Source organism: Sinohyriopsis cumingii, chromosome 2 (genome assembly GCF_028554795.1).
Source record: "Sinohyriopsis cumingii isolate HCF-2022 chromosome 2, ASM2855479v2, whole genome shotgun sequence".
Classification (NCBI taxonomy): Eukaryota; Metazoa; Mollusca; class Bivalvia; order Unionida; family Unionidae; genus Sinohyriopsis; species Sinohyriopsis cumingii.
Window position 1 is genome coordinate 142,805,064 of NC_142962.1, and position 60,948 is coordinate 142,866,011.

The 60,948-nt window shown below is 39.1% G+C and overlaps 1 protein-coding gene and 1 non-coding gene across 3 annotated transcripts; one reads left to right on the top strand and one right to left on the bottom strand.

Moving 5' to 3' along the window:
• Positions 1–31,954: 31,954 nt before the first annotated feature.
• LOC149805981 (mapk-regulated corepressor-interacting protein 1-like) lies at positions 31,955–50,584 on the bottom strand. 2 transcript variants are annotated; one of them, XM_089950786.1, is made up of 6 exons: positions 50,503–50,584; positions 50,322–50,388; positions 48,597–48,709; positions 37,990–38,043; positions 35,771–35,818; positions 31,955–32,271 (listed from the first exon to the last, which is right to left on the bottom strand). In XM_089950786.1, exons 1-6 carry the CDS (start codon positions 50,564–50,566, stop codon positions 32,183–32,185), a joined length of 435 nt encoding a protein of 144 aa, XP_089806912.1. In that variant the 5' UTR covers positions 50,567–50,584; the 3' UTR covers positions 31,955–32,182. The 2 variants fall into 2 exon arrangements, with proteins under 2 accessions (XP_089806912.1, XP_089806910.1); XM_089950784.1 differs by having other exon boundaries at positions 35,762–35,818.
• Positions 50,585–50,828: 244 nt separating this feature from the next.
• Trnag-ccc (transfer RNA glycine (anticodon CCC)) lies at positions 50,829–50,899 on the top strand. The gene has a single exon. It is a non-coding gene; the product is annotated as a tRNA-Gly (tRNA).
• The last annotated feature ends 10,049 nt before the right edge of the window (positions 50,900–60,948 follow it).

The window sequence follows — 60,948 nt, forward strand, 5'->3', positions numbered from 1 at the left end:
GATGGGTCACAATTTCTCAGGATACGATGGGCAATTTCTTTTGAGATACTATGCTGAACAAAGTACCTAAAGTCCTAAAGTGACTTTGAACGGATCCAAAATCATTTTCATGCAAGTGGGACAAGTATAGTTTAAAGATTCGATGAATTACTTGGCCATGCCTTTGAGTCGAATGCCTAATACGTTTGAAATAACAGAAATGGCCAAAGGCTTTTTCCGCACTTTTTTAATACCGAAGCCAATCAACACGCCATTCTACCACATTTGCCTGAGGCTCAGTACTAGGACCCAAACAACATGCGCACCGAACAACGAGAAACTTTGTATTCTTGGTACCAGACTCACGCCTCGAACCTCTTTGACTTTCAGGGAGAAATGTTAAAGTATTTCCGATCGGACGTGGACATTTTACGGTGTTGCTGTGGAAACGTTCGAGAATTATTTATGGAACACGGAAGGATCGATCATTTGAAAGAAGCCTGCACCATTGCCAAAGCGTGTTCCTTAGTGTACCGCCAACGATTCATGCCCGAAAACACCTTGGCTGTCATTAGTCATCAAACAACCAATATTGTCAAACGTTAATGCTCGGTCAAAGCCCTACACTGGCTACATTACTTGTGCGACAAGGACGACAAATGGATCCAAATTGCACGCAACGGAGAAGGCGTAAAGATCATCGGAACGTGTTCAGTGGATGACTGGGACGTCAGACGGTATACAGACCCAACTTCTCCTTGTCCGTAAACAACCCTAATATACATAATATATAGATTCTATGTTTAAATTCCCATTGTTCGTAATCGCGCCCAGGGTGATTTGTAAAACTTTGTCCGTAATTGTGCCCTCAGGGGTGTCCGTAATGTATTTTCCCATGGTCTGTAAAAAGCCCCACTATACTACTTACATATATCGTGTGCAGTTTAATATAGTCGATATTACCACGCATTAACATATCACTTTTTTTTTATTCTTATTGGTCCAAATAAGCCCATGAAACTATTGCGCAGTATTCGTTTTACTGACTGGCTGCGATTGTGGGAACATTTATTAAACTCCAAATTATGGACATTTTTCTTTGTACTAGCACTGTGAATATTTTGGCGGCAATGTTTTGAATCGACTGACCAAAGGCAACATGTCACGTTTTTCTGAATATGCGCAAATTTACCCAGCTGGGGCTCGCTATGCCATGTATTATCTATCATGCGCTGAAAAAATGACGTTGCACTCCAAGCAAGAAGAAGAACAACAACAGCGAATAAAATTAAAGGTATTGGTCAAAGCGTGCATGAGGGGAGGGGTGGGCGGTAATCCTGCAACAATTGTTGTTGTGGGGTTTAACGCCATTTTTCAACACACGATAGGCTATGCATGGCGGCCAGTATTAATGGTGGAGGAAGAACCCAGGAAAACCCCGGGAAGAACCACCGACCCACGAGAAGCTACTGGCAAGCTTTCTCACATACCCACATTAGCTGAATCCTAGACTCGAACCCATGCAGACAGAAGTGAGATGGCAGTGATCCGTAACGGAGAGCTCTTTAGACCACTCGGCCACTCGGGGCCCCAATCCTGCAACAAGGAAGTCTTCCTATTTGTAGGAGTGGCATAAATGTTAGCTTCTAGAATGAAATAAACTCATCTTAGTGCATAGAAGAATGTAGACAGAACCGGTCTCTCAAATGAGAGAACGTTAGGTCTATCCAACCACGTTATATATACGCGGTACAATAGTTCAAACGATCTAATTATTGTGAAAGGCAATCAATCTTTCAATTCTAATTAGTAAAATAAAATCTGCTTTTAAATTGTATTGGTTATTGCTATAAACCTGCAAAACAAAATCAATTATAGTCGATGACCATTTTTTTATGCACGACGCATGATATGTACAACGTCTGAGTCAGAATGAACGAAACTATTTCTTAGTGTTTCTATTTCCATTACATAACAAAATAATATGTGATAAACAGAATCTCAAATTGGTAAGTATCCAATATTAAATTTATGAAACTCGTTGAATAATATCCAGCATTTTGCGTCTTGGACAGGAAAAGCTGGACATTTTTCAACGAGTTTCATAAATTCAACATTAAATCGTTACTCATTTTAGATCCTCTATGTACTGCATACCTATCTGTCATTTCGTCTTATTAAAAAGTGCTGTGATAAACCCAGATTATGGGCTATTTGACGTTACTTCTCCGTTGATAGAATTCTTATACTTTAGCCATTTTCTGAAGGTTATGAATAATTCGGGAGAAAGTTCTCTAACCAAGTAACTAACCAATTTTTAAGATCATACGTTGCAACGCACATTCACAAAACATTATAGTAGCATGGATTAGTGTCGTGAAGTAAACGCTGCTAATCATTAAAAATATGCAGACTTGTGCTAGTTTCATCGCTGAAAAATAATACGAAGAGATTTTACTTCTGTGTTCATCTCTTGTACATTTAAGGGAAGAACTTAACAAAGAAACTAATAGAGATAAAGTAGAATATTACATTATGTTAGACGAATGTAAGACAAATACGCTGCACATGAATATTACATTATGTTACACGAATATGAGACAAATACGCTGTACATGAATATTACATTATATTACACGAATATAAGACAAATACGTTGTACATGAATATTACAACATGTTACACGAATATAAGACAAATACGCTGCACATGAATATTACATTATGTTACACGAATATGAGACAAATACGCTGTACATTAATATTACATTATGTTACACGAATATAAGACAAATACGTTGTACATGAATATTACATTATGTTACACGAATATAAGACAAATACGCTGCACATGAATATTACATTATGTTACACGAATATGAGACAAATACGCTGTACATGAATATTACATTATGTTACACGAATATAAGACAAATACGTTGTACATGAATATTACATTATGTTACACGAATATGACAAATACGTTGTACATGAATATTACAATATGTTACATGAATATAACACAAATACGCTGTACATGAATATTACATCATGTTACACGAATATAAGACAAATACGCTGTACATGAATATTAAATTGTTCATCCTTGAGTCGTAAAATAGATTTTAATAATACGTGTACATGATAAAAGCTTAAAAATAGCAAAATGTAGTTTTAGTATTGACCATGTCAAATGTACATTTATTTATTATATGCTCATTTTTGTCTCCGTAAACTTTACATTGTCTGAATCGTGTAGTAATTAACGATGTTGAACACCTTGATACTGGACGCAAGTGCATGGCACATATTCTTAATATAGTATATTGCATTAGAGACTATTTTGTGAAGGAACCATGTACATTTATGTTGTAGACGATTTAGGTTTTGATTGGTTAAATTTGTTTGTGAATGAACTAGATAAGTCATTTCTTCTATTTGATCATTTTTATGATAAAGTTAACGATGTAGACCAGTTCATTGAGTTAGAAGCAACACTTTCAAACAAGCACACGAATGAACGTGCTATTTGCAATGTTAACAATAAACCTGAGAGGCGCAGTAATTTTAAAAAATACCATTCCGATCATTGAGAGGGATATTTAGGAGAAATATCCGTAACCTTTCACTGCTATATCATTTATGTGATGTACATTCTTATTAAACACATACAAGGCAGACAACCACATGAACCTTAGGAACGTGCAACACTGAATAATGCATTGGAGGTGTGCAATGTTAAATAAACGTTGCATAATTGAGTACTAGAATATATATATGTGTGTGTGTGTGTGTGTGTGTTTGTGTTTGTGTGTGATAAAGAAGTTAGAAATACCATTAATACCATTAATTCTTATTTATTTACAATTATTATTCCTTATTTATTAACTGCAATCAGATATAGTACATATTTTTTAACCTACAATTGTGGAAAATCACTTTTTCAGAATCGTCGATCTGCATAACAGTCAATTAATAGATCAGTAAGGTTATTAAAGTAGAAATTGATATAATGATATACGTCAGATAGATAGATAACGTTGTTGTTGTTGTTGTTGTTGTAGGATTTATTGCCATTTTTCAGCACACGATAGGCTATACATGGCGGCCAGTATTAATGGTGGAGGAAGAACCCAGGAAAACCCCGGAAAGAACCACCGACCCATGAGAAGCTACTGGCAAGTTTTCTCACATACCCACTTTGGCTGAATCCGAGACTCCAACCCACGCAGGCAGAGGTGAGATGGCAGTGATCCGTAACGGACACCGCTTTAGACCGCTCGGCCACTCGGGGCCCCGATAGATAACGTAATGACCCCTCTAAATATCATTAATAGTTACAGTATAATGACGTATGCAGTAAATAATATAGCTCAGATTTCTAAAGGCTAAACATCTGTATTGAATATCTCACGTACATACATACATTAATACATACATACATAAGTACGTGCGTGCGTGCGTGCATGCATCCATTCATACTTCCTTTCATCCATGCAGGGTGTGTACGTACTTTCAGCCCAGCATGTTCATCGAACTTCCCACTACAAAATTAAAAGATGGGTTGGGTGAAATGTAGGAAAAAGATAAACCCTCGTACGTAAAATCGTGTCAGCATGATCTTCAATCAAACTTCTTTGATCAAGTCTGAATTCCAAAGTAACACGAACTTTACCAAAATCTACTCGACTACGTATAAATACAATGCAGCATAATCTTAACAGGTCGTCCCCAAAAATATTTATGTGACTTGATCCGATTCTGATATATATTTCTCCATTAGATATTGAATGGAGATTTACAATCATGTTACTCAGATGCAATTACTTTATCGAGAAATAGCTTTGTTTGTGCATGTTTAATGCAACATGCCCAGTAGAATAACATTAACCTACTTCGCAGTACTTGCTGAAATTGCGTCGTTTCAACAAACCAGAGTGTATGATCATTTGCTTCAACGGGCTCCAAAACTATTTTTGGCGATGTATTTGCCATCTTAGTTCACTTGTTTCAATAAACTCATAATTAAGCTGTTGGTTAGGCTGTTACTGTTCCTAAGATTCTAATAAGCTAAATCCACTGCATGCGTCTTCCATGTTTCATTTTACTGCTAATGTTCCTATGGACCAATGCGTTTGCGTCTTTCCACTGATTTAAACTACATTTTAGATCTAAAGGAAATAGATACCCAAACCATACTTCTAATTTTATCATATTGTCTAGAGAAATAGGATTCAAAACAAAACAGAAAAAAAGTTATCAATCGAAATGCAAACTTACTCAGGAAACTACCTACAATTTATTGTTCACACATTACTGAATCGGACCATTGAAATTTCAATTTGATTGAACTGGGTCGAAAAAGAATTGATCCTCCAAACCTATGTGACATTATTTCTCCTTGGGAGTTTTCAATACGAATCAAACTATTCCATTCTTTTGTGACTGGAAGTGTAAGCAGGGATGCTATGGATTCCATGGCGATGTGTTCGAAAACTGTGTCAGGAGGCAATGACATTTCCAAGTATTTATTGTTTAGTTTTACTACCAGATTTCATAGGAACGTATTTCAAACACGAGTTTCAAAACTCTTTCAAATGGTCTTTGCATCAAATTTTCAAGATTGATAGTAGTGAATAGGGCCACCATAGGGACTAGGGGACTTCCATGTTAAAAAGTGAAAAACCACTTTAGAGACTATGTAAATTTAACATGGGCAATATTGTCATACCACTATAGGGGCAATGAAATTGGGGTGCACCAACCGTGGAGACTACCCAAGGGAACCCGAACTTCCTTTCAGAAGAGGTGAATTGGGATTTTGTGGATTTTCTTACCTCGCAAGAATTTGTTCCGGAACCTTCGTCACCTTCTTTATTACCGCACGTGGAGAATTTTAGACAGAGACAGAAAGAAGAACTGGAGAAATTTATACAACGACAAAAGGAAGCGGAACAAGCTTTGCTCCTACAGCAACAGCAGCAAGAAGAAGAGGTAAGAAAAAAACAAGAAGAAGAAGAAGTAGCACTAGCAAAGAAACAAGAGGGTGAAAATCAAACGGTCACGGTACTGTTGGACATTTTAGCGGAGTTAAGAAGTCTGAAACAAATGTATCAGACTTCTTTATCACGACCGAAGAGAATACGACCTTCCCGAGCTAAACACTCCAACCCTGTGACTAAGCCTATCGTGCCACCCTTAGTGATTTCAACCAAATCATCATCATCAACAGTACGCAGTCCAGAAGTAGGCCTTGGCCGTGGCAAAGGTTTAAGGCAGTTAAAGCTGATTGCTTAAACTCACCCCTACACCAAAAAAGGCCCTTTTCAGGGCCACCCACATTTCTCGAGAAGACATAGACTTTCAATTGCCAATAACTCAACAAAAAAAACCATTTTTACCCCTATAGTACGTGTCTGTGTATGAGTGTGTGAGTGTAGGTTCTTATTTTAAAATCAAAACCCAAAGACACTTACCTTTTTATACCTAATTTATTTCTTTTATAAATATTTACAATCCAATTCACAATTCACAACAGAGCACTTTAAAAAGTTCATAGACTCCTTCTGTCTCATTGTTTAGTCTCTCTGTTTTTTTAATTTCTTCAACGTCACAGTCTTTTCCTCCTCTTTCTCCTCACTTTCTTCCCTTCTTCTTTTCTTCTCCTGTTTCTTTTTCTTCACCTGTCTGCTTTCTTCCTCCTCTTCTTCTTCCTCTGAAGAATCCCTCTCTTCTTCTGACTCCTCTTGTTTCTTTTTTGGGCAATCTGGAGACCAATGTCCTTTTTCTTAACAATAATATCAGGTATCTTGACTTTTGTCTTTTCTAACCCCTTTTTTTCTTTTTTGACGGTCTGGACACTCTGAAGACCAATGCCCTTTCTTCTGACAGATATAGCAAGTATCTTGACTTTTATCTCGCAAGGAAGGAGAGTAGTCTGTCGGCTGGTCTGAAGAGAATTTTCTAATCACCCCTCGCAAAGCTCTGATGAAACGTTCGATTTGTGTAGTCTCTTCCATCGTTGTGCTCGATTTGAGAGTGAAATGAATAGTGTAAGGACAAGACACACACCCTTTTATATACGCTGGTCTGCCATGACTATAAATTAGTCCATGGTGTTTAAACTTTAGTCATTTGACGTTTTGCTTTCAGGATGAAACGATCCAATTCATTCAAGAAGAAAGAAGAAGAAAATTAAGAGGCAGAAACGTGATCTATCGCCTCGTACCAGGGCTGAAGTCTTAGCACAAATTCATGCCAGTGATTTTGAAGAGGACATGAGTGAACCAGAATCCAAACCCTCTAAACAAAGTTCACCACCTTTAGTCAACCCTGAAAAGTACTAAGACATTCGAGAGACGGAAAAAGCGTCCCTCTAGAAAAATTTAGAACCACGGCTTACAAATACACGGTGAAGTTTAAAGATTTCAAGTCCGAAGTACCGTTACAGAAAGCAGAAGGGTTCATCACCGAGATGTGGGATTCTTTGCTTACCTCACTCAAGCGACAATGTCAACCCAAAGAAGACGATCACTTGAGACTTTCCATACAACACGACGGTTTGAAATCCCCTGTTTGGATCGAATTTAGCAGCCCTGCAGAATTGACCGCTTCCAAAGTCATGGACAAGATTCAACACGTGCAACAATCCAATGACCAGTTTGACATCACCGATGGAAAAGCCACACTGGACATGACCCACGTGTCTCCTCCTCAAGGGACTGGCCGCAAAAAGGTCTTATTGGTGAACGACCTTCGCACCACCAAAAAGAGCCTCGTCCTAATTAACAACCCTCAGGACCAGATGTGTTTAGCCCATGACATTGTGGTGGGGCGAACCTATGTCGACAAAAACGACACGACAGAATGGAAAAGAGCCTGGGAGAACATTCGAAAATTGGACCGAGCCAAACAACGAAACGAAGCAGAACTCCTGTTGCAACAAGCCGACTTGCCCAAAGACAAACCCTGTGGCATTCCTGAAATGCAAAAATTGCAAGATATCCTAGCTCCACGCGACACCTTGAAAGTGTACCGTCAAGAAGTACGTGGGCCTCTGTTGTTTCGATGCGAAGACTTTACAGATGGAAAATACATTCACCTTTATCATCACGATGACCATTTCGATACCATTACCACTATCACCGGATTCCTGGGATACAGATATTACTGTGAGAAATGTGACTATGGCTATAACAATCGAGAGCAACACAAGCATTGTGGATCGAAATGCTCAGGATGTTTGGCCTCTCAACCCTGTCTGAGCGAAGGGCAAGAACCAGTGCATTGTCCAGCTTGTCTGCGTACGTTTGTCAGCCCTGCCTGTTACCAACAACATCTGAAGACGCAAGGTTCACAGCAGAAATATGCTTGTCAACTCCTGAGATTGTGCCCTACCTGTGGACAAGGCCTATGTACCAATACTGTCAAGGCACACGTATGTCGAGGAAAGAAAAAATGTCACATTCGTCATCACATCGTGGACTTGGAACACCAATGCTACGTGCAAAAATACCAACCACAACCAGAGAAAGAGGATGGTCACAAGAAGAAGAAGAAAAGCAATTTCATTTTTTTCGATTTCGAATGCATGCAAGAGACCGGTATTCACATTCCTAATTTCTGCGTGGCTCATCCAGCGTGCGAAAAGTGCATTCAAGAACCTATTTTCAGTCATTGCCCTCACTGCAGTAAGATTCCTGGAGGGCGTGAAAAAATCTTTCGAGGACCGAACACGCTAGCCGATTTCGCACAATAGGTCTTAGACCCCATCGACAAGACGTGGAGCCAAGAGGACATCGAACGTTACGGAGATTGTCATCGCCAGGCCACAGTGATGGGTCACAATTTCTCCGGATACGGTGGACAGTTTCTTTTGAGATACTATACGGAACATGGCACCGAACGTCCTAAAGTGACTTTGAACGGAGCCAAAATCATTTTCATGCAAGTGGGACAAGTACAGTTTAAAGATTCGATGAGCTATTTGGCCATGCCTTTGAGTCGAATGCCGAAAACGTTTGGAATGACAGAAATGGCTAAAGGGTACTTTCCACACTTTTTCAATACGGAAGCCAATCAACATGCCGTTCTACCCCATTTGCCTGAGGCTCACTATTACGACCCCGATAACATGCGTACCGAACAACGAGAAGCTTTCTACGCTTGGTACCAGGCTCACGCCTCGGACCCTTTCGACTTTCAGGAAGAAATGCTAAAGTATTGTCGTTCCGATGTGGACATTTTACGGCGTTGCTGTGGAAAATTTCGAGAACTGTTCATGGAACACGGAGGGGTCGATCCTTTGAAAGAAGCTTGCACCATTGCCAAAGCGTGTTCCTTAGTGTACCGGCAAAGATTCATGCCTGAAAACACCGTGGCTGTCATCAGTCCTCAAACGACCAACTATGTGAAACGTCAATACTCGGTCAAAGCCCTACGCTGGTTACATTACTTGTGCGACAAGGAAGACAAATGGATTCAGCATGCCCTCAACGGAGGGGGCGAAAAGACCATCGGAACGCATTCGGTCGATGGCTGGGACTTAGAAGACCCCAAGATCGTGTACGAGTTTAACGGTTGCTTATTTCACAGATGTCTCGTCTGCTATCCTGATCGTGACACTAAAAATCAGTTTTTACAACGAACCATGGAAGACTTGTACCAGGACACTTGTCAGCGACGCCTAAAGTTAGAACAGCAAGGATACCAAGTGGTGGAAATGTGGGAACACGAATACGATCACCGTATGAAAACCGATCCCGAGTTTAAACGCCTCGTGGAAAGTTACCAGTTCATGGACCCCCTGAACCCGAGGGATAGTTTGTACGGAGGAAGGACCAATGTCACCTGTTTGCTGTACCAAGCCGACGAAGAGAAAGGAGAAGAAATCAAATACTTGGACGTGTGTTCGCTGTATCCCTACGTGTGCAAATATTGTCGATTTCCTGCAGGGCACCCGCAATTGCTCACGGAACACATCGACCTGAAAAACATTCGACAATACGAAGGCTTGATCAAGTGCAAAGTTTCGCCTCCCACGAACCTGTACCATCCCGTCTTACCTCACCATTGCCAAGGCAAACTGATGTTTCCTTTGTGCCGTACTTGTGCGGAAACGTGCAACCAAGATCAACTTTGTCAGCACACCCTGGAAGAACGGGCCTTGACGGGGACGTGGGTCAGCGTAGAATTGTTCAAAGCTCTGGACATGGGATACCAAATGTTAGAAGTGTACGAAATTTGCCACTTTCCCAAGACACAACAATACTACAAGGGTGACCCCACTCAGAAAGGCATTTTCGCAGACTACGTGGATGCCTTTTTGAAACTGAAGCAAGAAGCCAGTGGCTATCCGTCCTGGTGTCACACTCCCGAAGACCAAAAGACATTCAAAGAGAAATACTGGGCACAAGAAGGCATTACTTTAGATCACATCGAGAAAAACGAAGGCAGGCGATCGTTTGCCAAAGTGATGTTAAATTGCTTGTGGGGTAAAATAGCAAAACGACCGTGTTTACCCAAGACCGAATATTTGATCGAACCTTCCCGCTATTTCCAGATGAGTCACGACAGAACCAAATTCATGAAACACATGAACGTCGTTCGCGAGAATTTGATCTTGGTTAATTACGAAGAAGATGTGGACTTTGTACAAGATGATCCCTTTGGAAATGTCATCATTGCGGCTTACGTGACAGCTCATGCTCGCTTAAAATTGTACGAAGCTTTAGAACTGTTAGGGGAACGCGTCCTGTACTTTGACACGGACAGTTGCATTTACATCCATCACCCGAGTCAACAGCACCCTGACATCGAAGGAGACCGTTTAGGAGCCTGGACAGACGAGGACCCCGACGACAAGATTCTATGTTTCGTCAGTGGTGGTCCAAAAAATTATGGCTACGAATACCGGGACAAACAAGGAGAAGTGCACACGAAGTGTAAAGTGAAAGGATTGACTCTGAATTATCGTACCAGTCGAGTGGTGAACTTTGACGTATTGAAAGAAGCCTTGCAGTCTAGAGAAGATGAACACTTTAAAGTGACCACCTATAAGCCCAACAAAATTGTACGTTTACCCACCCACCACATCGTCAGTCGACCCTTGGAAAAAGTCTATCAAATCGTCTACCAGAAGCGAGTGCGACTTCCCAATCATTTCACCTTACCGTATGGACACGTCGGTATTGGTCTGTATATAAAAAGGAACCCTAGGCAAGATCGATAGTTCATTGTGACTACCAAGACCAAGTGAACAAGATGAATACTTTCAGAGAAACACAAAACAAGTTCAGAAAGGCACAGTTCAAGTTTGGGGCTTCTGAAGTGGAATGCGATTGTGAGCCTTGCGATGGGAACGATGCTGTACGCTGTGACCTTAGCGATGCCGTAAAGCATCATGGGAACTTTGTTCTCATTACCCCTATCATGGAAAGTGATGCTGTGCGTGTCAAACCTGAGGGATGCGAAAGCGATGCCTCTCGTCCTCTGGGACACTTTACTGAGTTTCGTTTTAAAGGTGAATGTCCACCTTCACGTCTACCCCCCTACGGATGTCATCCAGCCCTGAGCAAACTCCTGTCCATGTCACCCAACCCTCATCGAAACGAACCTGTCATAGACGAATATTCGTTTCCTGTGCGTTTATCGGAATACTGCGACTTTGAAAATCGTCTTCAGTCGTTCAAAGGAAAATGGCCTAAGTATCTGGGAGGACCGACCCCTGAAGAATTAGCCAGAGCCGGCTTTTTCTACTTGGGCGAAAGGGATAAAATCAAATGCTTCAGTTGCGGTGTGTCACTTCACCACTGGGGACCGCAAGATTCGGCCTACCTAGAACATGCTCGTTGGTCACCGAATTGTCATTACTTACCCTTAGTGGGACCGAGACATTGAAGTAACTTACCATGTCGTTGAAGAAGAAACCAGATTGGCTAGGAATCAAATGTTGGACATCACCGAGACCAGTATTTAAACTTCATTTCAAAAACGATATTGAATCATTACCTAAAGAACTGCAAGAGAAGATTTACAAGGAAGTTTGGCAGGGGTTTGCCGGAGTGAAATCTCAATGGGTAACTGTAGTACTTTTGTGCCGAGAAATTCACAAGAGGAAAGTGAAAAAAAGTCAACCAGTGTGTTAGATTTCTCTGGGTCAAGGGTGCATTCATCCTATTATATCACTCTAGACCGTTTACATCAAAAGAGTTCAGTGAGATTCTTGGACGTTAACCTGAATGGCAGTGGTCAGAAATTACTCACTATGTGGATTACTTTTGCTCTAGGAGAAGATTGTGAATTGTACGGACTGACCTATTCATGGATACTTTACAAGAGAACATTCGTGCTTTGCCTGTGGAGTTGAGAGAAAGGATTTACCGAGAGCTGGTCAAAATACAAGTCAAACGTAAAGAACAGTTGCATCCGTTACGTCACCGGTGTTTGAACACTGGTAACTGAATGCTATACAAGGACTGATTCAGTTGAAAGTGTTCCATTGGACAGACATTGATCAACGAGCCCCTGGTTTTAAAAAGAATTGGTTTGGTATTGATAATTCTATCTGCTACATTGTAAACTTACTGGATCCAATTCCAGAGGAAGAGTTAACGAATTACCAACATCTTTTACACAATGTCAACTTAGTGAAAGAGGAAACTTCTGAACGAATTTTAACGTGTAGATTAGTGATTAAACGATTTAGATTCGACAATGAATTAAAACCATGTCTGTGCAAACGGTACATTTCTTGTGTCAGAAAGAGAATTTAGTATGACCTATTCATGGATACTTTACAAGAGAACATTCGTGCTTTGCCTGTGGAGTTGAGAGAACGCATTTACCGAGAGCTGGTCAAAATACAAGTCAAACGTAAAGAACAGTTGCATCCGTTACGTCACCAGATGTTTAACCACTGGTACCTGAATGGTATAAAAGAACTGATTCGTCAGAAATTGTTTCAGTGGTCAGACCTTGTTCATCACTTTCAGTTAGTGAATGAACGAAATGTTTGTAATTCTGGTTACTTCGAGATTCACCTAGAGCAAAGCATTGAGGAAGACAAGTTAAAGGATTACCAACATATTTTACGTGGAATCTGCTTAGCGGAAGAGGAAACATCTAAACAAACTCTGAAGTGTAGGTTGCAGTATGCAAGATTTAGATTCCCCACTGGAGAACGAAAATGTCTAGTTAGAAAGTACCTTTATTGCTTTCGAAATAAAGAGACTATAAAATCAGGAATCCATGCCACGGCTTATGTCACAAGTGATTGAACAGATTCCGTGGAAGGAACTCAATGACCATATTCAAACCGTGGATCATTACCATCAATTATTACAAGAACTGTATCCGTTCAATTTGGGACGACGCATATTGTGTTTCTTAGTGACTTGTTTTCTGGAATTTCGTTTACCCGCCGATTCCTTGTGGACTCTTTACGAACAGTATTTACCACCCCATTCAACATGAAAGTAGTGCCTTTAAATGTTCACGAGACACTCATTTTGCTCAAAGTCTTGCGTTTTCATCTGGATACTTCTCGACCTCAACAGGAAAAAAAGATTCGTCAACTTTTAGCTACCGAAGACGTGTATGACGATGTGTGTGTAGCTTGTGACTTACACCCCCATTGGATAGATGTCCGTGACTGGAACAAAGGGGGTTTTGAGGCTTGGACCCAAGAAGTGGCCCAGTATGCACGAGAGTTGTTTAAGGAAAAAAGTTACTTTTCAACCAGTGTTAGTGACCGTACCAGAAGAAGAAGAACCCGTCACCCAGGACAGGACTGTCGTGGACATGCCTGAAAGACCCTTTCGGAAGGACACTTGTGTGACCTTACTCCCTATAGAACTGGTCAGAACATTACCCAAAACATGTTGTACAGACACTTGTTTTTATTCCACGTTGATGGTTTTCATGTGCCTTTTATCATTGTACTTAAGCCTTTGGCTTTTATGTATTTTTGTCTTTCGTATTCATATTTAGAAACCTCAATAAACGTGTCCTGAAAAAAGTATATAAACTCTTGTCTTGTCTGTTTTCGTGTCACAAGTGACATTCCTAACACTATGTCTACCTCTGCTGTCTCTGCTCCCTCTTCTTCCACTGTCAAAGTCATCGACGAACATTTAGATCGTGCCAGTTGGGAGGCTTTGTGTCTTCGCCATCCCTTTAACATGCTCATTGCTGGACCTAGCGGTTCAGGCAAAACCGAATTCGTCAAATGTTTGATCGAACATAAACATCATTTGATCGATCGACCACCTCAACGCATCGTGTGGTGTTACAAAGAGTGGCAAATCGGCGTACAGCCTCTTGCGAGAAAGTCAAGGCGATTCCATCGTGTTTGTGGAAGGCATTCCTAAAGAAGACGACGGCATCGTCTCTGACTCCCGTCAAACCCATTTGGTCATTTTCGACGACATGTTAGGAGAAGACGAAGAAGAAAATAAACTGTGGTTCATGCGCAAAGGGCATCATCGTAATGCCAGTGTCGTTTACATCACTCAAAATTTGTTTCAACAAAGTAAAGCCCATCGCACCATTAGTCTCAATGCGCATTACGTGGTCTTGTTTAAAAGCCCTCGAGATAAATCGCAAGTGCAAGTCTTAGCCAAACAGTTAGGAACGCCTTGGCTGACTCAGGCGTACGACGATGCCACCCAAATACCACACGCCTATTTACTCGTCGATTTGAAACCTACGACCCCCGATGATTTGCGATTTCGTACCCACTTGTTTCACCACTGGGGCCAAGACGGAGGGCCTGTCTGTACATGTCTCCGTCCTCGACTTAACCGCACCAAAAAAATCTATAAAAACCTCAGAAACTTTTCGTCTGTCTCACACAATGTCAACATGACGTCCCTTCAATAGCATCTCCCTGTTAAATTGATTCTTGGCTTGTATGGTATCAGTCGAGAAAAAAATCCACAAATACGGGCTCGTGTCTTAGAAGCTAGTCTCAAAGAAGTCTTACGATGGTTCACGGTGTCAGCACGTCAATTACTACAAGGGATCATTCAGATTCCTCATCAAACCAAGCGCTTTTTTGATCGAAACAAAGTCGCTTTGACCCAACTGGCTGATCCCCGCATCGACACTCAAACCAAAAAACAAATCATTTTGAAACCTGGAGGGAGCGGTACTCTAGGAGGGGTCATCAAAGTTCTCCCCAAGAAAAAAGTCAAACGAAGCTCCAAGAAGAAGAAGAAAAAGACCACGTCCCCAAGGAGACCTGTGTCTCCAAGAACTTCTCCAGTGGCGGGACCCTCCTCTTACCAGACACCACCCAGGACAAAGAAAAGAAGCCCCCAGAAAAAGAAACAGAGAAAAAGTCCCCAGAAAAAGAAAAGTCCACAAAAAAACTAGTCGCAAGAGAGGCACTTCGGCCATGACGCAACCTTACACTCGCAAACCACGACCTGCAACGGCGGTGACCGCGTCTCCGGCAGCCTCAAGTTCATCCACTTCCCCGTTGATGACACCAAGAACTGAAGAGTACTTGGAGACGTTGATCACACCAAGAACTTCTCCGTTGATGACCCCAAGAACTTCCCCAGTGGCAGGACCCTCCAATTTAGTGGCAGTGGCTGCTGCTCACAAAGTACCTGCTCCCAAAATCAAAGTTCAAGAAAGATCGGGCATGTTACAAACTTTACTGGATTTGTCCAAGCAAGAACTGGCTCGATTTAGTCCGTTACGTACCCCTGCACGACGTGTCGTGCCTGTCCTGAAGTTGATACGACGTAAAGACAATCAGTGGCGACGCGTTCCAGTATAACAAAGGTCTGTGACCAAGTAGGGTTTCAGTGTTTTGGTGCTCCTGAAGATGTCACCCTTCAGAAAACATCCGTCTTCTAAACAACCCCAAGGAAAGAACAGGAAAGGACTGCCTCCACGTTTAGTCAAACATGGGGACATGTTATCTGTCCTGTCCAAAGCTTCTTCACCCCTACGAAAAAAACTCATTAAATCAGCCTCCGAAGAGGTCATCGAAATCGTGTGCGAATGTTGTTTAAACGTCTTGAAAGGCACGATCCCTTTGTCCAAACACCAGAAACAATGCTTAGGAAAACATCGTCACGTTCTTCGCCAAATGGTTCAAAAGAAAATCCCCCCTTCGCCAAAAGAAGAAGATGTTGGTCCAACGTGGAGGAATTTTACCCCTCTTGTTAGGCCCCTTACTGAAAGGAGTCTTGGGAACCATGTTGGGAGGACTGATGGGAGCAAGATAAAAATGCCCTCTGGAGACCCAAGATCTCAGAATTGACCCCTGACATCCCATGGAAGGACGAAAACTAGCTTTAGTGCCTTACAAACGATGGATGGAATATCATCGTTGGCAAGAACAACGCACCCCGCATTTACATCCCAATCCCCATTTGACTGAGATGTCCCAGTTACAACACGAATTGCAGTCCTTGATGGATCGCCAAGATTTGTCCGAAACAGAAAAATCGCAAAAGTACGGTCAACTCTTGCAACGACTGCAACTCTTTCAGCAGAAAGCCTCAGACGAAACAGCTCTTCCCACTCTGAAAGATTTTAAGACCTTGATGAAAAGTCCAGCACCATCACCAGTACCACTACCACCACTACCAGTGACCAAGACAGAAAAAGGAGAAGAAGAGGAAGGGTTTCAAACTCCACCAGAAAAGTGCGCAAGTTAACAACACCACCTACTCCAGAATTGGATGGATTAAAAAGATGATGGCCACCCCTTCTTCATCAGAAGAGAAAAAGAAGGTGAAGACAGAAGTGAAACAAGAAAAAATATCCCTTGTTCAGACATCCTCCTCCTCCTCCTCGACACTTATTGCCGGTCGCACGCGCAAAGCATTACAATCCAAGAAAGTACCCCAAGAGAAAAAGAGTAGCATCTTCCAAGAGTGGGTGCCTTATTAACACACAAACAAAAAAATGGAAAAAGTCTTAGCCAGCATTTACTACGATCCCTCCCATCCTGCAGGTTACGCAGAAGTTCAAAAATTGTATCGTGCTGCCAAAACGCGACTGAAAAGTCTCCGTTTACCTCAAGTGCAACGATGGTTACAAGAACAAGCTACCTACACTTTACACAAACCCATTCGACGCAAGTTTTCCAGAAGTCGCACCCGAGTGGAAGGTATCGATCATCAATGGCAAGCCAACTTAGCCGATGTCTCTCATTTGGACAGCTACAATCGCGGCTACAAATATTTGTTTTGTGTCATCGACGTCTTTTCCAAATTTGCCTGGGTCGTGCCCTTGACTTCCAAATCGAGCAGCGAGTTAGTGCGAGCCCTGCAACGGGTGTTGAAACAAAGCGGTCGTCACCCTCTTCGATGGCAAACGGACAAAGGTACCGAATTTCTGAACCAAGCTTTCCAAAAAGAATTAAAGAAACGTGACATTCATTTTTTTTACCACCGAGAATCCTGAAACCAAGGCCAGCATCGTGGAACGTTTTCAACGCACTTTGAAAGAACGCATCACCACACTCTGAAGTACATCGACATCTTACCGCACCTGGTGCAAGCGTACAACCAATCTTACCATCGAAGGATCGGACGTGCCCCGCAAGAAGTGACTCCCGAGAACGAAGTGTTGGTGTATGAGCGCCTGTTTGGTACGTCCCCGACGAGGGCTGCCCCAAAGAAAAGTGGAGTGTTGACCGTAGGAGATTAGGTGCGCATTGGCAAAACTAAAGGCACTTTCGACAAAGGTCACTTACCTAACTGGACGACCGAATTGTTTCGTGTCACTGGACGAGTGCATGGCCGTGATCCTGTTGTCTATAAATTAGAAGACATGAACGGAGAAGTGATCAAAGGGACGTTTGATTTGCCCGAGTTACAACGTGTCACCAAAAAAGAAGACGACGTGTACGACATCGAAAGCATTCTCGAACGCAGAACCCGTCAAGTGGGCAAACGACGTGTCAAAGAAGTCAAAGTACGTTGGAAAGGATATCCACCCAGTTTCGATTCTTGGATCGACGCTTCGCAAGTCATCGACTATAAAAAGAAGTGACCATCATGCCCTTTCACACAGACGCAGCTACTGCGACCACTCCTTCACCCAGTTCTTCTCTGCAAGATTTACAAAAACAACCTTTGTGCGTGTGGTGTGGAGAACGTGTGCCTAAAACGCAAATCGTCTTTTTCTGCCAAATCTTCGTGGTGTATTGTGTCATCGGGGCAGCCATTGCCATTTGAGTTTGCAACAAGGAGACAAACAATTGTGGACCATTTTATTGAGCAGTTGCATCGGTTACCTGCTTCCTAATCCCTCCATGAAATTCACCTCGAACGGGAACAACGGGAACCTTGTGTCCAGTGCCAGTGCAAGTCAGCACTTCAACAACAACAATCCCATTTTGGGCGGAGACACGCCTTTCATGACGTCGAGTAACCCCTCGGACAGCCACAGAACTCTGGAATTATGAGTCACCAAAACCAATTTTACTTAACCTTACCCAGTGACAGTTCCATTGAGGTGTTTCCCAAGAACACATTGTGCTGTTACACGGCCAAATTACCTCAGGCCATCCCATTAGATCACGAAGCCCATTGGGAAGTGACTTTGGTAGAAATCATTCACCCGACCCAAGTCCTCAATGTTCTTCCTATTCAAAATATTTTTACGGTGAAAGTTCATGACGAGCAAATGCAAAAGTACTTGAATATCCATGTCAAATATGATCACAGAACCTATGATGACAAAACCCCAAAGTGGTCCTACCAATTGTTCGTTCCCCCAGGCTATTATTTTAGTGGTCAACATTTGGTCAGCACCATTACCTCGAGATTTAATGTCGTGTTTCTGAAAGCTTAGGAAAGTGTCAAAAAAAGTGTCACCCTATAATACCACAAAGTAGCTCGTCGCTTCCTTATGAAATTTCCTGAGGGGGGTAAAATCATGTATATTATATTTTGTCCTGAATTGTTTGACATGTTGGGTGGGGACACGGACATGAGGATGGCCATGCTGAATAAAAAGGAATTGCCAGTTATTTCCGACAACGATTCTTTTGCCAAGCTATTTCGTTTCCCAGTAGAACTGAACCAAGGACTGAATTTGATCTTTGTGTACTCCGATGTGGTGGAGTACAACGTGGTGAACACACCTCCGTACCGTTACTGTGTGTCATTCCTTTCAAAGTGGATTCTGCCACGGCCGCTGACGAGGAAGGTGGAAACACTTATCACGTCCACCGCGAATTTGTACATCCTCACCATTTGCCTGTCAGCAAGTCGTATTTGGACACAGTCAACATTGCTATAAAAGAAGATCTGGGACAAAATATTTCATTCACCAAAGGAAAAGTCACAGTGAAACTCCATTTTCGAAAACGGTTCCCTCACGATTCGTAAGTCATGTATCCAGTGTACCGAGGGGTTGCTCGACAGCGAGGACACGGTTTAGGAGATATGCTAAAATCAGCCTTTCGTTCGGTGGCTCCGGTGTTGAAACCGATGGTGACACGCGAATTGCACGCCTTGAAAGATGCGGCATTGACACACGATAAAGAATTTCTCCAAAATGTCATCATCGACAAACAAAACCCAAAAGAAGCTTTCTTGAGGGCAGGCAAAAATGTCTTGTTGCAAACAGGTAAAGACATTTTGGGCCGACGAGAAACTCCTATAAATGCCCTGCACGCTACTGACTCAGGCATTCAGCAAGGACAAGGCAGAAAGAGACGACGAAGAAAACACCCTTTGACCAGACTTCACACGTCTAAAGCTAGAAAGGCAAAGAAAAGAAGAACCGTTCGAGACTTAGACGTTTTCGATTATTGAGACATAGAAAAAATGATGCACCGAGAATCTTGCGCTTGTTCCAAGTCGGAACTGGAACTGTTTGCCATGCCACCCACTATGATGACGATGCAAGAATCCCAGTGGGTGGAATTTCATCCCGTCTCCTCTTTGACCGATTCAGCTCCCATCGAGTTTGATGTCAAAGGTCAGCCCGAAGATTACATTGATCTGAATAGCAGTTACCTGTACTTGAAAGTGATCAAAGCGGCAGACAACACCAATCCTGGAGCCAATGATAGAGTAGCTCCCGTCAACAATTTCATGCATTCCTTGTTCGGCTCAGTGGACTTGTACTTGAATAACAAACTGGTCAGCAGCAGCATGGATACTTACCCGTTTCGTGCCTACCTGGAAAATCTCTTGACGTGCGGAAAAGAAGCCAAGAATACTCATCTGGATGCTTGCTTGGTATGGAAACCTGACACAGAGGGTGATGCCACGTTTGTCGATACAGCCCTGACAGAAGATGACAATCCTCACAATGTGGGGTTTAACACACGTAGAACTAAAATTCTGCAAGGGCGAAGTTTAGAACTGATGGATCGTTTGCATTTGGACATGTGGCTGCAAGAAAAGTATTTGCTCAACGGCGTGGATGTCCTCCTGAGACTGAATCGTAGCACTGCTGCTTTCCATTTGATGGCCCATAACAACGACTACAGAACTGTCATCCAAGAAGCCAGGCTCTACGTACGACGTGTGGAAGTGTTACCCAAAGTGGGAAACGACGTCAGTCAGACGTTGAGCAGAACGACCGCCAAGTATCCGATACGACGCGTAGAAGTGAAAATGTTCACCATTCCTGTTGGACAGCAATCCATGATCGAAGATCATCTGTTCCAAGGACAGTTACCCAAACGTTTGATCGTTGGTATCGTCAGGAATTCAGCTTTCAATGGACTTCACAACGAAAATCCTTTTGAGTTTTGACACTTTGGCGTGTCCAAGATTGAAGTCAGTCGCGACGGCAAGACCTTGTGTACCCGACCTTTCGAACCTGACTTTAGTGGCAAGAACAATTACTTGAGATCGTACTTGTCTCTGTACGAAGCCACCGGACAGTTAGGAACTAACACCAGTCACGGTATTACGTACGAGGATTACGCAGGAGGCTACACTTTGTGGGGTTTTGATTTCACTCCAGACCAAGGCAGCGACGAAGGACATTTCCACCCTATAAAATCCGGCCAGATTCGTGTAGAAATTCAGTTCAAAAACCGAATCCCTGTTGTAACGGTGAACTTCATTCTCTATGCAGAATTTGACAATACCATAGAAATCAACAGTTTGAGAGAAGTCATTCTAGATTATTAGAAACCATGGAAGACTGTTATCTCTCTTTACCTAGTGGAGAACCTTTAGACATGGAATGTAAGGAGACCGTGGAAGAAGAAGTTATCATGATGAAGTCGAGATGGCCAGAACAAGAAGCCCATTTAGTCTCCTGTTTTGCCAAACACTTGGTCGAAAAAATGACGGAATTGATCAAGAAAGATTGCTATGGATGTCAAAACGATCATCCCAGTCAAATTCAACACGATAAAAGTCTGAGTCTGAGTCAAGAAGAAAAATTGGACGAGTATCTGGACGACGCTTGGAGTCTCATCTCGGACGAAGTCGTGTTGCATCAGTGGTATAAAGACTTGCGTGAACATTCTTGTCCACCATTAACCACTCAAGAGATCCATCGTATCGAAGCTGTCCTGAATCAGAGTGGGGAGACGAAGCTAAACGCCTTTTACTTGTCAGACATTTTCAAGCAAAAAGTCAGGATCGAATTGATCACTTATTATTACCTGTGAAGAAGAAAAAGAAAAAATGGATACCTGGGAACTTTATTACCTTTTGAACCACAGTTCGTATACGTCTTCTTGGAATCCTGTCGTCTGTGCTAAAGATGAACTCCCTCATCTCAAACCTCAAGACCATCTAGCTTACGTGATCAACACGGACGACAGTCATCTCCCAGGAACCCACTGGGTAGCCGTCTACTTTCCTCAAGAAGGATGTGTGGAATATTTCGATTCGTATGGATTGCCCCCTTTGGAAGACGATATCATTGACTTTATGAGAAGAAATGCTCAGACTACCCGATTCAATAATGTGAAATTACAAGGCACAGATTCCTTGGTGTGTGGACAGTACTGTGTGTATTTTCTGCATCATCGCAGCCTGGGCTATTCCTTAGAACATTTAGTGACTCATTTTGATCCTCGTTCTTCTTCTAGAAACGATGTGAAAGTAAATCAATGGTTTTGTGACCATTATGCTGGTCTTTTGTCTCAAGCTAGGAAACGTAGTGTCCATCAATGGCCTAATGACTTCCAGCAGTGGAAATCACAATTTCATTCACAACGTTGTCAGCCCTGTCCAAAATAAAGTGTGAGTTGAAAAAAATGGTTTGTGATTTGAAAAAAATATTTGATGTTATATTGTTGGATTATTGTTAAAAAATGTTAGAGTTGTTTGTTAGTGTTAAGTGATTTTGAATAAAAAATGTTGTGTTTTGAAGCAAAAAATGCCTTTGTGGTTTGTTTGGCTATAGGAATCTTGATTCATGCTCTTTGACTTCTTACTATCCCTCTCATGACACTCAGTGAACGGTCCGACTCGAAAACCGTGTGGGGATGTTTTCCTTCACGTCCGCGCTTTGACTTTAAAAACCGGGGCAGTTTCCAGTCTAACCATCCATTGTCGACTCATCCTCTTACGAAGATGTGTTCCAAACTAGCTAAGCTAAACGAAGCCTACGTGAATTTGCATAGGGTCAGACACAGTCTGATACCGAAGCCTGAAGAGTCAGAGAATGTGAGAATGTTATAAGTCACTGAAGACCTGATAGAAGAGCTCTTCAGAGAAGAAGTGAACAGGGAGAAAGAAGAATGGACAGAGAAGTACAGACTTCAGAAACAGCAGAGAGAGCAGCAACAGCAGCAACAACAGCAGCAACAGAAACCTGAACCTGACAGAGGCTTTATCGACTGTCGTATCGACACCAAAGAGTTCTTCTTCTCTTTCCGAAGAAGCAGACCTATCGTCAGAAAGTCTATCGTCAGAGGACGTCGCATTCTTAGAAATTAAAAGATCGTCCTAGCTTCAACTTCGCACACAAAAATCAGCCCTTTTCAAGGCTACCCCAATACTCTAGGAAAGAAATAACAATCGATTTGCCAATGTATGTATGTAGAGTAGTGTGAATATAAACACTGACACTTTTGTGGTGTGAGTGTATGTGTTTGTATGGATAGTAGATAATGATAATGTTTTTTGCTGTTTGACGTGCGTGGAGAGTAGATCTGGGGTTTGATTGGATTGCTTTGCGTATGTGGATAGTATATTGAAGTGATTAATGAAAATTTTTAAATTAGTAATGGATAGCAAAAAAAGTGAGTGAGTGTTTCTTTTAGGTCCACACGTTTTTTTGGTCATGATCTAGGTAATATAACTTTTGTCTTAGGGGATGTTTTCCTTCACGTCCGCGCTTTAACTATAAATTGACAATCGCTCGGCAGTCTAGCTACCCTTGTTGATTGATCAACACTAGAGAATGAGCAGAAGGCTAGCGAAACTGTTGAACTTCATGTGCACGTGGAATATGCCAGGCTCATACTAAATGAACTGGCTGCGGAGGCCATCGTCGAAGAGGGAAGGATGAAAGAGCAGGAGAGAAGAAAGAAAGAAGAGGAGGAGAGAAGAAAAAAAGAAGAGAAGGAAAAGGAGAGAGGAATGGCTGTAACATAGACACAAGAAGGAAATTTCAGAATCCCAGAGACAGAAGATTGGGATTCTGAAGCCACTCATTCCGCCTCTGCTCTCCCTCAAAAAAGAGTGAAAGGAGATTGGAGTAGGAGATGTGTGTGTGGTGCCAGGCCTGGAAGGTGCAACCATTAATCAGGTGCCCTGGAGTTCAAAACAAACGTCCATTTTCAGGGCTACCCAAACCTTTAGAAAAGAAATAGTAATCAATTTGCCAATGTGTGTATGTAGAGTAGTGTGAATATAAACACTGACTCTTTTCTGGTGTGATTGTATGTCTTTGTGATTGTAAGCGCTCAAGTACGTTTGTGTGGATAGTAGATTATTGGGTTTTGTAAGCGCTTAAGTTGGTTTGTGTGAACAGTAGATTTGGGTTTCATTTTATTGCCTTGTGTGTGTGAATACTAGATTTTGGGTTTGTTTATTGCTGTTTCACGTATGTGGATAGTAGCTAATATGAGATGAGATAAGTATGGGATGTTTTCCTTCACGTCCGCGCGTTTTAAGTGATGATCTAGGTAATATAATTTTTGGGCTTTAGGGGGATGTTTTCCATCACGTCCGCGCTTTAACTATAAGAACCCACAGCATTCGTCGTTCACACCATTCTACAAAGAATAAAAAAGAAGATGGCTTCGAACCACCTTGATAAAATGAAAAAATTGCAAGACGTCCTGGACAATTTGGGTATGATGGAGCAAATGTTGGTTAACCTAAACGAGGATCACTATTCTTATAGTCCCCATCGAGTGAAGATGGAGATCAACAATTTAAGAAAACTAAAGGACATCATCAGTAATCTGTTAAAAGAAATAAAGGAGGAGAAAGAGGATGAAGAGGAAAGGATAAGAATGAGAGAATGGAACGAAAAAATTGAAAAAGAAGAAGAAAATGAGAAGAGGAAGAAAGAAGAGGAGGAGAAGCAGAAAGAAGAGAGAAAGGAGGAAGAAAAGAAGAGAAAAAGTGTAGGACAGAAAATAAGAAGCTGGTGGAGAAATAGAAGAAATTAGAAGAAGAAGAAGAAAACCAAAGGCCCTTTTCAGGGCCACTCCAATCTCTCGAAAAGACCTAGACTTTCATTGCCTACCCCTTTTTATTTTGTTTAAAAAAATAGAGACCCCTCCCTGTTTCAAGTTTCGCCTGTTCCATTTCCATAGACCCATCAGGTCGGGACCGTATTAAAATAGGGTCCCGACCCCTGTTCCATTTGACGCTCAACAGTCCCAAATTCCCATGTTAAATTTACATAGACCCTATACAGTCCCAGGGGTTTTTGGCCATGTCAATTCCCATAGACCCTATACAGTCCCAGGGTTTTTGGCCATGTTAATTCCCATAGACCCTATATTGTCCCAGGGTTTTTCTCCATGTTAAATTTACATAGACCCTATATTGTCCCAGGGGTGTTTTTAATGGTAAGTCCCATAGACCCTATACTATCCCTATTCACTACTTACGTAGCTTTTAGGAGTCCCCAGTAGCCATTGTAAACGATAGTTATCAGAAAGAAAATAAATTCAGATATTGTATGACGTCGGCTTTCTCGTCAGATCTTTTCCCAGGTTACAATTCTGGTAACTAACGCATTGGCCGTTGGTTGCCAGTAACTGGTATTTCATAGATGGAATTATGAAGTGGAATATTGAATAAATATGTGTGATGCTGGTTACTGAATACAGTCAAAAAGATCTACATCACAATGAGAGAGATCGAGATCAAAAATAATTTAGCAAGTTATATGAAATGTAGGCATTAGCAACTTCGCGTATTTATCCTGTCATCCTATTTACGAACGATGAGAAAACCATTAAATTGTGAAAAGAACAGAGAGAGAGAGAGAGAGAGAGAGAGAGAGGGAGAGAGAGAGAGAGTGTGTGTGTGTGTCACGTTTGCCTGCCCGCGATTACGTAAGTTAGGAAAAAAGGAATGGATTAGCGCAATGAGTATGTCGACCCTGCACTGTTGTGGCGATTTTGTTTGTACAAGAACCCCCCCCCTCCTTAGGTGTTAACACTAGCATATAGATATTAGAAGCTTTGTTCTAAGAACAAAGGACCCTCAACGCTATTGTAAATCTCCCCGCTTTGACAGATGGCCTGAGGCTCGTCTGTTAAACTGGACCGACTGGAGGTAGAATTGATATCCAATCAGAACTGAGGAAGGGTGGGGCCATCAATTCGAACCAGAACTTAACAGTCAGTCGGACTGATAACGAATTAGTGATTTGTAAGCCGTCGTACTGGTAAAGCAGAATATACTCACTCCGAGGGAGCCACTCGTGATTTGGCGGGAAAACTCTTAGTACATTCTAAGGACAGAAAGCTTCGTAACGGAAGCTTTTGGGGACAGAGTAGTCAAGTCCCGAGTCTCAGAGAGACAGGATAGAAGTAGGCGGAGAACGCCGGAAGGAGAAATAGAGAATAGAAGTAGGCGGGGAACAAGCCTCGTTGAAGGAGAAAGAGAGAAAGAAAGGAGAAGGAGAAAAGAAGACAAAAGGGGAAGAGGACAGGAAGAATCCAAGAACGCCGGAAGGAGGAAAGCAATTGGCGTAGTAAACACAGATGAGTAGAAACCAAGAACAGGGGAAAGCCATCTCACACTACAATCACGTGATGAAATAGGTTGTCACATGGTCGAGAGGAAGCAGATTGGTTGAGAACTTAATATCGTTTAATTTGTATTAAATTGTTATTCTTTTGGATTTCACCCTTGTGTTCTTAATAATTTAATTGTCGGTATTGCTGACTGGGGGCTCGGAGCTTTACCTCTCTCTATCACTAATTTCACTTCCTACAAAACGAGCCAGGGTGGGAATTCCACAGTAATTCAAATAAATTTGGGAGCACCCCACCCCATCGCATAACAGTGAGTCACATAGAACTTCAGGGAGAGAGAGAGAGAGAGAGAGAGAGAGAGAGAGAGAGAGAGTGTGTTTGTGTGTGTGTAAGAGAGAGAGAGAGAGAGAGAGATTTTTTAACGTAGCCTTTTAGATTTTTTCCAATCATATCCCTACGATGTCTGCAGTCTGACATTTCTAGCGATATTTAGCACGGGGCATCATGCCGCAGACACGTAGCATGATGTCCCACCCACTCACATTATCGTGACACCAGGCCGACCAGTCCTAACACTAACCTCTTAATGTTGAGCGTCTAGCGAGGCAGCTGTTAGTGCCATTTGTCCAAGTCTTTGGCATGACTCGGCCGAGGTTCGAATCTGCGACCTCCCACATCCGTGGCAGACGCTCTAGCCACTAGGCCACCTGAGCGGTCAGAGAGAGAGGGGGGGGGGACGGGGGGGGGGGGGCAGAATTAGTGAAAAGTTGAAAACAAGAGAATATGATGAAATTACAGACATTGAATCCGACTGGGCTGATAACATAGAATGGGGGACTCATAGAGTAGAGGCTGAGAAATCTCTGGCCCTAAAGCTACCTTGTTATATCTACTAATAACCTTGTAATTGTTCTACCCTACAAATTCAAACGCTTAATCCGTTAACAAAGCATAAAAAACAGGTAACAGTTACCTATGGTTTTAAGGGTGTAATATTCATCAAGATGCATCCAATTATCAAGTCTTATGACTTGCGTATACAAAAGCACTCAATAAATGACCTTAGACATAAAATTTCAACAAAGTCACTTAAGCATAAAATATAGATCTCAAAGAACCATTTTCAGTAAGGGTGAAGTAAATATCAAAATGCATCTCCTCAACAGTTTCAAGCTTCAGGGTAGGAGAGCATGCATATAAGCATGCCAGACCTCCTGTGGTCATGAGGTAAAACCTAAGACTAAACCAGTGTTAATCTAGCTCGTGATAAGATTCATCTGTTATAAGAATGTGATATTAACACAGATGCAATATTATCATCAATTTCAAAATTCTAGATGGAACAATGCCGGACAAATGAACATCGAACACAAAATATAACCCATGTCAGTGAAGTCTAAAATGCGGTCATAATGGACTATTACTGAATTGCATCCCCTCTCCAAGTTTCATCATTCAAGGTAAGATCATATGTAAGTAGTTCACAAAACAACTCTTCGGTCATGACCTAAACACAAAAAACCCAAGCCAGCAAAATGCGAAATGTAGGGCACAATAACTTTTTTTTTACGGGTGTGGTACCAATATGAATAGTCACCTAGTATAATAAATCAAGCATGAATAGTGGAGGCAAAATTTAATCCAAGCACTTGAAGCATTAAGTATTGGTCACAGTGACTTACATATGATGCTGGTGTAGTGCTCATCAAAGTGCATCTCCTCCCATGTTTTAGGATCCCACGAATACAGTATGCACACAAGTTGCAAAAGACCGATGTGGTCATGAGTTGTAAGAAATACTGTATTAAACTATTGATATTTGTTTCAAAATTTCCAAGGAATTCTATGCCAAATTCTGCCAGAAACTCAGAAATGATGATGATGACGTGTCATGCACACTGGACAGCAAATACATGAAGGGAACAGTGTTTTAAGTTAGAAACATCACAAAGTCATGGAAAAACGGTGACCCTACAATCACTGGGCTGGCACGTTCTATATTTTGAATAGGTTTGTCATGTCTATAACAACCAACTCCAACTGCAATAAAAAAAAAGTTGAGCTAACTATCTCCTTACCATGTATATAGTTTTATATGTTATGTACATTTAATCTGTATTTTGTGATAAACCTTTCTCCTTAACTGAGGATAGAAGTTTGGGCCTACCTAATGTTATTATTTGCTTGCAAACAACATATTACAAAGCTAATTTTGTCTACGGAAACCATTCTGAAACTCTTAGATCAACTCAGTGATGCAAATTTGACAATTTTGGTAAAAGTGAGTTTTGTCATGCTTGTATTACATTTTTAGGACATATTGTGGGACACAGTCAAGTTAAATCTATAGAAGTTAATGCCAAGGCTATCTCTGAATTCCCTGTGCCAATCAGTAAAAAGCAACTAATGAAATTTTTAGGTATGGTGGGAGAGTATTGGAAATTTTGCTTGTTTTTCCAGAACTGCTGAACCTCTGACCAATTTGTTGAGTAAGGAAACCAAGTTTCATTTGTCTGACAAATATCAGGAGGCTTTTGATGAATTAAGACAGAATTAGAAGTGCACCTGTTCTTTCAGTTCCAGATTTTAACCAATCATTTAAAAGTGTTTGTGGATGAAGTGATGTTATGGTTGGGGGAGTACTGATCCAAGACGATGAAAAAATGTAGATCCAGTGTGCTATTTTTCTACAAACAATAAACAATAGAGAAATTATTCCACAATCATGAAGGAATGTTTGGGTTTGATACTGGCTTTGCAACACTTTGAAGTGTATATTAGTTCAGCTTCTTCGATTCAATTCTATTCACTGATTACAATGCCCTTTCTTCCGTTAACAAAATGAAAAACAAAAATCAGAATTGTTAAAGTCGAGTCTGATCTTACAGGAATACAAGTGACATTTAGAGCAACAAGGGAAAAGGTAATCAAACTGCAGATGCACTTTCACAAGTATATTGCTTTCTGTATATTATATATCATGCATAAGACATCTATGTAATTTTAATGATTACAGTATCATATTTATATCTGATTAATATTTCAAAGAAAGCTTCATTGTATTAATCATTGTTTTCATTATGAGGGGAGGTGTCATGTATATTTCATTTTTATTCTGCAATTGAACTTTGCCTATAACTGACTGTAGGAGACTGGGCCTACCTGTCTTTTTTTTGTACACATACTACATAGATCATTTTTGTCTATGATTCTAGATTATATTTTAAGATTATTATTATGGATAGGTAAACATATTTACTTGAATTGAGTTTAGGACATGTCTTCCCCTTGTGAATTCCTGGTCTACCTGATATTTGTCATGTTCTTTACTAAATTTTTAGGGGGCCCTGAGTGGCTGAGTGGTCTAAAGCGCTCACCGTTCCGGATCACTGCCATCTCACCTCTGTCTGCGTGTGTTCGAGTCCAAGGCTCGGCTAGCGTGGATGCGTGGGAAAGCCTGCCAGTAGCTTCTCGTGGGTCGGTGGTTCTTCCCTGTGTTTTCCAGGTTTCTTCCTCCACCAGTTATACTGGCCACCATGTATAGCCTATCTTGTGCTGAAAAATGGCGTTAAACCCTAGAACAACAACTAAACTTTTAGCAACAGACCCGACCTTATTTACAGCTCAGAATGGTCTGAAAATAAACTTTTGACCCTCATCCTCATATTGTCTTAGGTTTTTACAGAAGGGACAAGTTAACAGAAATTATTTATTCCTATCTTAACATCTCACTAGTGGAAACAGTTTATTTATTTAGCTGTGTTCAGTTTTAATTTGAGAGAATTCATTTATTTAAATTTATTTCATTGGAATTACAAAGTGCTCTGTGGCTTTAGGACTATTTGGAGATTATGGTGTATTCATTTTGAGACATTTTGGATTATATCATTGTGATTCTTAGCATATCCGCACTATTCCAGGCTACTGCTACATCAGCACATTAAAGAGTGTAATCTATTTGGAAAACCACTTTAATTCATTCGGAATACTCTATACTCTGGACTTGTGATCAACTTTTACAACCATCACAATAATATAAGCTCTTTGTACATTTTCACTTTGGATTCTAGAAAAATAAATTATTTGTTGCAGTTTACAAAACTTGTTGGTTTTTGTTCTTAAAGACCATAGTGTTTAACAAATTTATCATTATACTCATTATTCCCACTATGAAAACAAAGTTATATGGACAGCATTCTTTTGCATACCAGGGCCCAGCAATGTGGAATGAATTGCCCACTGAACTTAGACACAAAGACACAGTGATCACATTCAAGAGGGCTCTCCAAACTCACTTATTTCGACTGCAAGAACAGACCTAATAATGTTTCCAACCTGAAATATTCTCAGCCTTGTTTTTTATTTTTTTTAATGTTTTTCTAATTTCATGATGTTTGTTTTTGTAATAATATTATTATATGTTTTTTATCTTATAGGTGTTGTCTAATGTTGTAAAGCGCTTATAGCTTCTAAAGATTAGGCGCTTTACAAAGTCCTCATTATTATTATTATTTATATAAAAGTAAAAATTTACTACTTGAGAGTGCAGGAACCTTTCCAAGATCTATGAACAAAACCCTTTTCTAGCAGAATATATCAATGATATATTTATAAACAGAATTCTTTGAGCAGGAAATTATGGCAATGACATGAAATAACAATATACATGTAACAACAATAAAAGTAATATTGATAATTCCAGTCAATATATGATATGAGTTCTTTTAAAAAACATGCTGTTGAAACCAGTCAGCTACGTAATGCTATGGTAATCATATCGTGACTTGAACCATGACCTTGGACTTCCAGGAATAAAAACCATGTCCAATCTCCTATCAAAGTGTTTATGTCAAAACTTGGATGTAATATACCAGATTTACACAGTATACATGGTCACAGAAAAAAGAAAATACTTTAAAATTCAAGCTTTGTTTGAGACCTTGTGATCTAAAATTCAATAATCAAATGTACACGTATCTACCAACAAGGGTCTATGTATCACAATTCAAGCTAGTTTACACACAAAACTGAAAAACGAATTCAGTCTGACAAAAAAAGGTGAAAATTTGAAACAACTGCTTGCTCTTCCGTCCTCCTAGATCTTATACTGATATAGTTTTTTTTCTTCTTCAGTAAAGGTAAGATTTCAAAAAGTGGAAACAAAAGATGGCACAGATGGTGAGACAAACTGTTCATTATAATGCAATCCATGGGAGCCATAAAGTATAGCCTTCAAGTGAGACCAGCTTACAATTAAGTATACCACACATGACTCCATGAATATAAAACCGTTTCTGGAAGCCATAACATAAATTGCCTAGTACTGTGGCAATCTTACTCATTGTAACCCTGTCTCTGGGTGCCACAAAGCATACTGCCTCGTAGAAAGACCACCTTATAATGAAGTACATGATACAGTACACCCTCACTATAACACTGTCTCTGGGAGTCATAAAATATATTGCCTTATAGTGAGACCACCTTAAAATTAACCATAAGATACAGTATTCCCTCATTATAACACTGTCTCTGGGAGTAAAAGTATACTGCCTTATAGTGAGACCACCTTTTAATGAAGTAGATATAGTACTCATCATTATAACACTTATCATGGGAGCAATAGCATGCTGCCTTATTGTGAGGCAACCTTACAACAAAGTACATATTGCATGCAATTCTACTGCTTAATGCTGTACAATGAAATGGGATCAAAGATCATACCATCCTTACAACAGGAACCAAGCTTTAATAAAGGTCCTTGTAGTGGGAGAGTGCTGACAGGCAGATCACCTTATATACACAATATAAGCCACCATATCACGTTACAGAGGGAATTTAAAAACAAAAGCCTTAAAAAATTATAGACATTTATTTACAGCCATTATTCATATGAACAATTTACAACATGATAAATGTACATGTGCAATGGTGAATAAAAACTGACGAAATGACCAGCAAAGTCTGAATGTTGAATCTCTGGTCTCAAAGGCACCAGCCTTGTCCACATGTGCTGACATCATAACAACAGCCACAAAGATTCAAGTCTCAAATTTTTCTCAGAAGAATTTGATATTGGGAGAGCTCATACACTGCCATCATCTGGTCTACAGTTAGTTAACTTGTGTAAAATCCGCTTGCCCCAAAAGTCTTCTAAGTCAAAAGGTTTAAAATCTGCAAGAGAAAAATGGAACAATGCGAAAAACTGGACACAGTTTTATTAACTACTGGCAAGTCATGACATAAAATAAAAACATCTCTCAATAGACCTGATGTTGCATTTGTCATAAGCAATTCCCTGTTTCTTCCTTTTTTTGAATAAATCTCCCATTTTCTTGAGAAACTCCAACATACCAAATCTGGTAACAAAAATATTTCTTACATATTTGGGTTAGCATGTTCACAAGTACAGTACAAAATTTATTCTTGTGGCCTCTGACCATAACCTGATATCAGATACAGAAGATCACTGAATTCTATAACCACAAGCAAAGTCTGGTTAAATCTACATGTAATATTTAGTCTGAAGGAACACTTTGAGCTTTAAAAAGCAGCAGTCTCTCATATTGCATTTCAAAACACTTTGTACCAGCTGACACTGAATGTTTTGCACACCAGTACAGCACTAAGTGCAGGGCTACAGAATCTGGATCTGAATTCAGTTTTATTTTTGTTAACAAATCTGAACAATATCTCACAGTCAGCATTAGAATGGTAAAGAGCCAATATTCCTTTCATAACCTGACAAACCAATAATTTGTTTTCTCATTTTTATTAACATCCCATTAATCCCACAGACAGTATTCTAGAAAAGACGGCTTCTATGTTACTACGACATAAGAGTACACTTGTCTAAAGACCTGCATACACTTTTCTAACAGTTACGTTCTATTTATAGCAGTTACCCTATTTCCAAGAAACATGCTGGTTTCTACTTTTGGATCAAACCCATGACCTCCCACATCCGAGGCGGATGCTCTAACCACTAGGCCACTGGAGCAGTCAAACATGTCATTTAAAGTGTTGGTATAAAGTAATTAATTTCATATACCAATACTATTGGTATATCAAATTGTGATCCACCCATGGCACAATAATATGCATATATTAACATTCTTGCAAGCGTCTGCAGTCGATTCTAGCTCTATGATCAATTTCCACACAATCAATAGTGACATATGAAAATAATGATAAAAAGTATTAATAATCCATTTTCTAAATGAATTTAATATGGTACACATTTTCATCACGATCCTTTCTGCTTTCTGTTCCCCCTCCCCTCTCATGATAATGGACAATTACCTTCAAAAACTATAGTTCCAAAGGGCTCAAAGATTAATTACCTTTAAAAGCTGTAGTGCCAAAGGGCTCCAATCTTGAAAAGCTATTGTCCCAAAGGGCTCAAAGATTAATTACCTTGAAAAGCTAGTCCCAAAAGGCTCCAACCTTGAAAAGCTATAGTCCCAAAGGGCTCCAAGTTTAATTATCTTGAAAAGCTATAGTCTCAAAGTGCTCCAATCTTGAAAAGCTATAGTCTCAAAGGGCTGCAAGATTAATTATCTTGAAAAGCTATAGTCCCAAAGAACTCCAAGATTAATTACCTTGAAAAGCTAAGGTTCCAAAGGGCTCCAAGATTAATTATCTTGAAAAGCTATAGCCCAAAGAACTCCAAGATTAATTACCTTGAAAAGCTACAGTCTCAAAGGGCTCCAAGACTAATTACCTTGAAAAGTTATAGTCTCAAAGGGCTCCAAGATTAATTACCTTGAAAAGCTAGTCTCAAAGGGCTCCAAGATTAATTACCTTGAAAAGCTATAGTCTCAAAGGGCTCCAAGATTAATTACCTTGAAAAGCTATAGTCCCAAAGGGCTCCAAGATTAATTACCTTGAAAAGCTATAGTCTCAAAGGGCTCCAAGATTAATTAACTTGAAAAGCTATAGTCTCAAAGGGCTCCAAGATTAATTACCTTGAAAAGCTATAGTCTCAAAGGGCTCCAAGATTAATTACCTCCAAGATTAATTACCTTGAAAAGCTATAGTCCCAAAAGGCTCCAAGATTAATTACCTTGAAAAGCTATAGTCTCAAAGGGCTCAAAGATTAATCACCTTGAAAAGCTATAGTCTCAAAGAGCTCAAAGATTAATCACCTTGTGACTGCTACTTACTAGTCATATGAACGAGTACTTGGCCATCAGAAGGTTGCTTTCAATAAAAATTTCTCTATGCTGCATATTTTTATGAATGTAATTTCAAGGTTTTCCTATATTTTGTATTTTCAAACATACTTGATGGCATATCTGCCTCAATTGCTGAATACTGAGGGCCTTTATAATACAGGAGAGTCTGTCAAAGTTGATCAAATTTTACAGACCCATTTTTGAAATGCAGAATGTACAGGTTTTTCTATTTTAGTAATGGTTGGCTATGTTGGTTGGCTATTTTGACTGGCATATTGGCATCTTTTATAATTAAATGAAAGCCCACTCTTCCTGGATGGTGTAACATTTGGTCAAATTCTGTCCTGCAGTTTAGAATGCTTGACATATCGTATATACCCACTCATAACACAAGTCCAACTGCAAGCTGCACAGACACAGAACTGCCATCTCATACTGCAATGGCAGATCTGGGTCTATGCAGTTTATTAGGAGTAATCATAATAACAAACAGCACAGACTCTGATCTGCAGATGCATTTTGCTATGGCAGATCAGGATCTTTGTAGTTTGCAGTCTGACTTGACTTTATATACGAGTCAAAATGCAAACAACAAAGATAAAAATGATAATTATTGTCAGGTCAGCTTCATTTATAAAAAATTTTTTAAGTCCTTTATGACTGGATGCTTTCTGTTTAATTTGGAAAAATTCTGTCAAGATATTTTTTTAGTAATGGCAGCTGTAATTAATGGCAGGGTCTGCATCATTCATACAAACAGGACAGCCATTCATGCCAGGATGTTTTTTTGTGTCAAATCTGGTAAATTAAAATCTGCAGGTAAACAGAAATCAGTTCTACAAAAATTTACATTTTTTTTAACAATGGCCATATCTGATCGCAGATCAGCATCATTTGCACAAATCTGAAAGCAATTTATGACAATGTTTTTAGTCAAAATTGCTTAAATTCTGTTGAGCTTTTTGTTTTATTTAAAGGTTTTAATCTGTAAGTTAATAACAGATGTTTTATTTGATGGCAGATCTGCATCACTTGTATAATCTTGAAAGCACATTATGAGGGGATGCTTTCTATTGAATTTGGTCCAATTTTGTACAGCATCTGTCTGAGAGAAGGTCATTTAATCATTTAAGCTCACATGGCCTTATAGTCTGGTGAGCCAAGTCAGATGTCACAATTTAGGAAAATATTTAGTAACGACGACATTTACTTATTTTGGTGTTGTCAATTTTATAATCCAAACATAGCTCCATAGTCTCATTTCCTCAATCAACTAATAATATCCACAACAATTTACAATTTTAAAAAAGATTTTGAATTTTCCTAAGTACACACTATAAACTTATGTAACCCTTTTTTTTTTTGCATTACATAAAAAGGTTGTAATAATATTGTATGGATATTGGTGAACATTAACCATGCATTCCAGTAAGGATATTGGTGAACATTAACCATGCATTACAGTAAGGATATTGGTGAATATTTACCATGCATACCTTTTAAAGTGGGGTTTGGCTGTTTCTCCCTGTACATTACTGGTCCAGCTGCAAAGAAATACAGCAAAAGATTAAAGACCTAACCCGTTGTTAAGGTAACCAATCACTTAAATATTATAGTTTATGATTTTTTAAACCATTGTCACATAATGTTCTTGTGTTCCACAAGACTAATATAACACTTTGGGTTCCACATTAATCAACACAATTGAGCACTTAGTGATCCACAAAACTGAGCACTTTCTGTTCCCAAGACTAGATGAGCACTCTGACACACAACCATGACTGGCATGCTTTCCTGTTGACTACAGAACGAGGAAATTGTTCTGAAGAGAAAGAATTATCTTGTCTGACAGAAGCAATCAATATAATGGGATCTGAGTGTACGAATAATGCTGATCCACCATCAAATATGGCTACTGTTGGAAAAATAACCTAGGATGAACTAGTGACCCACAGAAAACTACTGATAAACTTTCTCACTTACCCTTGTTGGTCAAGTTGAGCATCTCAGTCCACACAACCACCCCTGACCCCTTACTGAGTTTAATACACAGCAAATGGTAAATGTGCATGGCATTACCAGCTTACTACCATTTTTTGTCCAAAGGTACATAATATAGTACTTTTTCACTGGACTGGTACTTTGGTAGTTCCATAAGAAAAGAATGTAGGAAAATTCCTTAACAACCTTGGAGTGAATTTAATCTATTCACATTTCATAATTCCAAAAACAAATAATATTTTACAACCTTTAATCACATTTCTGACACATGTCACGTATATGCCATCATGACAGACATATGTGAGGTTGTAAAAGACATTTGGGCCAAATCCATCTTTTGGAAAATTTCAAATAACAAAAATAAGAGAGGAAAAAAATCTTGTAACAGATGTTTACCAGCTCATGTTAATTTGTTAAGTTCATGTATTCCTTTGTACGAACAAGAATCATTCCAAATTTTTCAGAACAGCAGTTGTTTTCTGTCATTTCTCATGCCCACTAAATATTTTATAATTGGTTGAGTCAGTTTGTTGTATGTTTACTGGTCCTCTCTGATAAATATCTTGACTTGGTGTTGACATTTCCTGTATGTGGCTTTATTGATTTGTCATCTATTATCAAATAACACTGTATGTGGTTTTTAATGATTCCCCATTCATAATCTATAAACACTGTGTATATGGTTTTACTGATTTGTCATCTATCATCTAATAAAATGCTGTGTATGTGTTTCTAATGATTTCCCATCCATAATCTCAAAACACTGTGTATATGGTTTTAATGATTTCTCCCAGCATGTACTACTCTCTAACATTCACTAACAAACTTATTTCAAATAGTTACTACAAAATGGAGGTGACCTTATTTTTTTATAGATTAAAAGATTGCACAACTGTGTGGGAAAATAAGGAGACTGCATGAAAATGCAGCCAAGGGTATAATATAAAAATTATGCAAATACAATGTAAAATTACATGAAGCAAAAGTAGATATGCCATAGTTCTGGAGTAGATTCTCAACAAAATTTAGATTTCATACAAGTCTAACATGAGAATAAGATCTGAACTGATACTTAAAAGAAAATGTCCTTGAATATGAGAAATCTACATTGAATATTGGACAACAATATAATTCCCACATCATTTGTTGATTTTTTTTAGTTATTAGTGCATTTCTTTGTTAAGACACCATACTGATGGTGAATGTCAATCACTTCCTCCAAAAGTAAACAACTTTCACCAAACACAGTTGACACTATGGTATACGAAACATGAAATCATTTTTAAACCTAATCCTTTCCTTGCCTGATTAGACTTTAAGAAATTATAATTTTCTGTATGAGATCATCTTCTCTGCCAAGATCCTCAACAGAAAGGGTACGGTTTCCTGTCATAGCTCCAGTGACCATACTGTACCATAGTCAGTTTGTGGGGTTGCTTAAACTGGATACTGATATAAATAATAAATAGAAAATTTGACCCAAAATAATTAAGAACTGAATCAAATGCTTAAGTTTTTTTCCTCACTTTTGAAGCTGAAATGATCATTGGCAGATTTTAGAAAAGTCAATTCTAACAATTCTGATGCCCTCTCAGGGACCTATTCATATCCATCATTCTTTTAAAATACATGAATCAGTGATGTGATATGTTATTTAATACAAATGGCCCAACAGTGTTCAACTATATGTTTCAAATTCCCCAGTATTACATACCTTCTTGCTGATGTCTTGCACTTGCATCTAGCTCATAAGTGACTTTATTCCAAGCTGAAATTAAACAAGAGAAATAATACAATTAATACAACACATTTTAAAAAGGATTGACATCAATGATCACTAATCCTCATTCACTTTACTATATATTCCAACGCCCACACCCATCCCCAGGTCTCACTTTCACCTGCTTGACCCTGGGTCCAGACTTGAGTTCAATTACAAAATAATAAGTGTAATTGAGTAAATAAGTAAATTACACTGTATATGTAATTGTAAATGAACATTATCAATATGGTGTAATTCATAACTTGGAGTAATTTAACTTGCAGATCAATGACATCTCATCTATGTGCATTAAGAGTTCGAGTCTTGACTCAGCCGATGTGGGAATGTGTGAAAACTTGCCAGTAACTTCCTGTGGGTTGGAGGTTCATCTTGGGTTATTCCCCAACCAAATCTACTTGCCAACATGTACAGTGTATTACATACTTGCTCAAAATGGTATTAAACCCACAAAACCAAACCAAAACCTAAAATACCAAAGTGCAGTGTATTAGCAATGATCAAAATTTTGTTACATAAATGTCATATAATTTACAACGCTAAGTTGTGATTTTTTTGCCAATTTATAATGTTATACATTGGTATAATATTGGTCAAGGGGTCCATAGCGGTTCTGCATTATATCCAGAATCACAATATTATTCTGAAGTGCATTACATCAATGGAGAGCTGTAGTTTGTATCAAGCTGAAAACCAATTAAGTTGGAATGCTTTCTGTCAAATCTGGTAAATTCTGTTTAACAGCTTTGCAAAGAAATAATTTTAGGCTTCTCTGTATTTTAGTAATGGCAGTAATATTTGACATATAAATGTGAACAGAGTAAAACAGGCATAATACAGACATTTTAAACGGATTCCTCAACTCACCATCTCTATGAAGAAATGTTAAATTAATTCTTGCTACCACTCAGCCTTTGTATGCAATTATAAGTGAGAGCAAAGCAAGACAAGCAATATATATGCATGTACGTGTTGTTTTCATTCTCTTATTTGAAGTATGCCCTCCATTTCCCAGTATTTGCATTTAACATTGGCTTCAAGCAATAATTTATTTTCAAGCAGAAAATTAGCAGAGTTCGATCTATATTATAAACACATTTGGTGCATCTTTTAAAACTATCATATTCATATGCAGTGTATTTTTGAAAATACAACTTAAAAAGAGAACAGAAGCTATACATTGTAAAGAATTTTAACTGAGTAAATAGATTACAGTAATGTCATTGCAAATTAGTACAAATGCTTAATCAACTACCCTTAATCAAGAATTTTTCTTTCTGTTTTCCTAAAAGTTATAAAAATTGCAGTTGAAAACATCTCTAATCTTGTTTGAAACAACCTGTGTCATGTACAAGAGAACAAAATGCACACGTCTTTCAGATCATGCTGTTCGTGCTAATTTCTTTGTTGCCGTTAAAACTTTACTCTGACTATTCATAGACAAAACACTAAAGAATTAAAGTCAGTAGGTCTATTTGAATGAAATAAACCCTTTTTTTCAACTAAATCGACACAGCCTACATGCAAGTGCATCTATTTTTAGCAAGAGGGGTTTTCTTAATGCAACCACTCACTTTATAGCTTCGTTACAACAGTCCATTGATAGGGTTGCAAATATAAGGTTTCATTATTGTCTATGTACTTGGTGTAATGTTAGGCACTGGTTGAATAGTATTTGCTTTGCTGTTTGTTTGCTTCCTTTGTAATTTCAAAAAAATGAGTGAACTCAGAATATAACCGTGACCTTACAGTGTCTCTCCAATTCCACTTTGTCCTGTATGTTTCTGACCTACATAATAGCTTTTAAAGCTAAATCTTTAATAATATAATATCTAGACTCCACTTTCTATGAACTGCATATTTTCCTGAATATATTTGCCTAATGGTTTATGAAAAGAGACAATCTAATAAAGTGGCACTTCCCTAACTCAGCCACATGAGCTCGCAAAAAAGAAATATGGAGTATCTGTCAATGAATTGAGGGCTGAGGGCTCTAAAGTCTAACCTTTAACAATATAACACACTGTTACAGGTTAGAACCCGCAGCCCTTCGATTCACTGACAGATACTCCTAAATTTCCTTGTAACGAGCCCCTGTGGACTCAGTGATGTTTGCCATTATATCTCCATGACAAGATCACTTATTGTTCCAAACTAATTTTTTAAGCAGAAAATAATGTACATGAAGCAGTTAAAATATTCATGTTACTAATTCCATTCTTAAAACACAAATTGCTATTTGCATAAGCTTACATTTTGAAATGCAAGTTGGTATGTTTTTACCATCAAAGGATAACTTGTGCAAAATCAGGGAGTTATAGTTACTATTATAATTTACTCAAGAAAGGGTTAATAGTCAGTCAGCTATCAAAACACATGCCTGTGAATATGCAAGTGTTTGTCAGCGCAATTGATATCAACATCAACTATCTGATGGCTTGATGCCTACATTTTGCCTTGAGCAAAAACGTAACACTGGAACTAACTTGGACAAAGTGAGGGAAAATAAAAGAAAGGATGGTCATTCAATGTTAAATCACATGGCTTAGTCGTTTTCACTTTTCTAACAGAAGGCTGCAAAGTATACATTTTTTTAAGGCGACTTAGTCACCCACTTCACCTGATAGCATGACCTATGCATTATAAACATTTCAAAATCAACAAATGGAAAAGCTATGTGACTATGAATTATGTATATCATATATATGGTGACTAGAGGTTATTATGATTACATGCTGCCAGAAGTATAACAAAACATACTGACAACACTTAGCAACATCCACATTACCAACAATAAATCATACATCTTAACATAACTCTTAGATCAGAAAGTGCCTAGTTTGCATAAATGATGACTTTAGTCTTTTTAAATTGTAAAGAATACATGTCATGGCCCATCTCATTTCTACAGCTTTCTGACTGCGGTGTTGCTGTTTCAATCATCATGTGCTATACCTGTCCCCTTAATATCTCCTTTTCAATTGCATCTGTTAGGTTACTGTTCCCTTTTTTCAGAATTCCTAAGCTTAACAATTTTGTCTTAACTTTGGATTCCTTCTACAACAATTATTCTCTTGCTGAGTAAGAACAGCTTTGTTTAGATTCCTTATCTTTGTCTTGTGTTCTCTTCATTTCACGCCTGGTTGTTTCTTCTTTCCAGTTTTTTCCTCCTGTTTTTTATTCCAATCTTTGGTCCATTTTTTAAAAATACCTTATTACCTCCCTGCTTACTGGTATTGTCATTGGCGAACTGTACTCAAAATCATTACACTTGACAGTGTCCTTTACTATTCTAATCTCATTCATTCTTTTCTCCCTCACCACTCCTATGGCCTTGAGGTTAGAGCATCTGCCTCAGATGCAAGAGGTCATGGGTTCAAACCCCAACTCCAGCTGAGTCATACCAAAGAATTATAAAGAAATCTGTACTAACAGCTGCCTCGCTAGGTGCTCAGCATAAAGAGGTTTGTGTCAGGACTGGTTGGCCTGGTGTTAGGATAATATGACAGGATGAGACATCATCATACATGTCTGTGGCATGATGCCCTAGTGCTAGACTTATTAGCAGTATTAGTAACACTATAAACTGCCACACTGCAGACATTCTAGTCCAAATCACACACACACTTTTCTTCCCAACAACATTTCGATCATATGTAAACCCAATGGTGTTCGCTAGCAAACAGCTGCGCTGCCATGTGGTAGTGCCAATGCTCCCTTAATTTGACAACACCAGTCTCCAGTAGTAAACAACTGTTCATACTTTTAAGTTCATCCTCTGTCTGATATACCTTCAAGAAAATCAAAAATGTTAAAGTTCTAATCCAGGTGTAGATATCTTGTACAATTTTCTGTTTTTCTTACAAAGCCTTCCTCAAATCTTTTTGTGCTGTGACCGTCTTCAATTTCAGAAGTTTGTTCCTCGCTGGTCCAAGAATGATGTCTTCATCAATGAGCTGATTTAATGCCAATTTCAAGAACTTTCAGATCTGGTAATACAGTGGCATTCACAATGTCTGCATTAACAAATTGCCTCAGAATGGTGTACATCAGCTGTCATTCTACTGTGCAGAAGTTGTACATCTGATAACAAAAACTGGACTTTTGTATAATGTTGTTTCACTATTTCTCTTATCTTCTTAAGTGATACCCATTTGCATTATCTTTATTTACTTCTCCAATCAAATCTCATAGCTTTGGTCCCCTATTAGTTACTCAACTTTAAATTGTAGTGCTATTCCAATGCTCAGTCAGCAAACTTGTGTGTATTGGACAAAGACTTCCTCTAGAAAAACAAGATTTATGTATGCTGGATACAACTGAAATCCTATTTTCTAATAGCTGAAATCTCTGAACAATCCAAAGAAGTCTATAGCTAGTTCTTGATGTTCCAGTCCATTTTCATGGATGTCCTTGACAAAGGAATTGCGCATAATGTTAAGATTACACATATCTTGACCAACAGGACCCTTGCATTCACATTTAGCAACATTCAAAAGCTTTAATGTTTCTCTGAAACCCGTTTTGTACACATCTGGTCCATGGCTACTTCCTAATGCAATTAAAGATCTGACAAAGCGTTGCTGACTTTCCATCTGCATGGGCAAACAACAACCTCCTGATACTGTAACAAGAATTAGTCATCTGAATTCTGACCCAAGACACCAGAACGTCTTCATACATTAATAAGAATTAGTTATTTGAATTCTGATCCAAAACACCAAAAAGTCTTCATACATTAATAAGAATTAGTTATTTGGATTTCTGACCCAAGACACCAAAAAGTCTTCATACATTAATAAGAATTAGTTATTTGAATTCTGATCCAAAACACCAAAAAGTCTTCATACATTAATAAGAATTAGTTATTTGAATTCTGATCCAAGACACCAAAAAGTCTTCATACATTAATAAGAAGTGGTTATTTAAATTCTGATCCAAAACACCAAAAAGTCTTCATACATTAATAAGAATTAGTTATTTGAATTCTGATCCAAAACACCAAAAAGTCTTCATACATTAATAAGAATTAGTTATCTGAATTTTGACCCAAGACACCAAAAAGTCTTCATACATTAATAAGAATTAGTTAATTGATATCTGACCCAAGACACCAAAAAGTCTTCATACATTAATAATTAGTTATTTGAATTTCTGACCCAAGACACCAAAGTCTTCATACATTAATAATAATTAGTTATTTGAATTTCTGACCCAAGACACCAAAATGTCTTCATACATTAATAAGAATTAGTTATCTGAAATTCTGACCCAAGACACTAAAAAGTCTAAATACATTAATAAGAATTAGTTATTTGAATTTCTGACCCAAGACACCAAAAAGTCTTCATACATTAATAAGAATTAGTTATCTGAAATTCTGACCCAAGACACTAAAAAGTCTAAATACATTAATAAGAATTAGTTATTTGAATTTCTGACCCAAGACACTAAAATGTCTAAATACATTAATAAGAATTAGTTATTTGAATTTCTGACCCAAGAAACACAAAGTCTTCAAGCTATAATAAGAATTATTTGAAGACACCAAAACAAGCTGGCTATAATCCATCTGATATGAGATACAAGTGTTTTCTTCTAATCATAGTGAAACCTTCTGTTATTGGGTATTTTGAACATTACAGTGAAAGTCTCTGCAATACATTTACTGTCTGTAAAATTAATGTTGGATGATGCACATTTCAGATTAGTTCAGCAAGAAAAACATCTACTAGTATTGTGTAGGTTAAAACTTGTTGTTTTGCCATGTCAAACTCAACAAGTGACCATCATTCAGTGGTGCTTTTAATATTCTTTTGATCTGACCTGGATGGACTTACTCAGTTTCTTACAAATATTTCCTTGGTATGTTGGCGAATTTGTTTAGACCACTATTGTTATACTCTATTAGTCATACATATGGTGTATGGTGCGTAAGTTCTAGTCCATCAGCAACTGTTTCAGACAACTAGCTTTCATTAAATTTGCTTCAATCTTCTTGCACTTTTTAAAGTGTTTTAAAAGAGGCTTGTTTAATTTCAATACATAAAGTTTCTTGAAAGTATATGACACAAATACATCAATATACATTGCAATTTATTTTTATTTTGCTTTAAACATTACTGCTGGTTAGTTTTAAAAATGGTTCAAATCAAGTGAGAAATATCTCTGAGTGCACCAATGGATCCAAGAAATTTTGTGGAAAGGTTATACAATTCACAATGCTTTAAAATATTTCAATAGATAAAGACAAGTTTTCAAATGTGTTGTCTGTTGTTGGATATTATGGATATTTATTTTTATTAGCATTATTAGTAGTACTAGTATTATTAGCAAGACTATTACCATTATTAGTAGTATCAGTAGTATTAGTGTTATTAGCAGTACCAGTATTAGTAGTATTAGTATTATTAGCAGTACCAGTATTAGTAGTATTAGTATTATTAACAGTATTAGTATTATCAACAGTATTAGCATTTTATCAGTTCTAGTAGTATTAGTACAGAGATCTTGGAAACGCTTAATTATGCATATTTGGACACCAATTTTTTATCTGGGATGCAGAAAATCACTGAGGCAGGAGTCCCCCGTATGCATGTAATAGGTGTGCGGCAAAATTCAAAGACTTGCCAGTCCTGCTTCAGCCACCTGCTTTGTTGGAAAATGTGTTGATCAATTAGCTGTGCTGATATTTACAATGACAGAATTCAGTGACTGAAAGACCCCTTGATGTACATACATGTTGCCATTATAAGAGTACATAAAAAAGAACATGATGCAATAGCTGGGCGGCAATTTCAAAGGCTTTAACTGCCGCCCTGGTGGGAAAATGTACTGATATTTACAGTGATTGATTTCCGAGTCAGAAATACCCAGAGATGTACATGTGGTCATTTATAAAAGTACATCAAATAAACAACTTTAGCTTTTGTTATTGTTTTCATTTCCGAATGTATCGGAATAAGTAGTGCATGAGAATCAAGACATGTTGAGACTTAGACAAAATGCCATTAATAAATTTGGATAAGTATGTTGGGGTTAAACGGCAATCTAAGATTGTAACAAGATTCAGAAGAGTGCTAAAGCTGCTAGAATCTATAATTCAGATAGGACACTAGCTACGTGTAAGAAAGTGTGTGATGCCTAGCTTAGTGTTTGGAATAAGTCCTTACTTGGATTGGCAAAATTCAGTATCACTCTGATGGACGAACAAGAGCTATTTAAGAGGTACACTGACTGATCATACTTTTTTTAAAAATGCTCCTGGTCTTAGCCCGGTTAGTTCTAGTAATGTAGGGAAATGTATTCATCAATACATCAGTTACAGTAGCTAGGCCTAGTTTTGATATCAACTGCGTTGACAAAAAAACTCTTGCCCATTCACAAGCATATGTTTTGATAGCTGATTGACCATTAACCCTTTTCCGAGTAAGGTAGCAACTATCAATTTCCTGCATGATATCATTTGATGATAAAACAAATGATGATATAACATACAAACGTGTTTTAAGATCAGAATCGGTGATCTGGATATATATTAACTGCCTCTTGTACACTATTTCGTTATAAAAAAACAGTCTGAAACTGTAAGTAAACCAGCAGGCCTTACAGGAAATAATGGCGGACTTCGTTAAGTCTGGGATGTACCAGTTTATTAGACTGTCCGTTTTCGTAATTCATCGAGCAAATATTTTCAGAAAAATATACAAATCATTGAAAGCAGAGACAAGGTATTATTTTATTAAAGATTTAACTTTAAACTGCAAATTATGTAGGTCAGAAATGTATAGAACAATACTATGTTGTGGAATTCGCGAGATGCGCTTTAAGGTCTAAGCTATTGTCCGACTTGATACGTATTTGCGAAAATACGGGGGAAAAACAGCAAATCAGATACTATTTAACCATTGCCTAAAATTACTACAAGGACGTAGACAAATAAATAAACCATAAATTTGCAATCCTGTCAATAGACTGCTGTAATGAAGCTATATTAAAGTGAGTGAGTACATTACGAAAACCTCTCCATCTAAACACAGATGCACTCACGTCTTTTGATTCTGTAGGAAAGAAGGGACTGCAACTTTTGATGGTGGGACTCCTATTTTTACCAAAATGGGAGTCCTGGACTCCTAGTTTTAAAATCCTAGCGAGACCTCTGTAGTATTATTAGCAGTATTACTATTATTAGCAGTGCCCCGAGTGGTCAAAAGCGCTGACCACTACCATCTCACCTGTCTGCGTGGGTTTGAGTCTCAGGCTCAGCTAATGTGGGTATGTGCGAAAGCCTGCCAGTAGCTTCTTGTGGGCCGGTGGTTCTTCCTGGGATTTTCCAGGGTTCTTCCTCCACCATTTATACTGGCCACCATTTATAGCCTATCTTGTGCTGAAAAATGGCATTAAACCTACAACAACAACAATTATTAGCAGTACTAGTGTTAGTATTATTCACAGTACTAGCATTAGTATTATTAGCCATATTAGTATTATTAGCAGTACAAGTAATATCAGCAGTACTAGTATTAGTATTATTAGCAGTACTAGTAGTATTAGTATTATTAGCAGTACTAGTAGCATTACATGGTTCCCATGTGTTTCTAATGAAAAATTTCCATGTCATTTCCAGGATGAAATTATTTTTCATAGTCCTTATTGACAGAAAATACCAAAGTACCAGCATGGTAGAAAAGTACAGTGGTAAATACCACTGGTGAAAAATAACTGGGTAAACCATTATATCAGTAATAACATAAACCTCTAGACACCATGACTCATGATATACATTAGTTGCACTTTTCTAATAATATTTTTTATTTTATTGTGTTCCCAAATAGTTGAAAAATTTATAAATATAGGAAAATACAGAGTTGCCTTAACAATAAAAAAAATATTGGGCCCTTGATGTCATGTACATTAATAACTATGACCTTGTACTGGAGAATAGATTGGCATAATTCAAAGAAATCTGAAGTCTATTGCCACATTTCTCAAATACCAAAATCTGAAAACAGAGTCTAGGATCAGACAGTGGTGGTCCTGAAATATGGTCTTCTCACTACAGAGGGCTCTACTAATTCTAACAAACTTAAGTCATTTATGCCAGGAAGTCTTCAGTCAAACTTGGCCAAATTTCTGTATAGGAATTTTGAAAAATCATTTAATTTTTTTTAAATTTTATGTAATGAAGGCCATGTGTAAAGGCAAACCAGCTTCATTAATACTGACTTTATGCTTTCATGACTGGATGCTTCCTGTTGAATTTTGTCAAATTCTGTTAATCAGCTTTTTTTGAAGTAGTTGATTAAAGTATTTTCTATATTTAGGAATAACAGCTATGTTTGGTGGTGGTGGTGTTGTTTTTGTTGTTGTTCTAGGGTTTAACGCCATTTTTCAGCACAAGATAGGCTATACATGGTGGCCAGTATAACTGGTGGAGGAAGAACCCTGGAAAACCCAGGGAAGAACCACCAACCCACGAGAAGCTACTGGCAGGCTTTCCCACGTATCCACGCTAGCCGAGCCTTGGACTTGAACACATGCAGACAGAGGTGAGATGGCAGTGATCCGGAACGGTGAGCGCTTTAGACCACTCGGCCACTCGGGGCCCCCTAAAAATTTAGTAAAGAACATGACAAACATCAGGTAGACCAGGAATTCACAAGGGGAAGACATGTCCTAAACTCAAATTCAAGTAAACGGTGAGCGCTTTAGACCACTTGGCCACGTTTGGTGGTGATGGATAATGGGGTACATGACTGAGATTCACAAATCCCCTTGGTGTCAAAACTAAAGGTCAGACAGAATGAAAATAAAATCTTGATGTCAAAATGGGGGGGGGGAAGAGAATTAAAATTGTGTTGATCTCTAATGCACAACTGAGGGTTATTACAATTCTATGGCATTAAAACAAGAGAAGAGTGAAATGCAACAAGCTTTATAAAATTCAACAAATAATTTATTTCCCAAGAATACAAAGTAAAACTGTAAAAAAGAAATAAGAACTTATGGTATTAGTACATTTTAATTAATACATGGTTAGGGAAAAATATATGGAATTTTCTGTGAGCTGTAACCCTGACCTCAACTCCTGGCCAGGCATGCATCTTCAAAGTTTCAACATCTTGATATTATAATATAAAAATGACTGGCATTTTCATGATGCAACATCTGGTACATCATATCATTAAAAAAAAGGAAACTGTAATCTCCCCTTAATTATTTTCAGGAATAATTTTAGTGTTTTTAACTGATTTAATGATTGATTGGTAAGAGGGCACACCAACACATCTGAAATTATATTATGCTCAGGCAAATGGATTAAAGTGAATAGCCTGGACACACCATGGCCGATACTGTAGTCAAATCTGGGTAAGATTTTAACCAACAGCCTATGGGTCACAAGTCTGTGAGAGTGATATCGGAGTCATCCTAGTTTGTTTTAGATGATTACTGTGTAAGGAACATCTTCACCTTCATCAAAGCCAGCAGCAATAACAGAAAAATGGTTATTTTTTTGTCTTGATCATATGACTGCCTCTTACCATCAGACAGATATCGTACAATCTCTTCATGTTGAGGTGAAACAGGTTCCTGAGGGACACTGGTTTGTCGATTTGGGATGAACTTCCTCCCATTGAACACAGGCTTTGGAGAGCTGCAATTAACATTTAGGCATTTGAAAAAATACACAGTATTTTGAAAATGTATATATTTTGGCTTCCTCAGTGATTTTTTAAAAAGTCTTTCAAGGTAATATTCATTGGGCATACTTCTATTGAAAGAAATGAGACAACGTATTGAAGTTGATAAATAGGCAAGCTACATCTGTACACATGCTAACCCATTTATAATTTTGAATGAAGTTTGTGATAACACAATTCAACAGACAGATAATATCTCAGAGAAAGTTCAGTTATAAAACAGTGTTCTCCCTTTGGCCATTTATCATTGCAGTCCATATAGCATATCAATTCAACGCATTTTAGAACTTGCTATCCTTTCAGAATTATGCTGTTCTACATTCAATAACCTAACTACAAGTCTTACTGCTACTTGAATTACACTTTTTCTTACTCTTGATCGGCATGTATTTATAATAATTTCATTGTCTTACTCCCTTTTATATGTGTATCTCATGTGGCCCAACTGTGGCAAAAAAAATTAATGAATGATAACTTCATCTCCTCAATGACTTTCCTTTATTTTACACAGTAGATTCTTATCAAAAAAAAATAAGGGGGAAAATGCATTCAGTTTCATAAAGACGGAACGGAAGCAACTTTAATTTTCAAATTTCACCCATTTTAAAAAATGAATAAAATAAAGTGTTGTGCAAATGGACTAATTCTGCATCAACATTTACAATATTTTATCACAGTAAGCTGATCAACAGCTACTGTAGTTGGAATATGTATTACCCACATATTTAACAGGTGATCTGCTAATAATAAGCCTTGGATAAATAATTCAAAATCATTTATTTTGGTACATTTATTAACATCTATATATAAACTTTGCATTTCATCTTTTAGACTGTAAGGAGAACCTTTGCAACAATGATGAGAATAAAGTAAAAATTAGAAACATAAAAACACCATGTAAATACTTTTACTTTATTTCATTTTTTGCTCACTACTATGATGATAATGGAAGTTTAGAATCAAAACGTTTGGTAATGCTAACGCACACTTGCACAATAGCTACATAAAAAAAATCCTGGGGAGAACTATAAAATATTGATTAGTTTCTTTGTTACATAAAGTTATTCATTTTCAAAGCTTCATCCTCAGATGATTCTAAGACAGATGATGATGCACTGTGATTGTAATAGCCGTCATTTCTACATCACTATAAACTCTGAAAAACCTTTTAAAAAATCTGATGTAATGGTCTTGTATATCAAATATAGTTCAAGGGTATTAAGGTCACAGCTAGCTGGCCAAGATCTAGGACTAGTGCATTGTCAACGGATAGAACACTGGTTGCCACGCACAATCAGTTATTAACTGATCGAGACAAACTAATATACGAAATAATACTGCATGTAACAATGTACAGGATTTGAAAGACACTTAGCTTCATGGCACAATGAGTTTCTTTTATGAAGACTATCTAGGTAGAACCACGTGTAAAACAATGGTCTTAACACGCAATTACTGGCAACTCCTACGAAAAAAATGTAATATTGGTTTCCTTTATGGCTTAGAAATTTAAATATGGCAATATCTGTTAACTTCGTAAGGAAAAAGAGCTGTTAAAAAGAATACCTCATCCCCACTGACGATTGCTTTTCGGTGTCCCTAGTTTCTAAACTGTTTAGATTTTTAGGAGGACCTGCAATTGCAAAAAGGACACTGTTATAGTAATCTGCGAATCATGAGCTTCAAAATGAGGGCAAAACTATGTTTATACGTGCAGTATAACTCATTAATAAGAGAACAGAAATACCTATACGTGAATTAGCGATAAATTTGTTGGGTCGATTCGTCAATGCATACATTCCTCGTCCCATCTGTGATATTGCGCATGACACAAACATCTCGGGGATTTCCGGATTTAACAACAATTATATAAGGTATTTATTTGCTACTAATGAATTGCATACTTTGTGGTTTGTAGCATGGAACAGAAGTGACATAAGAAATTATAGTTAAAACTGATTTCATTTTTTTAATGTGTAGAAAAGTATCACGACAAGTTAATAACATTATATAAGCACGTGTTGTTTTCCAGGATAACTTTATTACAAAAAGAGATATTAGCTTGCACTAAGTGCGCCGCTGGTGTAGTGGTATCATGCAAGATTCCCATTCTTGCGACCCGGGTTCGATTCCCGGGCGGCGCAATCTTATTTTTTTTTTTTTTCCTTCTTCTTATTGCTCTGGACGATTGAGAAATGACAGAAGAAAAAAAATATGTATACAGTTGTGCTTGTAAAGAAAGACTACTGACGATGATGTAATCTGGCGTCTTGTCGGTTATGCTGTTCAAGTAATGCTGACAAAACTTTCGTTGTGAATGCCAATAATGATACCATCACTCGCTGAAGAACAACGGCTGCTTTCTTTTATGGACAATTGTGGTAAATCAACATTATCATGGTTGACGATGACCACAGATATTGTTCAGAGTAACACTAATGGTTTATTCACATGACATTTAGTATCACAGCAAGGTGTTTCAGCACCGCCACAAATATTTATTGCTTTTCAAGATGCTGCACGAGTAAATTCACAAATACACAGTATAATGATATTTGACAAACTTGGAATTACTGAAGTTTCATTAAGGATGAACGGACATCAAGAACCATCCGAAGATATAGTATTGAATTTTGAACATAATCATATTGCACGTGCATATATCATCGCTTAATTACATTCATGGGACGTGATCAAAATGTTGATTCCGGTCTACAAAAATCAAAACTAGATTTTACAACACTGTATCCGATTTATTACTTTTCGCTGAAACACATGGATTTAATCAGACAATCTGTTGTTGATATACATTTTCGAGCTCGTGTGACAAGAGGAGCTATAGCTAATTACAGAGCAGTCGCAGTTATACTCTCAAATAAAACAATGTTACTTGAAGGTTTTGGTGGACGAATGAGAGTTATTGATGCCCCAGTAGAAAACATGTAATTAAATCACTCATGATATTTATAATGTCATATCATCATGTAAGCGTCAGTCTGACTCCTGGTCAGATTTAAAAAATTATAATCAGTATCCCAAAGGAACTGTGGAATAAAAATGTCACTAAAAAACATCAGATCACAGGTCGTCAAAATAAACTATCATTGTCAGAACGTCAACCCAGGCATTTAAATGACGCCAAACAATCAAATAAACCAGGCGTTAAACTTAATCTTTCTGCGAGCGCCATTTAAGATTCAATTAAGACTGGCGGTATATCTCTACTTCTTGCAGCTATACCAGCGTTAATAGTGACACAATGACAGGTAAACTCAACACGGGTGGTAACACCGCTTTAAGAAAACTAACATCCGATGAAGATGCCATAACCAAAACAATATACAGACAATAACTATACTACAATAGATACCAAATTAACAACGCTGCGATCTGAGTATGACGTTCATGTTAACATGTTTTCAAATCTTCGTAGAAACTTTCAAAAACTCAATCAAATCGCATATAATTTCTTTGGAAGTCCGTTGTTTGTTGACGTAAAACTCTCTGAAATTAACACAAAACTTGGTGATATTAAAACAGCTATGTCAGACATTGAAACGATTAATTAACGATTAGGTGTTATCAGAGATTCTAAATCATTTTCAGAGCTAATCACGATAGCGCAGAGTAATTTCGACGATATTAGAAAGAAACTAGAAGATGTAATCAGTGGAATTCCTGATGTCGTCAAAGAAATTTAATCTGATTAAAATTCCTCACAAGCAAATCATCAACGTGGTATACACAGTATCATCAGGATCATCAACGTGGTCACAGCAAAATAACACGTATCAAACATACCGCGGAGTAACTGGTGTGTATTGGCTGTCTTTGTTCAGCGGTGCAAAGTTTAGTATATTTACCATGTATCTCTGGCGTATTCAACCGCTTTTTTTTTCTGGAACCGTGTCTATTGTGTTAAATAAAGAAGACGAAGAAACATTTATGCTGGAATCATCTGGTAAAAAATTAACCACAGCGGCTTACTGGTGGTGTCTGGAATTTGTCGCTGAAACACCTCAATTGATTACTTAATAACTAAAATATAATGAGCATTCCAATTAACGTTCAACGTTTTAGATACAATCAAGCACTTGAATGGCAAAATAAAATAAAATAAATTATTGACGAGCATACAGTAAAAGTATAAAAAAAATATCGCAGACGTGTAGTTATTGTTGACATAATCGTGTATTCGGCGTCTACAGTTATCGCTGGAACCGGCGTATTGTTATCAACAATAACAATGATATCGGCAGCAGTTGTAACAATTTGTGTTTCAGCTGCAACAATAATTGCCGATGTTCTTAATATCATCGCAAAAAAGATATGTACTTGTACAAACATGAAATTGCATGATTATTTAATAAAACTTCACGCATGGAAGTAGTGAAGGGGGATACTATAGCCTCAATGGGAATTAGCATTACAGACACCCACCCACCCGACACTATAGCCTCAATGGAAATTTAACATGGAGAAAAATTGTGGGACACTATAGCCTCAATGGAAATTTAACATGGAGAAAAATCGTGGGACGATATAGCCTCAAGGGAATTTAACATGGAGAAAAATCGTGGGACTGTTGAGCCTCAAGAGGAATTGAACATATGAATAGGGGACTGTATAGCGTCAAAGGAATTTAAACAGGGTGGGACTGTATAGCGTCAAGGGAAATTGAACATGGAATTTTTTTATTTTTTTTTAAATTTTTTAAAAAAGGGTAGGCAATCGAAAGTCATTCTCTTTTCGAGAAATGTGGGTGGCCCTGAAAAGGGCCTTTGGGTTTATGTTAATATTAATATTAACATAGATGGCATCTGTCACATCTTCTTCTTCTTCTTAAACTCCTTCTAACTGCAGGTCCATACACAAGTACCCTCTTGAGACATCCTTGTCTTTCTATGTAAACTCTTCTCATCCATAGACTAGTATCTGTCCTATCAACAACAGTCCACTTGGACCGGACATACATGAGCATGTCCGTCCTAAACATCATTGAAGACACAAGGGTGGATGATTCAACTGTGGTCCACATCTTGAGGCGACGAGAACAGGTGAATCAATGCAGTGAACTGCGCTTATTTATAGGGACAGAAAGGATTGAAACGGATTGAGTTCATTCACCAATCCGAACACGCGTTACAAAATTCAGTCAGCCCGCATCCAATCCGAAGAGAGCAGTCTGTGACGTCACGTGGTCTATATAGATTCGCTAGCGCCTATGTGCAGTCAATCTATGTGACAGTGATTCAACATGACGGAAACTCAGAAAACGATCCATTGGGGTGCACCAGCAGTGGAGACCACCCAAGGGAACCCGGACTTACTTTCAGAAGAGGTGAATTGGGATTTTGTGGATTTTCATACCTCGCAAGAATTTGTTCCGGAACCTTCGTTACCTTCTTCATTACCGCAAGTGGAGAATTTTAGACAGAGACAGAAAGAAGAATTGGAGAAATTTATACAACGACAAAAGGAAGCGGAACAAGCTTTTCTCCCACAGCAACAGCAGCAAGAAGAAGATGTAAGAAAAAAACAAGAAGAAGAAGTAGCAGCAAAGAAACAAGAGGGTGAAAATCAAACGGTCACGGTACTGTTGGACATTTTAGCGGAGTTAAGAAGTCTGAAACAAATGTATCAGACTTCTTTATTACGACCGAAGAGAATACGACCTTCCCGAGCTAAACACGTTAACCCTGTGACTAAGCCTACCTTACCACCCTTAGTGATTTCAACCCAATCATCATCATCAACAGTACGCAGTCCAGAAGTAGGCCTTGGCCGTGACAAAGGCTTAAGGCAGTTAAAGTTGACTGCTTAAACTCACCCCTACACCAAAAAAAGGCCCTTTTCGGGGCCAACCACGTCCTCGAAAAGAGATAGCCTTTCAATCTGCCAATAACTCAAAAATCAACAAACAAAAAAAAAAACATTTTACCCCTATAGTACGTGTATATGAGTGCGTGAGTGTAGCTTCTTATTTTAAAATCAAAACTCAAAGACACTTACCTTATATAATTAATTTATTCTTTTATCCATAGTTACAATCCAATTCACAATTCACAACAGAGCACTTTCAAAAATTCATAGACTTCTTCTGTCTCACTCTTTAGTCTCTCTGTTTTTTCAACTTCTTCACCGTCACAATCTTTTCATCCTCTTCCTCACTTTCTTCCCTTCTTCTTTTCTTCTCCTTTTTCTTTGCCTCTTGTAAATAGAATTGTCTTCTTTCTTCCTCTTCTTCCTCTGAAGAATCCCTCTCTTCTTCTGAAGAATCCCTCTCTTCTTCTGACTCCTCTTGTTTCTTTTTTGGGCAATCTGGAGACCAATGTCCTTTTTCTTTACAATAATAACAGGTATCTTGATTTTTGTCTTTTGTAGCCCCTTTTTTTCTTTTTTGACGGTCTGGACACTCTGAAGACCAATGCCCTTTCTTTTGACAGATATAGCAAGTATCTTGACTTTTATCTCGAAAGGAAGGAGAGTAGTCCGTCGGCTGGTCTGAAGAGAATTTTCTAATGACCCCTCGCAAAGCTCTGATGAAACGTTCGATTTGATTAGTCTCTTCCATCGTTGTGCTCGGTTAGAGAGTAAAATGAATAGTGAAAGGACAAGACACACACCCTTTTATATACGCTGGGCTGCCATGACTATAAATTAGTCCATGGTGTTTAAACTTTAGTCATTTGACGTTTTTTTACTTAAGATGAAACGATCCTATTCATTCGAGAAGAAAGAAGAAGAAAGTAAGAGGCAGAAACGTGATCTATCGCCTCGTACCAGGGCTGAAGTCTTGGCACAAATTTATGCCAGTGATTTTGAAGAGGACATGAGTGAACCAGAATCCGAACCCTCTAAACCAAGCTCGCCACCCTTAGTCAACCCTGAAAAATACTATTCCATTCGAGAGACGGAAAAGCGCTCCTCTAGAAAATTTAGGACCACGGCTTACAAATACACAGTGAAGTTTAAAGATTTCAAGGCTGAAGTACCGTTAGAGAAAGCAGAAGAGTTCATCACTGAGGTGTGGGATTCTTTGCTCACCACACTCAAGCGACAATGTCAACCCAAAGAAGACGATCGCTTGAGACTTTCCATACAACACGACGGTTTGAAATCCCCTGTTTGGATCGAGTTTAGCACCCCTGCAGAATTGACCGCTTCCAAAGTCATGGACAAGATTCAACACGTGCAACAATCCAATGACCAGTTTGACATCAACGATGGAAAAGCCACACTGAACATGACCCACGTCTCTCCTCCTCAAGGGACCGGACGCAATAAGGTGTTATTGGTGAACGAGCTTCGCAGCATTAAGCGTAGCCTCGTCCAAATTCACAATTCTCAAGACCGGATGTGTTTAGCCCGAGCCATCGTGGTGGGACGAACCTATGCCAACAAGAACGACACGACAGAATGGAAAAGAGCCTGGAAAACTATTCGACAATCGGACCGAGCCAAACAACGAAACGAAGCAGAACTCCTGTTGCAACAAGCTGACCTATCCAAAGACACACCCTGTGGCATTCCTGAGATGCAAAAATTGCAAGATGCCCTAGCTCCACGATACACCTTGAAAGTGCACCCTCAAGAAGTGCGCGGACCTCTGTTGTTTCGAGGCCAAGACTTTAAGGACGGAAAATACATTCATGTCTATTATCACGATGACCATTTCGATCCCATTACCAGTATCACTGCATTCCTGGGATACGGTTATTACTGTGAGAAATGTGACCATGGTTATGATAATCGAGAGCAACACAAGCATTGCGGATTGAAATGCTCAGGATGTTTGGCCTCTCCACCCTGTCTGAGCGAAGGACCAGAGCCTTGTTCAACTTGTCTGCGCACGTTTGTCAGCCCTACCTGTTACCAACAATATTTGAAGACGCAAGGTTCACAGCAGAAATGTGCTTGTCAACTGCTGAGATTGTGCCCCACGTGTGGACAAGGCATACGTACCAATAATGCTAAGGCACACGTATGTTCAAGAAAGAAAAAAATGTCACATTTGTCATCACATCGTGGACTTGGAACACCAATACTACGTGCAAAAATACCAACCCCCACCAGAGAAAGAGGACGGTCACAAGAAGAAAGGCAATTTCATCTTTTTTGATTTCGAATGCATGCAAGAGACCGGCATTCACATTCCTAATTTCTGCGTGGCTCATCGAGCGTGCGAAAAGTGCATTCAAGAACCTATCTTCAGTCATTGCCCTCACTGTAGCAAGATTCCCGGAGGGCGTGAAAAAATCTTTCGAGGACCGAACACGTTAGCCGATTTTGCCGAATGGATTTTAGACCCCATCGACAAGACGTGGAGCCAAGAGGACATCGAACGTTACGGAGATTGTCATCGTCATGCCACGGTGATGGCTCACAATTTCTCCGGATACGATGGACAGTTTCTTCTCAGATACTATACGGAACAAGGCACCGAGCGTCCTAAAGTCACTTTGAACGGAGCCAAAATCATTTTCATGCAAGTGGGACAAGTACAGTTTAAAGATTCGATGAGTTACTTGGCCATGCCTTTGAGCCGAATGCCTAAAACGTTTGGAATGACAGAAATGGCTAAAGGGTACTTTCCACACTTTTTCAATACGGAAGCCAATCAACACGCCGTACTGCCCCATTTGCCTGAGGCTCACTATTACGACCCCGACAACATGCGTACCGAACAACGAGAAGCTTCTACGCTTGGTACCAGACTCACGCCTCCGACCCTTTCGACTCTCAGAAAGAAATGTTAAAGTATTGTCGTTCCGATGTGGACATTTTACGGCGTTGCTGTGGAAAATTTCGAGAACTGTTCATGGAACACGAAGGGGTCGATCCTTTGAAAGAAGCTTGCATCATTGCCAAAGCGTGTTCATTAGTGTATCGACAACGATTCATGCGTGAAAACACCGTGGCTGTCATCAGTCCTCAAACGACCCACTATGGCAAACGTCAATACTCGGTCAAAGCTCTACGCTGGTTACATTACTTGTGCGACAAGGAAGACAAGTGGATTCAGCATGCCCGTAACGGAGGGGGCGAAAAGACCATCGGAACGTATTCGGTCGATGGCTGGGACTTAGAAAACCCCAAGATCGTGTACGAGTTTAACGGTTGCTTATTTCACCGATGTCCCGTCTGTTACCCTGAAGGATACCAAGTGGTGGAAATGTGGGAACACGAGTACGATCACCGTTTGAAAACCGATCCCGAATTTAAACGCCTCGTGGAAAGTTACCAGTTCATGAACCCGCTGAACCCAACGGATAGTTTGTACGGAGGAAGGACCAATGCCACCTGTTTGCTGTACCAAGCCGACGAAGAGAAAGGAGAAGAAATCAAATACTTGGACGTGTGTTCGCTGTATCCCTACGTGTGCAAATATTGTCGCTTTCCTGTAGGGCACCCACAATTGTTCACGGAAGACATCGACCTGAAAAACATTCGACAATACGAAGGTCTGATCAAGTGTAAAGTTTTGCTTCCGACAGACTTGTACCATCCCGTCTTACCTCACCATTGTCAAGGCAAACTGATGTTTCCTTTGTGCCGTACTTGTGCCGAAACGTGCAACCAAGACCAGCCTTGCCATCACACCCAGGAAGAACGGGCTTTGACGGGAACCTGGGTCAGCGTAGAATTGTTCAAAGCTCTGGACATGGGATACCAACTGTTAGAAGTGTACGAAATTTACCACTTTCCCAAGACACAACAATACCACAAGGATGACCCCAGTCAGAAAGGCATTTTCGCCGACTACGTGGATGCCTTTTTGAAACTGAAGCAAGAAGCCAGCGGCTATCCTTCCTGGTGTCACACTCCCGAAGACCAAATACAATTCAAAGAGAAATACTATGAACAAGAAGGCATCACTTTAGACCACATCGAGAAAAACGAAGGCAGGCGATCGTTTGCCAAAGTGATATTAAATTGCTTGTGGGGTAAAATGGCACAACGACCGTGTTTACCCAAGACGGAATATTTGACCGAACCTTCCCGCTACTTCCAGATGATTCACGACAAAACCAAATACATGAAACACGTGAACGTCGTTCGCGAGGATTTGATCTTGGTCAATTACGAAGAAGATCTGGACTTTGTACAAGACGACCCTTTTGGAAATGTCATCATTGCGGCTTACGTGACAGCTCATGCTCACTTAAAATTGTACGAAGCTTTAGAACTGTTAGAAGAACGCGTCCTGTACTTTGACACGGACAGTTGCATTTACATCTATCACCCGAGTCAACAGCACCCTGACATCGAAGGAGACCGTTTAGGAGCCTGGACAGACGAGCATCCCGACGACAAGATTCTAAGTTTCGTCAGTGGCGGTCCCAAAAATTATGGCTACGAATACCGGGACAAACAAGGAGAAGTGCACACGACGTGCAAAGTGAAAGGACTGACTCTGAATTATCGTACCAGTCGTGTGGTCAACTTTGGGGTATTGAAAGAAGCCTTGCAATCGGCAGAGGATGCAAACTTTAAAGTGACCACCTATCAACCGAAGAAGATTGTACGTTTACCCACTCACCACATCGTCAGTCGACCCTTGGAAAAAGTCTATCAAATCGTCTACCAGAAGCGAGTGCGACTTCCCAATCATTTCACCTTGCCGTATGGACACGTCGGTATTGGTCTGTATATAAAAAGGAACCCTAGGAAAGATGGACAGTTCATTGGGACTACCAAGACCAAGCGAACAAGATGAATACTTTCAGAGAAACACAAAACAAGTTGTTTAGAAAGGCACAATTCAAGTGTGGGGCTTCTGAAGTGGAATGCGATTGTGAGCCTTGCGATGGGTACGATGCTGTACGTTGTGACCTTAGCGATGCCGTAAAGCATCATGGGAACTTTAGTGTCACTACCCCTATCATGGAAAGTGATGCTGTGCGTGTCAAACCTGAGGGATGCGAAAGTGATGCCGCTCGTCCTCTTGGACATTTTACTGGGTTTCGTTTTAAAGGAGAATGTCCACCTTCACGTCTACCCCCTACGGATGTCATCTAGCCCTGAGCAAACTCCTGTTCATGTCACCCAACCCTCATCGAAACGAACCTGTGAAAGACGAATATTCGTTTCCTGTGCGTTTGTCGGAATACTGCGACTTTGAAAATCGTCTTCAATCGTGCAAAGGAAAATGGCCTAAGTATCTGGGAGGCCCGACCCCCGAAGAATTAGCCAGAGCCGGATTTTTCTACTTGGGCGAAGGAGATAAAGTCAAGTGCTTCAGTTGCGGTGTGTCACTTCACCACTGCGAACCGCTTTATTCGGCCTACGTAGAACATGCTCGATGGTCACCGAATTGTCATTACTTACCCTTAGTGAGACCGAGACATTGAAGTAACTTACCATAATCTGTTCATGGATACTTTACACGAGAACATTTTGGGCTTGCCTGTGGAGTTGAGAGAAAGGATTTACCGAGAGCTGGTGAAAATACAAGTCAAACGTAAAGAAGAATTGCATCCGTTACGTCACCAGATCTTTAACCACTGGTACCTGAATGGTATAAGAGGACTGATTCGTCAGAAATTCTTTCAGTGGTCAGACCTTGTTGAACACTTTCAGTTTGTGAATGATGGATTAGACGTTCGTAATTTTGGTTACTTCGAGATTCACCTACTGCAACGTATTGAGGAAGACGAGTTAAAGGATTACCAACATTTGTTACGTGGAATCTGCTTAGCGGAAGACGAAACATCTAGACAAACTCTGACGTTTCGGTTACAGTATGTAACATTTAAATTCCCTACTGGAGAACAAACATGTTTAGTTAGAAATTACCTTTATTGCTTCCGAAACAAAGAGACTATAAAATCAGGCTGCCATGCCACGGATTATGTCACATATTATTGAACAGATTCCGTGGAAGGAACTCAATGAGCATATTCAAACCGTGGATCATTACCATCGATTATTACAAGAACTGTATCCATTCAATTTGGGTCGACAAGTGGTGTGTGTCTTAGTGACTTGTTTTCTGGGATTTCGTTTACCAGCCGATTCTTTGTGGACTCTTTACGATCAGTACTTACCACATCCCCCATGGCCTCAAATGGTCACGAAAAACTCCTTTTGCTCAAAGCCTTGCGTTTTCATCTGGATACTTCTCGACCTCAACAGGAAAAAAAGATTCGTCAACTTTTAGCTACCCAAGACGTGTATGACGATGTGTGTG

Bases quoted from the DNA above. Each gene is read 5' to 3' on its own strand.
- LOC149805981 (XM_089950784.1), bottom strand. From the start codon at position 50,566: ATGGGACGAGGAATGTATGCATTGACGAATCGACCCAACAAATTTATC. The intron at 50,389-50,502 runs GTATTTCTGTTC...TTGCAATTGCAG, and splicing joins TATCGCTAATTCACGTATAG to GTCCTCCTAAAAATCTAAAC. The intron at 38,044-48,596 runs GTAAGAGGCAGT...GTTTAATTTCAG, and splicing joins TGTACGATATCTGTCTGATG to CTTGGAATAAAGTCACTTAT.